The 72,089-nt window shown below is 37.7% G+C and overlaps 2 protein-coding genes across 2 annotated transcripts; both read left to right on the forward strand.

Annotated features, from left to right (window-relative positions):
* The first annotated feature begins 26,294 nt into the window (after positions 1 to 26,294).
* Positions 26,295 to 26,750, forward strand: LOC123675362 (cell division control protein 2 homolog). The gene has a single exon (XM_045610715.1). It carries the CDS (start codon positions 26,295 to 26,297, stop codon positions 26,748 to 26,750), a length of 456 nt encoding a protein of 151 aa, XP_045466671.1.
* An 8,357-nt stretch (positions 26,751 to 35,107) lies between these two features.
* LOC123675363 (cell division control protein 2 homolog) lies at positions 35,108 to 35,563 on the forward strand. Its single transcript, XM_045610716.1, has one exon. The coding sequence runs from the start codon at positions 35,108 to 35,110 to the stop codon at positions 35,561 to 35,563; it is 456 nt and encodes a 151-aa protein (XP_045466672.1).
* The last annotated feature ends 36,526 nt before the right edge of the window (positions 35,564 to 72,089 follow it).

The following is a 72,089-nucleotide window of genomic DNA, read 5'->3' on the forward strand; positions in this document are numbered from 1 at the left end:
TTCAAATTTCGCCTAAACTATGGGGACTACGGAAAATAGGTAAGCACGAATGACAATATTTGAGTCGAAGAATTTTCTCGAATTTTCCTTACCCCGGACCTTAAAAAATTGTAAAAAATTAAAACTTCCTTCTTGGTAATAATATACCTCTTTTTCTATTGATCTGGTCACGTAGATCACGAAAGTTTTTATTTGAGGAGTCTGCGACGAATTGTTTAGGAGATATAACGATTTTTATAGAGAGATTGAATTTTCTCGAATTTTCCTTACCCCGGACCTTAAAAAATTGTAAAAAATTAAAAGTTCCTTCTTGGTGATAATATACCTCTTTTTCTATTGATCTGTTTTGAAAGTTTTTATATGAGGGGTCTGCGACGAATAGTTTAGGAGATATAACGATTTTTATAGAGAGATTGAATCGAAGAATTTTCTCGAATTTTCCTTACCCCGGACCTCAAAAAATTGTAAAAAATTAAAAGTTCCTTCTTGGTAATAATATACCTCTTTTTCTTTTGATCTGGTCACGTAGATTACGAAAGTTTTTTTTTGAGGGGTTTGCGACGAATAGTTTAGGAGATATAACGATTTTTGTAGAGAGATTGAATTTTTACGGTTTTTTCCAAAAATTTCGAATTCAAATTTCTCCTAAACTATGGGGACTACGGAAAATCGGTAAGCAGAGTTGGTATTGGCAGTTCATGGTTATTCGAATCCCACTCTCGCCTGACAATATTTGAGTCGAAAAATTTTCTCGAATTTTCTCGAATTTTCCTTACCCCGGACCTTAAAAAATTGTAAAAAATTAAAATTTCCTTCTTGGTAATAATATACCTCTTTTTCTATTGATCTGGTCATGTAGTTCACGAAAGTTTTTATTTGAGGAGTCTGCGACGAATAGTTTAGGAGATATAACGATTTTTATAGAGAGATTGAATTTTCTCGAATTTTCCTTACCCCGGACCTTGAAAAATTGTAAAAAATTAAAAGATTTTTCTTGGTAATAAAATACCTCTTTTTCTATTGATCTGTTCACGAAGATCACGAAAGTTTTATTTGAGGGGTCTGCGACGAATAGTTTAGGAGATATAACGATTTTTGTAGAGAGATTGAATTTTCTCGAATTTTCCTTACCCCGGACCTTAAAAAATTGTAAAAAATTAAAAGTTCCTTCTTGGTGATAATATACCTCTTTTTCTATTGATCTGTTCACGTAGATCACGAAAGTTTTTATATTAGGGGTCGGCGACGAATAGTTTAGTAGATATAACGATTTTTATAGAGAGATTGAATTTTTACGGTTTTTTCCAAAAATTTCGACTTCAAATTTCTCCTAACCTATGGGGACTACGGAAAATCGGTGAGCAGAGTTGGTATTGGCAGTTCATGATTATTCGAATTCCACTCACGAATGACAATATTTGAGCCGAAGAATTTTCTCGAATTTTCTCGAATTTTCCTTACTCCGGACCTTAAAAAATTGTAAAAAATTAAAAGTTCCTTCTTGGTAATAATATACCTCTTTTTCTATTGATCTGGTCACGTAGATCACGAAAGTTTTTATTTGAGGGGTTTGCGACGAATAGTTTAGGAGATATAACGATTTTTGTAGAGAGATTGAATTTTAACGGTTTTTTCCAAAAATTTCGAATTCAAATTTCTCCTAAACCATGGGGACTACGGAAAATCGGTAATCAGAGTTGGTATTGGCAGTTCATGGTTATTCGAATCCCACTCTCGCCTGACAATATTTGAGTCGAAAAATTTTCTCGAATTTTCCTTACCCCGGACCTTGAAAAATTGTAAAAAATTAAAAGTTCCTTCTTGGTAATAATATACCTCTTTTTCTATTGATATGGTCATGTAGATCACGAAAGTTTTTATTTGAGGAGTCTGCGACGAATAGTTTAGGAGATATAACGATTTTTATAGAGAGATTGAATTTTCTCGAATTTTCCTTACCCCGGACCTTGAAAAATTGAAAAAAATTAAAAGATCTTTCTTGGTAATAAAATACCTCTTTTTCTATTGATCTGTTCACGAAGATCACGAAAGTTTTTATTTGAGGGGTCTGCGACGAATAGTTTAGGAGATATAACGATTTTTGTAGAGAGATTGAATTTTCTCGAATTTTCCTTACCCCGGACCTTAAAAAATTGTAAAAAATTAAAAGTTCTTTCTTGGTAATAATATACCTCTTTTTCTATTGATCTGGTCACGTAAATCACGAAAGTTTTTATTTGAGGGGTTCGCGACGAATAGTTTAGGAGATATAACGATTTTTGTAGAGAGATTGAATTTTTACGGTTTTTTCCAAAAATTTCGGATTCAAATTTCTCCTAAACTATGGGGACTACGGAAAATCGGTAAGCAGAGTTGGTATTGGCAGTTCATGGTTATTCGAATCCAACTCTCGCCGACAATATTTGAGTCGAAAAATTTTCTCGAATTTTCTCGAATTTTCCTTACCCCGGACCTTAAAAAATTGTAAAAAATTGAAAGTTCCTTCTTGGTAATAATATACCTTCTTTTCTATTGATCTGGTCATGTAGATCACGAAAGTTTTTATTTGAGGAGTCTGCGACGAATAGTTTAGGAGATATAACGATTTTTATAGAGAGATTGAATTTTCTCGAATTTTCCTTACCCCGGACCTTGAAAAATTGTAAAAAATTAAAAGATCTTTCTTGGTAATAAAATACCTCTTTTTCTATTGATCTGTTCACGTAGATCACGAAAGTTTTTATTTGAGGGGTTTGCGACGAATAGTTTAGGAGATATAACGATTTTTGTAGAGAGATTGAATTTTCTCGAATTTTCCTTACCCCGGACCTTAAAAAATTGCCACGTGGGAGATTATAGCTACCTGCGTGACATCCGAGTCCAAGAAAATCAACAATGTGGAATGGCTTACTTGGATAATTGTTTATTAAACAAAAAGAAGGGAATAAGAACAGTCCTTATACCAAAGTTGTTTCTTTAGACACGTGTGTCAAGCTTTCGTCCCTGTGCAATACGATGAGAAGTGTTAGAATGAGAAACATTGAAGAAAATAACAAACGAATGAAATCAACAGTAGAAGTCAGTCGAGCATTTGTGGTTACAGCAGCAATTGACCTTACCACGTGGAAGATTATAGCTACCTGCGTGACATCCGAGTCCATGAAAATCAACAATGTGGAATGGCTTACTTGGATGCCATTTTGTGTTCATCAAAAAGAAAAAAGGGAATGAGAACAAACCCTTGTGGTTTCCTTAGACACGTGTGTCAAGCTTTCGTCCCTGTGCAATACGATGAAAAGTGTTAGAATGAGAAACATTGAAGAAAATAACAAACAAATGAAATTAACAACAGAAGTCAGTCGTGCATTTGTGGTTACAGCAGCAATTGACCTTACCACGTGGGAGATTATAGCTAGCTGCGTGACATCCTAGTCCAAGAAAATCAACAATGTGGAATGGCTTACTTGGATAATTGTTCATCAAAAAGAAAAAAGGGAATAAGAACAGTCCCTCATACCAATGTGGCTTCCTTAGACACGTAAGTCAAGCTTTCGTCCCTGTGTAATACGATGAAAAGAGTTAGAATGAGAAACATTGAAGGAAATAACAAACAAATGAAATCAACAACAGAAGTCAGTCGTGCATTTGTGGTTACAGCAGCAATTGACCTTACCACGTGGGAGATGATAGCTACCTGCGTGACATCCGAGTCCAAGAAAATCAACAATGTGGAATGGCTTACTTGGATAATTGATCATTATACAGAAAGAATGGAATAAGAACAGTCCCTTATACCGATGTGGTTTCCATAGACACGTGTGTCAAGCTTTCGTCCCTGTGCAATACGATGAAAAGTGTTAGATTGAGAAACATTTATTTATTTATTTATTTATTCAGTTTCGGGATACAAACAGGAATACTCCCTGAAAAGTATCCTCTAATACATAATACACAAAAATTATTTTAACAACATCCTATGGTGTACATATGTGGCAACATAACATAAAATAATCACTGAAAGAAAATTTCTCTGATACTCCGCTCAAATGATTTCAAATTTACATTAAATGGGTCTAATTCATTACAATATTGATTAAATAAACTACACATTCTCACGATAGGCGAATTCCTGCCAAGATTCGTATTGAATCTACTGTGAACAAGTAATTTTTTATTCCTAAATGTTCTCGTAGGAACGTGATAAAGTATCATGGAAATCAAGTCGGGTGAATCATAAAAGTTATTCACGGTCTTGAAGAGGAAAATCAGATCCGATTTTATCCTTCGGTGCTCTAATAGTTCAATATGATAATGAGATCTTATTTGGTTTATACCTGTAGTGATGTAAATACCAGTCATTTTGTAATGTAAGAATCTAATAAATCTATTTTGCAATCTCTCTAACCTTTGCTTATGCACAGTATAGTAAGGATTCCATATAATACTGGCAAAATTGATTCTGCTGTGAATAAAAGTAAAATATATTGCTTTCATAGCTGACTCGTTGTTAAAATCCCTACAAATCCTACAAAGGAAACCCAAAGACCTACCGGCAGAAGCAATGAGAGTATCGATGTGAGCACCGAATGACAGTTTTGAGTCGAAAATCACCCCCAAATCTCTAATCTGATCCACCTTCTTCACCTCACAACCAACCAATCGATACTGAAACCCAATATTTGTACGGCTTCTAGAGAATGACATGCATGAACATTTATTTACATTCTGATCTAATTCATTTCGTCTACAATAATCTGAGAACGCATCAAGATCTTTCTGAACCTCTACACAGTCTCTAACCGATCTTATCTCTTTGAACATCTTCAAATCATCTGCGTAAAGGAGGAAGTGTACAAATCTAAAACAGCTTCCTATATCGTTAAGGAATATTAAAAATAGAATGGGTCCCAAATGAGATCCCTGAGGTACCCCAGATGTAACGACAAAAGGGGCCGACCTGAAACCTCTGACACTAACTAGCTGCGTTCGTTTATAAATATAGGAAGAGAACCATCTAAGGAGATCCCCATGCACCCCGACCCCAGCAAGCTTAGACAAAAGTAAATTGTGATCAACTCTATCGAAAGCCTTACTGAAATCGGTGTACAGCGAATCCACCTGAAACTGGTTATCCAAAGCTCGCGAGATAAAGTCAGTGTAAACCATTAAATTAGTTTCAATACCACGACCCGTGAAGAAGCCATGCTGATTCTCCAGCATCGATGATTTAAGAGAGTGAAACATCACATCCAAAACAAGACTCTCAAATAATTTTGCAAAGACCGACAATTTGCTAACCCCACGATAATTCCCAACATCCCCTTTACTACCAGAGTTCTTATAGATAGGAACAAGAAGAGAAGTCTTCCAAGAATCAGGAAATGTACCAGAATGCACCGATTTATTAAAAATGATCGACAATGGATAACACAAACTAGAACCGCAGTTTTTCAAAAAGTATGACGGATATCCATCAAAGCCCGCTCCTTTATTAGCATCCAGAGAATTTATCTTATTCAAAACCATTTGTGGGGTGAATTCTACTGAATTTAATAGATTATTACTACTAATATCATTATGATGGTTACATTTCTGAGAGTATGGTTTATACACACTCCTGAAAAATGAAGCAAATAAATCACAGATATATTCACCACTCTCGGCAGACCTGTCACCATAATGCATTCTGTCTGGTACACCTCCTTCATCTTTACAATTTCTTACATATTTCCAAAAATTTTTTGGATCAACCTTTATATCATTCTGACAATCCTTAATATAGTTCTGGTAGTCTCTAAAAATATAGTTCTTAGTTTTTCTTCTCATTATTCTAAATTTTTCAAAATAGTACATCAATCCATACATCCTCCATTTTTTATGCAAACAATTCTTCATCTTTATTAGTTTTACTGTATCAGTGGAAAAATAGAACGGAAATTTCCTATTCTTTATTCTCACTTTAGGAACATGCAAATTTACTCCTTTTTCTAATATTTCGTAAAATAGAGATACATCTTCATCGATAGATTGATTATTGAAAAAATTCACCCAGTTATGCCCATCATAAAATTTATTAAGATCATCGTAATCACCCTTTTTAAAATTATGAAAACCTCTAATAGATTCTCGAAGGTTTCTACTTATGGAGTTTTTAATGTAAAATTCTACGGGGGGGTGATAATAATCAGGATCCACCAAACAACTATCACTCTCATTCAAGTCTTTCAATTCAATCTTAGAACAGAAAACTAAATCTAATATTCTTCCATCCCCATTTTTAACAAAATTGAATTGACTAAATTCTGCAAAGGAAAGTAAATCAATCAAAGTATTATTATCTTTGTCAACATTTACAGGAACTAAAAAGTTTTCACCCTCACTGATCGACCATTCCAACGAAGGAAAATTGAAATCTCCGAAAATAACAATTGGTTCGACCGAAATTGAATCGATAATTTGATGTAGTTTAGTAGTGAAACTTTCTCTTGCCTTATTATTTCTTGGGGGCAGGTAGACACAACAGATATGAATTTTTGAGCGACCACCATTACCATAAATAGTAACCCACACATCCTCAGCCTCACTCTGAAAATCCTCTCGACTTCGAACACTGAAGACACTCCTAACGCCAACCATCACACCACCACCCGATTTTTTACCCTCCGCACAACCAGCACTCTCTCGGTCTCTACGAAAAACTTTAAATTCAGATAAATCGAATACTTCCGCATCTGCGACACCATTAAAAAGATTCGTTTCGGTAATAAGAAAAATATCAGCGCCAATATTCAGAGTCTTTAACTTGAACTGTTCTGTCTTTGAGCGTAAACCGTTAACGTTCTGTCCATAAATCAACAACTTCTCCATAAAAAAAAAAAAAAACGAAAAAATGGATCATATTTACGGTGATTACATCCCCTCCAGAGATTTGACATCCCTTATGACCTTTATATTTGATGAATCAGATTTCCTGCAAAAAATGGTTCCATTCTTAACCCAAACATATTTATACTGCTTCTCTTTAGCGGCGAGCCGCACTTGTTTGTACAAAATTTTGTTTGATACTGTCAGGTGCTCATTGATGTAAAATTCATCTGAGACTCCACTCAAAGTCATTTTCGGTGAGTAACCACTCGCAATGCGCTTAGTTTTAGCTGCCAGCAAAAAACGGTTTCTATCGCCCCGAGATACGAATCTAACTATTATATTTTTCACTTTGTTAGGAGAATTTTGGTAAGCTTGAACCCTATGTGTGTAATCGATTATTGATGGATTTACCTTAAAATCGATATATTCTCCTATTTTCTCAACAACATGAATTAGATTCTCATCTTTCCTTTCAGGAATGCCCTGAATTTCGATGTTGTTTATACGAGATATCTGTTCTAAATCGTTGAATTTGGCTTGCAGGGTTTCTAAATCAGAACGGAGCCTCTTATTATCGCCATGAACTTGATCGGTCTTTTTGATACAGTCATTCAGCTTCGCAATCTGACTCTCAAAATCAGAAATTTTATCGCTGCAGAAATTGACCGACTGAAGGAGAACTGCTTGTTGTTCCCTTATCTGTCGCAGCTCCGCGCGAATTTCCTGAAGAGTATGTGATGAGTCAGCGGAACAATCATCTCTCACATGCTGCGGCGACGGTATTGCACCGATTGATAATCGGGGACGGGAATTCCTACAGTCGATGCAGGTCCATGACACGCCGTTCTTCCGCATGCTGTCCAGCTCCTTGCCCACAATATCAACACATTTTCCATGATAAAATCGGGTACAAAAACCAGCACACTTCAACCCGGGTTTACTCCGGTTAACTGAAATATTGCAGATTTTACATAATTTCTCCGCCATCTTATCACTTGACAGATAACACGTCGCCTCGAAAATAGACAAAACTAAAGCCTATTTGCTGATATAAATAAAAAAAAATTAACTCAAATAGTCACTTTGAAATTGAAAGAAATACCGGAGCTCTCAAAAATACTTGCACACTACGACACCAGATGAATCTAATTGAAGAAAATAACAAGCGAATGAAATCAAAAACAGAAGTCAGTCGTGCATTTGTGGTTACAGCAGTAATTGACCTTACCACGTGGGAGATTATAGCTACCTGCGTGACATCCGAGTCCAAGAAAATCAACAATGTGGAATGGCTTACTTGGATAATTGTTCATCAAAAAGAAAAAAGGGAATAAGAACAGTCCCTCATACCAATGTGGCTTCCTTAGACACGTAAGTCAAGCTTTCGTCCCTGTGTAATACGATGAAAAGAGTTAGAATGAGAAACATAGAAAGAAAAAACTTACAAATGAAATCAACAACAGAAGTCAGTCGTGCATTTGTGGTTACAGCAGCAATTGACCTTACCACGTGGGAGATTATAGCTACCTGCGTGACATCCGAGTCCAAGAAAATCAACAATGTGGAATGGCTTATTTGGATTATTGTTCATTAAACAAAAAGAAGGGAATAAGAACAGTCCCTTATACCGAAGTGGTTTCCTTAGACACGTGTGTCAAGCTTTCGTCCCTGTGCAATACGATGAAAAGTGTTAGAATGAGAAACATAGAAGGAAATAACAAACAAATGAAATCAACAACAGAAGTCAGTCGTGCATTTGTGGTTACAGCAGCAATTGACCTTACCACGTGGGAGATTATAGCTACCTGCGTGTCATTCGAGTCCAAGAAAATCAACAATGTGGAATGGCTCACTTGGATGATTAATCATTATACAGAAGGAAGGGAATAAGAACAGTCCCTTATACCAATGTGGTTTCCATAGACACGTGTGTCAAGCTTTCGTCCCTGTGCAATACGATGAGAAGTGTTAGAATGAGAAATGAGAAATGAGAATGTGGAATGGCTCACTTGGATAATTGTTAATTAAACAAAAAGAAGGGAATAAGAACAGTCCCTTTTACCAATGTGATTTCCTTAGACATGTGTGTCAAGCTTTCGTCCCTGTGCAATACGATGAGAAGTGTTAGAATGAGAAACATTGAAGGAAATAACAAACAAATGAAATCAACAACAGAAGTCAGTCGTGCATTTGTGGTGAAAATCAACAATGTGGAATGGCTTACTTGGATAATTGTTCATCAAAAAGAAAAAAGGGAATGAGAACAAACCCTTGTGGTTTCCTTAGACACGTGTGTCAAGCTTTCGTTCCTGTGCAATACGATAAAAAGTGTTAGAATGAGAAACATAGAAGGAAATAACAAACAAATGAAATCAACAACAGAAGTCAGTCGTGCATTTGTGGTTACAGCAGCAATTGACCTTACCACGTGGGAGATTATAGCTACCTGCGTGACATCCGAGTCCAAGAAAATCAACAATGTGGAATGGCTTACTTGGATAATTGTTCATTAAACAGAACGTAGGGATTAAGAACAGTCCCTTATACCAAAGTGGTTTCCTTAGACACGCGTGTCAAGCTTTCGTCCCTGTGCAATACGATGAAAAGTGTTAGAATGAGAAACATAGAAGGAAATAACAAACAAATGAAATCAACAACAGAAGTCAGTCGTGCATTTGTGGTTACAGCAGCAATTGACCTTACCACGTGGGAGATTATAGCTACCTGCGTGACATTCGAGTCCAAGAAAATCAACAATGTGGAATGGCTTACTTGGATAATTGTTGATTGAACAAAAAGAAGGGAATAAGAACAGTCCCTTATACCAAAGTGGTTTCCTTAGACACGTGTGTAAAGCTTTCGTCCCTGTGCAATACGATGAGAAGTGTTAGAATGAGAAACATTGAAGGAAATAACAAACAAATGAAATCAACATTAGAAGTCAGTCGTGCATTTGTGGTTACAGCAGCAATTGACCTTACCACGTGGGAGATTATAGCTACCTGCGTGACATCCGAGTCCAAGATAATCAACAATGTGGAATGGCCTACTTGGATAATTGTTGATTAAACAAAAAAAAGAGAATAAGAACAGTCCCTTATACCAAAGTGGTTTCCTTAGACACGTGTGTCAAGCTTTCGTCCCTGTGCAATACGATGAAAAGTGTTAGAATGAGAAACAGAGAAGGAAATAACAAACAAATGAAATCAACAACAGAAGTCAGTCGTGCATTTGTGGTTACAGCAGCAATTGACCTTACCACGTGGGAGATTATAGCTACCTGCGTGACATTCGAGTCTGTGACGGCGACTTTCTTCGGATTGATGATTGTTTACTATTTCTCTCCTATATTACCTCGGGCGCCAATTGCGATAGGTTTTATAAGGTCGCAATTCCTTACGTCGCTCACTATTATCGACCCTGGGTAGCTTTTAAACAGTTGGAGAAGGGTTCGATTCAATCTGAGGTAAGAGCGATTGACCAGTGGTGATTTATTTCGCTAAATGGCAGTAAATGTCTATGAGATAAATAAAAGACACCCTGACGAAACACACTATATTTAACAATATCCGTTCCCTTATGTACAACACCAAATTATATACAATACTATCCTATATATACAATAATGCAAAAGGCTACTAAACACCAAAAGCAAATATTTACAATGCAACACGGTACGGAACGAGAACTAAGCGAGGTGAGCAGGTGGCGTATATCAAGCAGCAGAAATTAGTAAGCAGTGAGCAAGCAAATTGAGCGATGATAAAAACGGTTAAGTGCGGACAAGCGTGGAAAGCATGCAGATTGGCGTGTGAAATGCAGTCTAATAAGTCAGATGTGACTACCTATCCTGTGTTCCGTACGGTCCGGTTCGATACCTCTTTATTAGAAACAGCAAGCCTGAACAATATCTTCGAATCAGGTCTTGTATCGGCGCATCCACCAAAAATTGATATTAAGTCAGACTGGGCAGGGTGACTCACCGAAATGACCACGGTGATCAGTGAATCGGAAATACGCGACCCCTCTCCACAAGATAAGGAATTCCGTCTGGTGGTCCCAAATAAGAGTTACTCGCAATAAGGGACCCGACACACGGATTCCACTTGAGAAAGTTGGGTCTTAGACACAGATTTCAATCAGGGTACTTGTCGGCGCATCCACCAAAATAAATCTCAGGTCGGACTGGGCAGGGTGACTCACCGAAATGACCACGGTGATCCGTGAATCGGAAATAAGCGACCCCGCTCCACAAGATAAGGAATTCTGTCTGGTGGTCCCAAATAAGAGTTGCTCGCAATAAGGGACCCGACACACAGATTCCACCTGAGAAAGTTGGGTCTTAGAAACAGATGTCAATCAGGGTATCTGTCGGCACATCCACCAAAATAAATCTAAGAAATAAACTTCGTTCGGGGTATACTATGGCGCATCCACCAATTCTAGACTCGAGTCAGACCGGACAGGGTAATTCGCCGAAAAGACTGCTGTGATCCGGAGATCGGAATTAAGCGACCCCTCTCCCCAAGATAAGGAGTTATGCCTGGTAGTTCCAAATAAGAGTTGCTCGCAATAAGGAACCGGACAGACAAACTCCACTTGAGAAAGAAAGATCTGAGAAATAAATTTCACTCGGGTATACTTCGGCGCATCCACCAATTCACGACTCGAGTCAGATCGGACAGGGTAATTAGCCCAAAACACCGCGGTGATCCGGAGATCGGAAATGAGCGACCCCTCTCCTCAAGATAAGGAGTTCTGCCTGGTAGTTCCAAATAAGAGTTGCTCGCAATAAGGAACCGGACAGACAAACTCCACTTGAGAAAGAAAGATCAAAGAAATAAATTTCACTTACGGTATACCTCGGCGCATCCACCAATTAACGACTCGAGTCGGACCGGACAGGATAATTAACCTTAAAGGCCGCAGTGATCCGGAGATCGGAAATAAACGACCCCTCTCCCCAAGATAAGGAGTTTTGCCTGGTAGTTCCAAATAAGAGTTGCTCGCAATAAGGAACCGAACAGACAAACTCCACTTGAGAAAGAAAGATCTTAGAAATAAAATAAATTGCAAATAAATCACACTCGGAAAGTATCGATGGAACACAGGCGGTGTGGACTACTGGGCCACGCCCGGAGACATTGCCGGAACAACGTCCGATTATTTTGTTCTCGCTGCGGTCGTTTGGGAGTTATGTCTAGGGATTGTCCATGCCCAAGAGAAAATCGAGCCCGGACGAGGCAACAAGAGGAGCCGTCTAGAGTCGGAATGGATCAGGGCGTGAGGTCAGGTCAACCCAATCTCCGGTCCATTGGAATCCAGTGTGAGCTACTGCGACCCTCAACGAACCTCCAACTATGGCCGATGGAGATTCACCCAGGGATGATATTGGCCGTCTGCCAATAGATAGTTGAACAGCGGGGTAGCAGGTGGTGACAAAAAAAACTTTCGTTTTTTTTTGGGGAAGTAAGGGGGGTGTGTAACGAAGTAAAATTCGTTACTAGAATCACCCGGTATAATTTAGCCCCGGTCAAGAATTCAATAATTATTTTACTAGAATCACCTAGTATAATTTACCCAGGTTTAGAATTCAATGATTATTTTATTAGAATCACCCAGTATAATTTGCCCCAGGTTTAGAATTCCATCATTATTCTACCAGTCATCTGAGTAGGTGAAAATCAAATATTAATTGAGAGCAGTGAAGGTATTTTTCGTCCAATTCAAAAATTTTCATTTGGAATAATTTCTGATTTATTTATTTCATGAAAATATAACGATGCAATTTAAAATATCAGCCCATGTATAAAAACTTTCGAGCGACAACGCGATAGACGTTATCTCTTCAATATGTTCTTTTTTACATGTTGTCGTTCGTTTTTCATAGGTATACCGCCGATTTCGAGACTCGAAATTTTCCCCTTCCAACCGAGATTACAAGTGAAGTATTTCGGAAAAGGAGGATTATTCTTGCCGGTGTCTTCGAAGTATTAAGATATTTTCCGATTTACTCCTGTCGGCGTCTTCGAGCTATATATTTTCATAGTTATTGAGCGGATTTTCTTGAGTAACAATTTAGAGTTTAATTTTTAGTTTGCAATTTTTCTTTTGAACGTTGGACGTTTTAGTGCCGTATTTTATATTCGTGAATTTGACACTTAGCCCGTACACGAAAAGAATTTGAGTTCGTGTAGTGAAGTGGGAAATTCTTAGGATTGGTAAGAACCGTTTTATTCCTGTCTGTATTATCGGTGACTTTCCTGTGTTCCATCGATACTTTCCGAGTGTGATTTATTTGCAATTTATTTTATTTCTAAGATCTTTCTTTCTCAAGTGGAGTTTGTCTGTTCGGTTCTTTATTGCGAGCAACTCTTATTTGGAACTACCAGGCAAAACTCCTTATCTTGGGGAGAGGGGTCGTTTATTTCCGATCTCCGGATCACTGCGGCCTTTAAGGTTAATTATCCTGTCCGGTCCGACTCGAGTCGTTAATTGGTGGATGCGCCGAGGTATACCGTAAGTGAAATTTATTTTTTTGATCTTTCTTTCTCAAGTGGAGTTTGTCTGTCCGGTTCCTTATTGCGAGCAACTCTTATTTGGAACTACCAGGCAGAACTCCTTATCTTGAGGAGAGGGGTCGCTCATTTCCGATCTCCGGATCACCGCGGTGTTTTGGGCTAATTACCCTGTCCGATCTGACTCGAGTCTAGAATTGGTGGATGCGCCATAGTATACCCCGAACGAAGTTTATTTCTTAGATTTATTTTGGTGGATGTGCCGACAGATACCCTGATTGACATCTGTTTCTAAGACCCAACTTTCTCAGGTGGAATCTGTGTGTCGGGTCCCTTATTGCGAGCAACTCTTATTTGGGACCACCAGACAGAATTCCTTATCTTGTGGAGCGGGGTCGCTTATTTCCGATTCACGGATCACCGTGGTCATTTCGGTGAGTCACCCTGCCCAGTCCGACCTGAGATTTATTTTGGTGGATGCGCCGACAAGTACCCTGATTGAAATCTGTGTCTAAGACCCAACTTTCTCAAGTGGAATCCGTGTGTCGGGTCCCTTATTGCGAGTAACTCTTATTTGGGACCACCAGACAGAATTCCTTATCTTGTGGAGCGGGGTCGCTTATTTCCGATTCACGGATCACCGTGGTCATTTCGGTGAGTCACCCTGCCCAGTCCGACCTGAGATTTATTTTGGTGGATGCGCCGACAAGTACCCTGATTGAAATCTGTGTCTAAGACCCAACTTTCTCAAGTGGAATCCGTGTGTCGGGTCCCTTATTGCGAGTAACTCTTATTTGGGACCACCAGACGGAATTCCTTATCTTGTGGAGAGGGGTCGCGTATTTCCGATTCACTGATCACCGTGGTCATTTCGGTGAGTCACCCTGCCCAGTCTGACTAAATATCAATTTTTGGTGGATGCGCCGATACAAGACCTGATTCGAAGATATTGTTCAGGCTTGCTGTTTCTAATAAAGAGGTATCGAACCGGACCGTACGGAACACAGGATAGGTAGTCACATCTGACTTATTAGACTGCATTTCACACGCCAATCTGCATGCTTTCCACGCTTGTCCGCACTTAACCGTTTTTATCATCGCTCAATTTGCTTGCTCACTGCTTACTAATTTCTGCTGCTTGATATACGCCACCTGCTCACCTCGCTTAGTTCTCGTTCCGTACCGTGTTGCATTGTAAATATTTGCTTTTGGTGTTTAGTAGCTTTTTGCATTATTGTATATATAGGATAGTATTGTATATAATTTGGTGTTGTACATAAGGGAACGGATATTGTTAAATATAGTGTGTTTCGTCAGGGTGTCTTTTATTTATCTCATAGACATTTACTGCCATTTAGCGAAATAAATCACCACTGGTCAATCGCTCTTACCTCAGATTGAATCGAACCCTTCTCCAACTGTTTAAAAGCTACCCAGGGTCGATAATAGTGAGCGACGTAAGGAATTGCGACCTTATAAAACCTATCGCAATTGGCGCCCAAGGTAATATAGGAGAGAAATAGTAAACAATCATCAATCCGAAGAAAGTCGCCGTCACAGACTCGAATGTCACGCAGGTAGCTATAATCTCCCACGTGGTAAGGTCAATTGCTGCTGTAACCACAAATGCACGACTGACTTCTGTTGTTGATTTCATTTGTTTGTTATTTCCTTCTCTGTTTCTCATTCTAACACTTTTCATCGTATTGCACAGGGACGAAAGCTTGACACACGTGTCTAAGGAAACCACTTTGGTATAAGGGACTGTTCTTATTCTCTTTTTTTTGTTTAATCAACAATTATCCAAGAAGGCCATTCCACATTGTTGATTATCTTGGACTCGGATGTCACGCAGGTAGCTATAATCTCCCACGTGGTAAGGTCAATTGCAGCTGTAACCACAAATGCACGACTGACTTCTAATGTTGATTTCATTTGTTTGTTATTTCCTTCAATGTTTCTCATTCTAACACTTCTCATCGTATTGCACAGGGACGAAAGCTTTACACACGTGTCTAAGGAAACCACTTTGGTATAAGGGACTGTTCTTATTACCTTCTTTTTGTTCAATCAACAATTATCCAAGTAAGCCATTCCACATTGTTGATTTTCTTGGACTCGAATGTCACGCAGGTAGCTATAATCTCCCACGTGGTAAGGTCAATTGCTGCTGTAACCACAAATGCACGACTGACTTCTGTTGTTGATTTCATTTGTTTGTTATTTCCTTCTATGTTTCTCATTCTAACACTTTTCATCGTATTGCACAGGGACGAAAGCTTGACACGCGTGTCTAAGGAAACCACAAGGGTTTGTTCTCATTCCCTTTTTTCTTTTTGATGAACAATTATCCAAGTAAGCCATTCCACATTGTTGATTTTCATGGACTCGGATGTCACGCAGGTAGCTATAATCTTCCACGTGGTGAGGTCAATTGCTGCTGTAACCACAAATGCTCGACTGACTTCTACTGTTGATTTCATTCGTTTGTTATTTTCTTCAATGTTTCTCATTCTAACACTTTTCATCGTATTGCACAGGAACGAATGCTTGACACACGTGACTAAGGAAACAACTTTGGTATAAGGACTGTTCTTATTCCCTTCTTTTTGTTTAATGAACAATTATCCAAGTAAGCCATTCCACATTGTTGATTTTCTTGGACTAGGATGTCACGCAGGTAGCTATAATCTCCCACGTGGTAAGGTCAATTGCTGCTGTAACCACAAATGCACGACTGACTTCTGTTGTTGATTTCATTTGTTTGTTATTTCCTTCTATGTTTCTCATTCTAACACTTTTTATCGTATTGCACAGGAACGAAAGCTTGACACACGTGTCTAAGGAAACCACAAGGGTTTGTTCTCATTCCCTTTTTTCTTTTTGATGAACAATTATCCAAGTAAGCCATTCCACATTGTTGATTTTCATGGACTCGGATGTCACGCAGGTAGCTATAATCTTCCACGTGGTAAGGTCAATTGCTGCTGTAACCACAAATGCTCGACTGACTTCTACTGTTGATTTCATTCGTTTGTTATTTTCTTCAATGTTTCTCATTCTAACACTTTTCATCGTATTGCACAGGAACGAATGCTTGACACACGTGTCTAAGGAAACAACTTTGGTATAAGGACTGTTCTTATTCCCTTCTTTTTGTTTAATGAACAATTATCCAAGTAAGCCATTCCACATTGTTGATTTTCTTGGACTAGGATGTCACGGAGCTAGCTATAATCTCCCACGTGGTAAGGTCAATTGCTGCTGTAACCACAAATGCACGACTGACTTCTGTTGTTAATTTCATTCGTTTGTTATTTTCTTCAATGTTTCTCATTCTAACACTTTTCATCGTATTGCACAGGGACGAAAGCTTGACACACGTGTATAAGGAAACCACAAGGGTTTGTTCTCATTCCCTTTTTTCTTTTTGATGAACAATTATCTAAGTGAGCCATTCCACATTGTTGATTTTTTTGGACTCGGATGTCACGCAAGTAGCTATAATCTCCCACGTGGTAAGGTCCATTGCTGCTGTAACCACGAATGCACGATTGACTTCTGTTGTTGATTTCATTTGTTTGTTATTTTCTTCAATGTTTCTCATTCTAACACTTCTCATCGTATTGCACAGGGACGAAAGCTTGACACACGTGTCTAAGGAAACAACTTTGGTATAAGGACTGTTCTTATTCCCTTCTTTTTGTTTAATGAACAATTATCCAAGTAAGCCATTCCACATTGTTGATTTTCTTGGAATCGGATGTCACGCAGGTAGCTATAATCTCCCACGTGGTAAGGTCAATTGCTGCTGTATCCACAAATGCACGACTGACTTCTGTTGTTGATTTCATTTGTTTGTTTTTTCCTTCTATGTTTCTCATTCTAACACTTTTTATCGTATTGCACAGGGACGAAAGCTTGACTTACGTGTCTAAGGAAGCCACATTGGTATGAGGGACTGTTCTTATTCCGATTCCACATTGTTAATTTTTTATGGACTAGGATGTCACGCAGCTAGCTATAATCTCCCACGTGGTAAGGTCAATTGCTGCTGTAACCACAAATGCATGACTGACTTCTGTTGTTGATTTCATTTGTTTGTTTTTTCCTTCTATGTTTCTCATTCTAACACTTTTCATCGTATAGCACAGGGACGAAAGCTTGACACACGTGTCTAAGGAAACCACAAGGGTTTGTTCTCAATCCTTTTTTTCTTTTTGATGAACAATAATCCAAGTAAGCCATTCCACATTGTTGATTTTTTTGGACTCGGATGTCACGCAGGTAGCTATAATCTCCCACGTGGTAAGGTCCATTGCTGCTGTAACCACGAATGCACGATTGACTTCTGTTGTTGATTTCATTTGTTTGTTATTTCCTTCTATGTTTCTCATTCTAACAATTTTCATCGTATTGCACAGGGACGAAAGCTTGACATACGTGTCTAAGGAAACCACTCTGGTATGAGGGACTGTTCTTATTCCCTTCTTTTTGTTTAATGAACAATTATCCAAGTAAGCCATTCCACATTGTTAATTTTCTTGGACTCGGATGTCACGCAGGGAGCTATAATCTCCCACGTGGTAAGGTCAATTGCTGCTGTTACCACAAATGCACGATTGACTTATGTTGTTGATTTCATTCGTTTTTTATTTTCTTGAATGTTTCACATTCTAACACTTTTTATCGTATTGCACAGGGACGAGAGCTTGACACACGTGTCTAAGGAAACCACTTTGGTATAAGGGACTGTTCTTATTCCCTTCTTTTTGTTTAATGAACAATTATCCAAGTAAGCCATTCCACATTGTTGATTTTCTTGGACTCGGATGTCACGCAGGTAGCTATAATCTCCCACGTGGTAAGGTCCATTGCTGCTGTAACCACGAATGCACGATTGACTTCTGTTGTTGATTTCATTTGTTTGTTATTTCCTTCTATGTTTCTCATTCTAACAATTTTCATCGTATTGCACAGGGACGAAAGCTTGACACACGTGTCTAAGGCAACCACTTTGGTATGAGGGACTGTTCTTATTCCCTTCTTTTTGTTTAATGAACAATTATCCAAGTAAGCCATTCCACATTTTTTATTTTCTTGGACTCGGATGTCACGCAGGTAGCTATAATCTCCCACGTGGTAAGGTCCATTGCTGCTGTAACCACGAATGCACGATTGACTTCTGTTGTTGATTTCATTTGTTTGTTATTTCCTTCTATGTTTCTCATTCTAACAATTTTCATCGTATTGCACAGGGACGAAAGCTTGACACACGTGTCTAAGGCAACCACTTTGGTATGAGGGACTGTTCTTATTCCCTTCTTTTTGTTTAATGAACAATTATCCAAGTAAGCCATTCCACATTTTTTATTTTCTTGGACTCGGATGTAACGCAGGTAGCTATAATCTCCCACGTGGTAAGGTCAATTGCTGCTGTAACCACGAATGCACGACTGACTTCTGTTGTTGATTTCATTCGTTTGTTATTTTCTTCAATGTTTCTCATTCTAACACTTTTCATCGTATTGCACAGGGACGAAAGCTTGACACACGTGTCTAAGGAAACCACTTTGGTATAAAGGACTGTTCTTATTCCCTTCTTTCTGTTTAATGAACAATTATACAAGTGAGCCATTCCACATTGTTGATTTTCTTGGACTCGGATGTCACGCAGGTAGCTATAATCTCCCGCGTGGTAAGGTCAATTGCTGCTGTAACCACAAATGCACGACTGACTTCTGTTGTTGATTTCATTTGTTTGTTATTCCCTTCAATGTTTCTCATTCTAACTCTTTTCATCGTATAACACAGGGACGAAAGCTTGACTTCCGTGTCTAAGGAAGCCACATTGGTATGAGGACTGTTCTTATTCCCTTCTTTTTGTTTAATGAACAATTATCCAAGTAAGCCATTCCACATTGTTGATTTTCTTGGAATCGGATGTCACGCAGGTAGCTATAATCTCCCACGTGGTAAGGTCAATTGCTGCTGTATCCACAAATGCACGACTGACTTCTGTTGTTGATTTCATTTGTTTGTTTTTTCCTTCTATGTTTCTCATTCTAACACTTTTTATCGTATTGCACAGGGACGAAAGCTTGACTTACGTGTCTAAGGAAGCCACATTGGTATGAGGGACTGTTCTTATTCCGATTCCACATTGTTAATTTTTTATGGACTAGGATGTCACGCAGCTAGCTATAATCTCCCACGTGGTAAGGTCAATTGCTGCTGTAACCACAAATGCATGACTGACTTCTGTTGTTGATTTCATTTGTTTGTTTTTTCCTTCTATGTTTCTCATTCTAACACTTTTCATCGTATAGCACAGGGACGAAAGCTTGACACACGTGTCTAAGGAAACCACAAGGGTTTGTTCTCAATCCTTTTTTTCTTTTTGATGAACAATAATCCAAGTAAGCCATTCCACATTGTTGATTTTTTTGGACTCGGATGTCACGCAGCTAGCTATAATCTCCCACGTGGTAAGGTCCATTGCTGCTGTAACCACGAATGCACGATTGACTTCTGTTGTTGATTTCATTTGTTTGTTATTTCCTTCTATGTTTCTCATTCTAACACTTTTCATCGTATTGCACAGGGACGAAAGCTTGACATACGTGTCTAAGGAAACCACTCTGGTATGAGGGACTGTTCTTATTCCCTTCTTTTTGTTTAATGAACAATTATCCAAGTAAGCCATTCCACATTGTTAATTTTCTTGGACTCGGATGTCACGCAGGGAGCTATAATCTCCCACGTGGTAAGGTCAATTGCTGCTGTTACCACAAATGCACGATTGACTTATGTTGTTGATTTCATTCGTTTTTTATTTTCTTGAATGTTTCACATTCTAACACTTTTTATCGTATTGCACAGGGACGAGAGCTTGACACACGTGTCTAAGGAAACCACTTTGGTATAAGGGACTGTTCTTATTCCCTTCTTTTTGTTTAATGAACAATTATCCAAGTAAGCCATTCCACATTGTTGATTTTCTTGGACTCGGATGTCACGCAGGTAGCTATAATCTCCCACGTGGTAAGGTCCATTGCTGCTGTAACCACGAATGCACGATTGACTTCTGTTGTTGATTTCATTTGTTTGTTATTTCCTTCTATGTTTCTCATTCTAACAATTTTCATCGTATTGCACAGGGACGAAAGCTTGACACACGTGTCTAAGGCAACCACTTTGGTATGAGGGACTGTTCTTATTCCCTTCTTTTTGTTTAATGAACAATTATCCAAGTAAGCCATTCCACATTTTTTATTTTCTTGGACTCGGATGTAACGCAGGTAGCTATAATCTCCCACGTGGTAAGGTCAATTGCTGCTGTAACCACAAATGCACGACTGACTTCTGTTGTTGATTTCATTTGTTTGTTTTTTCCTTCTATGTTTCTCATTCTAACACTTTTTATCGTATTGCACAGGGACGAAAGCTTGACACGTGTCTAAGGAAACCACATTGGTATAAGGGACTGTTCTTATTCCCTTTTTTCTTTTTGAGGAACAATAATCCAAATAAGCCATTCCACATTGTTGATTTTCTTGGACTCGGATGTCACGCAGGTAGCTATAATCTCCCACGTGGTAAGGTCAATTGCTGCTGTAACCACGAATGCACGACTGACTTCTGTTGTTGATTTCATTCGTTTGTTATTTTCTTCAATGTTTCTCATTCTAACACTTTTCATCGTATTGCACAGGGACGAAAGCTTGACACACGTGTCTAAGGAAACCACTTTGGTATAAAGGACTGTTCTTATTCCCTTCTTTCTGTTTAATGAACAATTATACAAGTGAGCCATTCCACATTGTTGATTTTCTTGGACTCGGATGTCACGCAGGTAGCTATAATCTCCCGCGTGGTAAGGTCAATTGCTGCTGTAACCACAAATGCACGACTGACTTCTGTTGTTGATTTCATTTGTTTGTTATTCCCTTCAATGTTTCTCATTCTAACTCTTTTCATCGTATAACACAGGGACGAAAGCTTGACTTCCGTGTCTAAGGAAGCCACATTGGTATGAGGGACTGTTCTTATTCCCTTTTTTCTTTTTGATGAACAATTATCCAAGTAAGCCATTCCACATTGTTGATTTTCTTGGAATCGGATGTCACGCAGGTAGCTATAATCTCCCACGTGGTAAGGTCAATTGCTGCTGTATCCACAAATGCACGACTGACTTCTGTTGTTGATTTCATTTGTTTGTTTTTTCCTTCTATGTTTCTCATTCTAACACTTTTTATCGTATTGCACAGGGACGAAAGCTTGACTTACGTGTCTAAGGAAGCCACATTGGTATGAGGGACTGTTCTTATTCCGATTCCACATTGTTAATTTTTTATGGACTAGGATGTCACGCAGCTAGCTATAATCTCCCACGTGGTAAGGTCAATTGCTGCTGTAACCACAAATGCATGACTGACTTCTGTTGTTGATTTCATTTGTTTGTTTTTTCCTTCTATGTTTCTCATTCTAACACTTTTCATCGTATTGCACAGGGACGAAAGCTTGACACACGTGTCTAAGGAAACCACAAGGGTTTGTTCTCAATCCTTTTTTTCTTTTTGATGAACAATAATCCAAGTAAGCCATTCCACATTGTTGATTTTTTTGGACTCGGATGTCACGCAGGTAGCTATAATCTCCCACGTGGTAAGGTCCATTGCTGCTGTAACCACGAATGCACGATTGACTTCTGTTGTTGATTTCATTTGTTTGTTATTTCCTTCTATGTTTCTCATTCTAACAATTTTCATCGTATTGCACAGGGACGAAAGCTTGACATACGTGTCTAAGGAAACCACTCTGGTATGAGGGACTGTTCTTATTCCCTTCTTTTTGTTTAATGAACAATTATCCAAGTAAGCCATTCCACATTGTTAATTGTTAATTGTTAATTGTTAATTTTCTTCTTCTCCCACGTGGTAAGGTCAATTGCTGCTGTAACCACAAATGCACGACTGACTTCTGTTGTTGATTTCATTTGTTTGTTTTTTCCTTCTATGTTTCTCATTCTTACATTTTTCATCGTATTGCACAGGGACGAAAGCTTGACACACGTGTCTATGGAAACCACATTGGTATAAGGGACTGTCCTTACTTCATTCTTTCTGTATAATGATCAATTATCCAAGTAAGTCATTCCACATTGTTGATTTTCTTGGACTCGGATGTCACGCAGGTACCTTTAATCTCCCACGTGGTAAGGTCAATTGCTGCTGAAACCACAAATGCACGACTGACTTCTGTTGTTGATTTCATTTGTTTGTTATTTCCTCCAATGTTTCTCATTCTAACACTTTTCATCGTATTGCACAGGGACGAAAGCTTGACACACGTGTCTAAGGAAACCACTTTGGTATAAGGGACTGTTCTTATTCCCTTCTTTTTGTTTAATGAAAAATTATCCAAGTAAGCCATTCCAAATTGTTGATTTTCCTGGACTCGGATGTCACGCAGGTAGCTATAATCTCCCACGTGGTAAGGTCAATTGCTGCTGTAACCACAAATGCACGACTGACTTCTGTTGTTGATTTCATTTGTTTGTTATTTCCTTCAATGTTTCTCATTCTAACACTTTTCATGGTATTGCACAGGGAGGAAAGCTTGACACGCGTGTCTAAGGAAACCACTTTGGTATAAGGGACTGTTCTTATTCCCTTCTTTTTGTTTAATGAACAATTATCCAAGTAAGCCATTCCAAGTTGTTGATTTTCCTGGACTCGGATGTCACGCAGGTAGCTATAATCTCCAACGTGGTAAGGTCAATTGCTGCTGTAACCACAAATGCACTACTGACTTCTGTTGTTGATTTGATTTGTTTGTTATTTCCTTCAATGTTTCTCATTCTAACACTTCTCATCGTATTGCACAGGGACGAAAGCTTGACACACGTGTCTATGGAAACCACATTGGTATAAGGGACTGTTCTTATTCCCTTCTTTCTGTACAATGATCAATTATCCAAGTAAGCCATTCCACATTGTTGATTTTCTTGGACTCGGATGACACGCAGGTAGCTATAATCTTTTACGTGGTAAGGTCAATTGCTGCTGTAACCACAAATGCACGACTGACTTCTGTTGTTGATTTCATTTGTTTGTTTTTTCCTTCTATGTTTCTCATTCTTACATTTTTCATCGTATTGCACAGGGACGAAAGCTTGACACACGTGTCTATGGAAACCACATTGGTATAAGGGACTGTCCTTACTTCATTCTTTCTGTATAATGATCAATTATCCAAGTAAGTCATTCCACATTGTTGATTTTCTTGGACTCGGATGTCACGCAGGTACCTTTAATCTCCCACGTGGTAAGGTCAATTGCTGCTGAAACCACAAATGCACGACTGACTTCTGTTGTTGATTTCATTTGTTTGTTATTTCCTCCAATGTTTCTCATTCTAACACTTTTCATCGTATTGCACAGGGACGAAAGCTTGACACACGTGTCTAAGGAAACCACTTTGGTATAAGGGACTGTTCTTATTCCCTTCTTTTTGTTTAATGAAAAATTATCCAAGTAAGCCATTCCAAATTGTTGATTTTCCTGGACTCGGATGTCACGCAGGTAGCTATAATCTCCCACGTGGTAAGGTCAATTGCTGCTGTAACCACAAATGCACGACTGACTTCTGTTGTTGATTTCATTTGTTTGTTATTTCCTTCAATGTTTCTCATTCTAACACTTTTCATGGTATTGCACAGGGACGAAAGCTTGACACGCGTGTCTAAGGAAACCACTTTGGTATAAGGGACTGTTCTTATTCCCTTCTTTTTGTTTAATGAACAATTATCCAAGTAAGCCATTCCAAGTTGTTGATTTTCCTGGACTCGGATGTCACGCAGGTAGCTATAATCTCCAACGTGGTAAGGTCAATTGCTGCTGTAACCACAAATGCACTACTGACTTCTGTTGTTGATTTGATTTGTTTGTTATTTCCTTCAATGTTTCTCATTCTAACACTTCTCATCGTATTGCACAGGGACGAAAGCTTGACACACGTGTCTATGGAAACCACATTGGTATAAGGGACTGTTCTTATTCCCTTCTTTCTGTACAATGATCAATTATCCAAGTAAGCCATTCCACATTGTTGATTTTCTTGGACTCGGATGACACGCAGGTAGCTATAATCTTTTACGTGGTAAGGTCAATTGCTGCTGTAACCACAAATGCACGACTGACTTCTGTTGTTGATTTCATTTGTTTGTTATTTCCTTTAATGTTTCTCATTCTAACATTTTTCATCGTATTGCACAGGGACGAAAGCTTGACACACGTGTCTAAGGAAACCACTTTGGTATGAGGGACTGTTCTTATTCCCTTCTTTTTGTTTAATGAACAATTATCCAAGTAAGCCATTCCACATTGTTGATTTTCTTGGACTCGGATGACACGCGGGTAGCTATAATCTCCCACGTGGTAAGGTCAATTGCTGCTGTAACCACAATTGGACGGCTGACTTCTGTTGTTGATTTCATTTGTTTGTTATTTCCTTCAATGTTTCTCATTCTAACACTTCTCATCGTATTGCACAGGGACGAAAGCTTGACACACGTGTCTATGGAAACCACATTGGTATAAGGGACTGTTCTTATTCCCTTCTTTCTGTATGATGATCAATTATCCAAGTAAGCCATTCCACATTGTTGATTTTCTTGGACTCGGATGACAAGCAGGTAGCTATAATCTTTAACGTGGTAAGGTCAATTGCTGCTGTAACCACAAATGCACGACCGACTTCTGTTGTTGATTTCATTTCTTTGTTATTTACTTCTATGTTTCTCATTCTAACACTTTTCATCGTATTGCAGAGGGACGAAAGCTTGACACACGTGTCTAAGGAAACCACTTTTTTTTGTTTAATCAACAATTATCCAAGTAGGCCATTCCACATTGTTGATTTTCTTGGACTCGGATGTCACGCAGGTAGCTATAATCTCCCACGTGGTAAGGTCAATTGCTGCTGTAACCACAAATGCACGACTGACTTCTAATGTTGATTTCATTCGTTTGTTATTTTCTTCAATGTTTCTCATTCTAACACTTTTCATCGTATTGCACAGGGACGAAAGCTTGACACGCGTGTCTAAGGAAACCACTTTGGTATAAGGGACTGTTCTTATTCCCTTCTTTTTGTTTAATGAACAATTATACAAGTAAGCCATTCCACATTGTTGATTTTCTTGGACTCGGATGTCACGCAGGTAGCTAGAATCTCCCACGTGGTAAGTTCAATTGCTGCTGTAACCACAAATGCACGACTGACTTCTGTTGTTGATTTCATTTGTTTGTTTTTTCCTTCTATGTTTCTCATTCTTACACTTTTCATCGTGTTGCACAGGGACGAAAGCTTGACACACGTGTCTATGGAAACCACATTGGTATAAGGGACTGTCCTTACTTCATTCTTTCGGTATAATGATCAATTATCTAAGTAAGTCATTCCACATTGTTGATTTTCTTGGACTCGGATGTCACGCAGGTAGCTTTAATCTCCCACGTGGTAAGGTCAATTGCTGCTGAAACCACAAATGCACGACTGACTTCTGTTGTTGATTTCATTTGTTTGTTATTTCCTCCAAAGTTTCTCAATCTAACACTTTTCATCGTATTGCACAGGGACGAAAGCTTGACACACGTGTCTAAGGAAACCACTTTGGTATGAGGGACTGTTCTTATTCCCTTCTTTTTGTTCAATCAACAATTATCCAAGTAAGCCATTCCACATTGTTGATTTTCTTGGACTCGGATGTCACGCAGGTAGCTATAATCTCCCACGTGGTAAGGTCAATTGCTGCTGTAACCGCAAATGCACGACGGATTTCTGTTGTTGATTTCATTTGTTTGTTATTTCCTTCAATGTTTCTCATTCTAACACTTTCAGGATATGTTGCGATCAGTGGCGGTCGTACCCTCCAACCCCTCTGATGAAGAGCCCACTCCGGAGAGAATAACCAGAATCTCCGGACCCTTCCGGAAAATCCGTACCCTCGGCGAGGGAGGTTTTGGAAAAGTGTTCGAGGTCGAACACGGAGATATAAGATTTGCTCTGAAGGTGGCCCCGAAAGACGAGGTGTCCATGACGGAGCTGAGGATGCTGAAAGCCATGAGACACCCAAACGTGGTCCGCCTATTGGTGGATTACGTAACCGACGAACGGCTCTATCTTGGGGTCGAGCTGATGGAGGGAGACCTGTTGGAACTGGTCCAACGACGGGGGCCTCTGCCGGAGGGGGAGTGTTGTGATATGTTGGGGCAGGCTTTCGCTGGGCTGGCGGCCTGCCATGCTCAGCGTATCCTGCACCGGGATATAAAACCGGGGTCGGCGGGTCTGCATCGCTGATTTCGGGCTCGCCTGCCGACTTAATCAGAGGTTCCCGACCACGTCGCGGCGAGCTGGTACTCCCCCATTTTGGGCACCGGAGGTCCTGAAAAGGTTGCCATTCGGACTCCCCTCGGATGTGTGGGCCATGGGAGTGACGGCTTTATACATGGCAACCGGGAAGCTACCCTTCATGACGCCGAATGGGGAAAAGAAGGTCATGAACTTGATAGGACACTACCGCGGGGAGGAGATGTTCGAGGTGCCAGAGAGATTACGCAGCAGCCTGGTGGAACTTCTGAGGGTTGATCCAGCGCATCGCCCTTCCGCTGCATGGGGCGAGATGACCTTCAGGCAGCTGGCCGTATAAGCCAAAGAGGGGTCCAAAGAGATGGCCTCATCTGAAAGACCGTCAAAATTTGAGGCCATAAAGGTGGGAGAGAGCTTTGTAGAAGCCTTTGAGAGGCAACCAAAGGGTGGCTGGACTCCCCGATTCAGGCAGAGGCTGCTGCGGTTTCGCCCTCCAGGAGTGCGGGGTAGACTCCACCCTAAGTTCGTGTTTCCGAATGGGAGGACGAAGCGAATTTGGGTTCCCCAGGAGTAAGGGCGCCTCTCTGTCCCGCGGACGTCCGTCTGTCCGTCAATAAGTGAAGTAGGTCGTCATTGGTGTTGGTAAGTTTTATACAATGGGTCGCTAATCTTGTTGTGTTTTAGAACAAAGATGTCTAGAGGAGAGTGGGACCTCATCGACGCCGGAATAGTGGAATCCATGCCGGCCAGTTTCGACGAGTTAGTGGAGGAAGAAATCGAATTCTGGCAACCGCAACGGAAGGAGACGGCGGCTAGGGGACCACCTACATCTCTATGTCATCACACAACACCTCCGGCGAGACGACGCCCCTATGACTTACCTCGTGGCCATGCCGGTGGACGACACAAGCCAAAGGCTAGAAAACCCCGCAGGCCTTCCAGAACCCACGTACCAGCCCCAGACCCACACTACCCAAGAGCGCAGAGGGAAGTTCCACGCTTCATCAAACTCATGGAGGGTGCATGTTTGCGGTGTGGACTACTGGGCCACGCCCGGAGACATTGCCGGAACAACGTCCGATTATTTTGTTCTCGCTGCGGTCGTTTGGGAGTTATGTCTAGGGATTGTCCATGCCCAAGAGAAAATCGAGCCCGGACGAGGCAACAAGAGGAGCCGTCTAGAGTCGGAATGGATCAGGGCGTGAGGTCAGGTCAACCCAATCTCCGGTCCATTGGAATCCAGTGTGAGCTACTGCGACCCTCAACGAACCTCCAACTATGGCCGATGGAGATTCACCCAGGGATGATATTGGCCGTCTGCCAATAGATAGTTGAACAGCGGGGTAGCAGGTGGTGACAAAAAAAACTTTCGTTTTTTTTTGGGGAAGTAAGGGGGGTGTGTAACGAAGTGAAATTCGTTACTAGAATCACCCGGTATAATTTAGCCCAGGTCAAGAATTCAATAATTATTTTACTAGAATCACCTAGTATAATTTACCCAGGTTTAGAATTCAATGATTATTTTATTAGAATCACCCAGTATAATTTGCCCCAGGTTTAGAATTCCATCATTATTCTACCAGTCATCTGAGTAGGTGAAAATAAAATATTAATTGAGAGCAGTGAAGGTATTTTTCGGGCAATTCAAAAATTTTCATTTGGAATAATTTCTGATTTATTTATTTCATGAAAATATAACGATGCAATTTAAAATATCAGCCTATGTATAAAAACTTTCGAGCGACAACGCGATGGACGTTATCTCTTCAATATGTTCTTTTTTACATGTTGTCGTTCGTTTTTCATAGGTATACCGCCGATTTCGAGACTCGAAATTTTCCCCTTCCAACCGAGATTACAAGTGAAGTATTTCGGAAAAGGAGGATTATTCTTGCCGGTGTCTTCGAAGTATTAAGTTATTTTCCGATTTACTCCTGTCGGCGTCTTCGAGCTATATATTTTCATAGTTATTGAGCGGATTTTCTTGAGTAACAATTAAGAGTTTAATTTTTAGTTTGCAATTTTTCTTTTGAACGTTGGACGTTTTAGTGCCGTATTTTATATTCGTGAATTTGACACTTAGCCCGTACACGAAAAGAATTTGAGTTCGTGTAGTGAAGTGGGAAATTCTTAGGATTGGTAAGAACCGTTTTATTCCTGTCTGTATTATCGGTGACTTTCCTGTGTTCCATCGATACTTTCCGAGTGTGATTTATTTGCAATTTATTTTATTTCTAAGATCTTTCTTTCTCAAGTGGAGTTTGTCTGTTCGGTTCCTTATTGCGAGCAACTCTTATTTGAAACTACCAGGCAAAACTCCTTATCTTGGGGAGAGGGGTCGTTTATTTCCGATCTCCGGATCACTGCGGCCTTTAAGGTTAATTATCCTGTCCGGTCCGACTCGAGTCGTTAATTGGTGGATGCGCCGAGGTATACCGTAAGTGAAATTTATTTCTTTGATCTTTCTTTCTCAAGTGGAGTTTGTCTGTCCGGTTCCTTATTGCGAGCAACTCTTATTTGGAACTACCAGGCAGAACTCCTTATCTTGAGGAGAGGGGTCGCTCATTTCCGATCTCCGGATCACCGCGGTGTTTTGGGCTAATTACCCTGTCCGATCTGACTCGAGTCGTGAATTGGTGGATGCGCCGAAGTATACTCGAGTGAAATTTATTTCTCAGATCTTTCTTTCTCAAGTGGAGTTTGTCTGTCCGGTTCCTTATTGCGAGCAACTCTTATTTGGAACTACCAGGCATAACTCCTTATCTTGGGGAGAGGGGTCGCTTAATTCCGATCTCCGGATCACAGCAGTCTTTTCGGCGAATTACCCTGTCCGTTCTGACTCGAGTCTAGAATTGGTGGATGCGCCATAGTATACCCCGAACGAAGTTTATTTCTTAGATTTATTTTGGTGGATGTGCCGACAGATACCCTGATTGACATCTGTTTCTAAGACCCAACTTTCTCAGGTGGAATCTGTGTGTCGGGTACCTTATTGCGAGCAACTCTTATTTGGGACCACCAGACAGAATTCCTTATCTTGTGGAGCGGGGTCGCTTATTTCCGATTCACGGATCACCGTGGTCATTTCGGTGAGTCACCCTGCCCAGTCCGACCTGAGATTTTTTTTGGTGGATGCGCCGACAAGTACCCTGATTGAAATCTGTGTCTAAGACCCAACTTTCTCAAGTGGAATCCGTGTGTCGGGTCCCTTATTGCGAGTAACTCTTATTTGGGACCACCAGACGGAATTCCTTATCTTGTGGAGAGGGATCGCGTATTTCCGATTCACTGATCACCGTGGTCATTTCGGTGAGTCACCCTGCCCAGTCTGACTTAATATCAATTTTTGGTGGATGCGCCGATACAAGACCTGATTCGAAGATATTGTTCAGGCTTGCTGTTTCTAATAAAGAGGTATCGAACCGGACCGTACGGAACACAGGATAGGTGATCACATCTGACTTATTAGACTGCATTTCACACGCCAATCTGCATGCTTTCCACGCTTGTCCGCACTTAACCGTTTTTATCATCGCTCAATTTGCTTGCTCACTGCTTACTAATTTCTGCTGCTTGATATACGCCACCTGCTCACCTCGCTTAGTTCTCGTTCCGTACCGTGTTGCATTGTAAATATTTGCTTTTGGTGTTTAGTAGCCTTTTGCATTATTGTATATATAGGATAGTATTGTATATAATTTGGTGTTGTACATAAGGGAACGGATATTGTTAAATATAGTGTGTTTCGTCAGGGTGTCTTTTATTTATCTCATAGACATTTACTGCCATTTAGCGAAATAAATCACCACTGGTCAATCGCTCTTACCTCAGATTGAATCGAACCCTTCTCCAACTGTTTAAAAGCTACCCAGGGTCGATAATAGTGAGCGACGTAAGGAATTGCGACCTTATAAAACCTATCGCAATTGGCGCCCGAGGTAATATAGGAGAGAAATAGTAAACAATCATCAATCCGAAGAAAGTCCCCGTCACAGACTCGAATGTCACGCAGGTAGCTATAATCTCCCACGTGGTAAGGTCAATTGCTGCTGTAACCACAAATGCACGACTGACTTCTGTTGTTGATTTCATTTGTTTGTTATTTCCTTCTCTGTTTCTCATTCTAACACTTTTCATCGTATTGCACAGGGACGAAAGCTTGACACACGTGTCTAAGGAAACCACTTTGGTATAAGGGACTGTTCTTATTCTCTTTTTTTTGTTTAATCAACAATTATCCAAGTAGGCCATTCCACATTGTTGATTATCTTGGACTCGGATGTCACGCAGGTAGCTATAATCTCCCACGTGGTAAGGTCAATTGCTGCTGTAACCACAAATGCACGACTGACTTCTAATGTTGATTTCATTTGTTTGTTATTTCCCTCAATGTTTCTCATTCTAACACTTCTCATCGTATTGCACAGGGACGAAAGCTTTACACACGTGTCTAAGGAAACCACTTTGGTATAAGGGACTGTTCTTATTCCCTTCTTTTTGTTCAATCAACAATTATCCAAGTAAGCCATTCCACATTGTTGATTTTCTTGGACTCGAATGTCACGCAGGTAGCTATAATCTCCCACGTGGTAAGGTCAATTGCTGCTGTAACCACAAATGCACGACTGACTTCTGTTGTTGATTTCATTTGTTTGTTATTTCCTTTTATGTTTCTCATTCTAACACTTTTCATCGTATTGCACAGGGACGAAAGCTTGACACGCGTGTCTAAGGAAACCACTTTGGTATAAGGGACTGTTCTTAATCCCTTCGTTTTGTTTAATGAACAATTATCCAAGTAAGCCATTCCACATTGTTGATTTTCTTGGACTCGGATGTCACGCAGGTAGCTATAATCTCCCACGTGGTAAGGTCAATTGCTGCTGTAACCATAAATGCACGACTGACTTCTGTTGTTGATTTCATTTGTTTGTTATTTCCTTCTATGTTTCTCATTCTAACACTTTTTTTCGTATTGCACAGGAACGAAAGCTTGACACACGTGTCTAAGGAAACCACAAGGGTTTGTTCTCATTCCCTTTTTTCTTTTTGATGAACAATTATCCAAGTAAGCCATTCCACATTGTTGATTTTCATGGACTCGGATGTCACGCAGGTAGCTATAATCTTCCACGTGGTAAGGTCAATTGCTGCTGTAACCACAAATGCTCGACTGACTTCTACTGTTGATTTCATTCGTTTGTTATTTTCTTCAATGTTTCTCATTCTAACTCTTTTCATCGTATTGCACAGGAACGAATGCTTGACACACGTGTCTAAGGAAACAACTTTGGTATAAGGACTGTTCTTATTCCCTTCTTTTTGTTTAATGAACAATTATCCAAGTAAGCCATTCCACATTGTTGATTTTCTTGGAATCGGATGTCACGCAGGTAGCTATAATCTCCCACGTGGTAAGGTCAATTGCTGCTGTATCCACAAATGCACGACTGACTTCTGTTGTTGATTTCATTTGTTTGTTTTTTCCTTCTATGTTTCTCATTCTAACACTTTTTATCGTATTGCACAGGGACGAAAGCTTGACTTACGTGTCTAAGGAAGCCACATTGGTATGAGGGACTGTTCTTATTCCGATTCCACATTGTTGATTTTCTTGGACTAGGATGTCACGCAGCTAGCTATAATCTCCCACGTGGTAAGGTCAATTGCTGCTGTAACCACAAATGCATGACTGACTTCTGTTGTTGATTTCATTTGTTTGTTTTTTCCTTCTATGTTTCTCATTCTAACACTTTTCATCGTATTGCACAGGGACGAAAGCTTGACACACGTGTCTAAGGAAACCACAAGGGTTTGTTCTCATTCCTTTTTTTCTTTTTGATGAACAATAATCCAAGTAAGCCATTCCACATTGTTGATTTTTTTGGACTCGGATGTCACGCAGGTAGCTATAATCTCCCACGTGGTAAGGTCCATTGCTGCTGTAACCACGAATGCACGATTGACTTCTGTTGTTGATTTCATTTGTTTGTTATTTCCTTCTATGTTTCTCATTCTAACAATTTTCATCGTATTGCACAGGGACGAAAGCTTGACACACGTGTCTAAGGAAACCACTTTGGTATGGGGACTGTTCTTATTCCCTTCTTTTTGTTTGATGAACAATTATCCAAGTAAGCCATTCCACATTGTTAATTTTCTTGGACTCGGATGTCACGCAGGGAGCTATAATCTCCCACGTGGTAAGGTCAATTGCTGCTGTTACCACAAATGCACGATTGACTTATGTTGTTGATTTCATTCGTTTTTTATTTTCTTGAATGTTTCACATTCTAACACTTTTTATCGTATTGCACAGGGACGAAAGCTTGACACACGTGTCTAAGGAAACCACTTTGGTATAAGGGACTGTTCTTATTCCCTTCTTTTTGTTTAATGAACAATTATCCAAGTAAGCCATTCCACATTGTTGATTTTCTTGGACTCGGATGTCACGCAGGTAGCTATAATCTCCCACGTGGTAAGGTCCATTGCTGCTGTAACCACGAATGCACGATTGACTTCTGTTGTTGATTTCATTTGTTTGTTATTTCCTTCTATGTTTCTCATTCTAACAATTTTCATCGTATTGCACAGGGACGAAAGCTTGACACACGTGTCTAAGGCAACCACTTTGGTATGAGGGACTGTTCTTATTCCCTTCTTTTTGTTTAATGAACAATTATCCAAGTAAGCCATTCCACATTTTTGATTTTATTGGACTCGGATGTAACGCAGGTAGCTATAATCTGCGACGAATAGTTTAGGAGATATAACGATTTTTGTAGAGAGAATGAATTTTCTCGAATTTTCCTTACCCCGGACCTTAAAAAATTGTAAAAAATTAAAAGTTCCTTCTTGGTAATAATATACCTCTTTTTCTATTGATCTGGTCACGTAGATCACGAAAGTTTTTATTTGAGGGGTTTGCAACGAATAGTTTAGGAGATATAACGATTTCTGTAGAGAGATTGAATTTTTACGGTTTTTTCCAAAAATTTCGAATTCAAATTCCTCCTGAACTATGGGGACTACGGAAAATCGGTGAGCAGAGTTGGTATTGGCAGTTCATGGTTATTCGAATCCCACTCTCGCCTGACAATATTTGAGTCGAAAAATTTTCTCGAATTTTTCTTACCCCGGACCTTAAAAAATTGTAAAAAATTGAAAGTTCCTTCTTGGTAATAATATACCTCTTTTTCTATTGATCTGGTCATGTAGATCACGAAAGTTTTTATTTGAGCAGTCCGCGACGAATAGTTTAGGAGATATAACGATTTTTATAGAGAGATTGAATTTTCTCGAATTTTCCTTACCCCGGACCTTGAAAAATTGTAAAAAATCAAAAGATCTTTCTTGGTAATAAAATACCTCTTTTTCTATTGATCTGTTCACGTAGATCACGAAAGTTTTTATTTGAGTGGTCTGCGACGAAAAGTTTAGGAGATATAACGATTTTTGTAGAGAGATTGAATTTTCTCGAATTTTCCTTACCCCGGACCTTAAAAAATTGTAAAAATTAAAAGTTCCTTCTTGGTGATAATATACCTCTTTTTCTATTGATGTGTTCACGTAGATCACGAAAGTTTTTATATGAGGGGTCTGCGACGAATAGTTTAGGAGATGTAACGATTTTTATAGAGAGATTGAATTTTTACGGTTTTTTCCAAAAATTTCGACTTCAAATTTCTCCTAAACTATGGGGACTACGGAAAATCGGTGAGCAGAGTTGGTATTGGCAGTTCATGGTTATTCGAATCCCACTCTCGCCTGACAATATATGAGTCCACCGGATTCACACCGGCGTTCCTGAATTTCGGTCGGGAGGTTCACTCCCCAGAAACGAACCGTCGGACATCAGGAGCCAAAGGTGACGCAGAAAAATCAATGGAAGAACCACAGGTCCAAGGGGTAGGCCAATACGCAAATCGCATCAAGCGACTCCAAGAGACCCGGGAGTTTGTTAGACTCCAGCTGGCTCGTGCATTCAACCAACAGAGTCGGTATTATAATCTCCGAAGGAGAGCGTGGTCGTGCCGGGTAGGTGACAAAGTTTTGCGTCGAGAACATCCGTTGTCGTCGGCGGCAGAAGGCTTTGCATCTAAGTTAGCGCCCAAATATTCTGGTCCGTATACCGTTACTAAGGTCATATCTCCAGTGGTGTACGACTTGAAAAGCGCGTCGGGTAAATATCTTCGTCACATCCACGTTAAAGATTTGAAACCATTCTACGAAGGTGAGCAGGGCGTTGAGCACTCGGAAATTTCGGGAAACCCGCGGATACATAGTGGAGAGCATGCATAAGACCGAGGGGTGGAGCCGTGTCAGTCATCCGTCTGTTTCAGGATATGTTGCGATCAGTGGCGGTCGTACCCTCCAACCCCTCTGATGAAGAGCCCACTCCGGAGAGAATAACCAGAATCTCCGGACCCTTCCGGAAAATCCGTACCCTCGGCGAGGGAGGTTTTGGAAAAGTGTTCGAGGTCGAACACGGAGATATAAGATTTGCCCTGAAGGTGGCCCCGAAAGACGAGGTGTCCATGACGGAGCTGAGGATGCTGAAAGCCATGAGACACCCAAACGTGGTCCGCCTATTGGTGGATTACGTAACCGACGAACGGCTCTATCTTGGGGTCGAGCTGATGGAGGGAGACCTGTTGGAACTGGTCCAACGACGGGGGCCTCTGCCGGAGGGGGAGTGTTGTGATATGTTGGGGCAGGCTTTCTCTGGGCTGGCGGCCTGCCATGCTCAGCGTATCCTGTACCGGGATATAAAACCGGGGTCGGCGGGTCTGCATCGCTGATTTCGGGCTCGCCTGCCGACTTAATCAGAGGTTCCCGACCACGTCGCGGCGAGCTGGTACTCCCCCATTTTGGGCACCGGAGGTCCTGAAAAGGTTGCCATTCGGACTCCCCTCGGATGTGTGGGCCATGGGAGTGACGGCTTTATACATGGCAACCGGGAAGCTACCCTTCATGACGCCGAATGGGGAAAAGAAGGTCATGAACTTGATAGGACACTACCGCGGGGAGGAGATGCTCGAGGTGCCAGAGAGATTACGCAGCAGCCTGGTGGAACTTCTGAGGGTTGATCCAGCGCATCGCCCTTCCGCTGCATGGGGCGAGATGACCTTCAGGCAGCTGGCCGTATAAGCCAAAGAGGGGTCCAAAGAGATGGCCTCATCTGAAAGACCGTCAAAATTTGAGGCCATAAAGGTGGGAGAGAGCTTTGTAGAAGCCTTTGAGAGGCAACCAAAGGGTGGCTGGACTCCCCGATTCAGGCAGAGGCTGCTGCGGTTTCGCCCTCCAGGAGTGCGGGGTAGACTCCACCCTAAGTTCGTGTTTCCGAATGGGAGGACGAAGCGAATTTGGGTTCCCCAGGAGTAAGGGCGCCTCTCTGTCCCGCGGACGTCCGTCTGTCCGTCAATAAGTGAAGTAGGTCGTCATTGGTGTTGGTAAGTTTTATACAATGGGTCGCTAATCTTGTTGTGTTTTAGAACAAAGATGTCTAGAGGAGAGTGGGACCTCATCGACGCCGGAATAGTGGAATCCATGCCGGCCAGTTTCGACGAGTTAGTGGAGGAAGAAATCGAATTCTGGCAACCGCAACGGAAGGAGACGGCGGCTAGGGGACCACCTACATCTCTATGTCATCACACAACACCTCCGGCGAGACGACGCCCCTATGACTTACCTCGTGGCCATGCCGGTGGACGACACAAGCCAAAGGCTAGAAAACCCCGCAGGCCTTCCAGAACCCACGTACCAGCCCCAGACCCACACTACCCAAGAGCGCAGAGGGAAGTTCCACGCTTCATCAAACTCATGGAGGGTGCATGTTTGCGGTGTGGACTACTGGGCCACGCCCGGAGACATTGCCGGAACAACGTCCGATTATTTTGTTCTCGCTGCGGTCGTTTGGGAGTTATGTCTAGGGATTGTCCATGCCCAAGAGAAAATCGAGCCCGGACGAGGCAACAAGAGGAGCCGTCTAGAGTCGGAATGGATCAGGGCGTGAGGTCAGGTCAACCCAATCTCCGGTCCATTGGAATCCAGTGTGAGCTACTGCGACCCTCAACGAACCTCCAACTATGGCCGATGGAGATTCACCCAGGGATGATATTGGCCGTCTGCCAATAGATAGTTGAACAGCGGGGTAGCAGGTGGTGACAAAAAAAACTTTCGTTTTTTTTTGGGGAAGTAAGGGGGGTGTGTAACGAAGTGAAATTCGTTACTAGAATCACCCGGTATAATTTAGCCCAGGTCAAGAATTCAATAATTATTTTATTAGAATCACCCAGTATAATTTGCCCAGGTTTAGAATTCAATGATTATTTTATTAGAATCACCCAGTATAATTTGCCCCAGGTTTAGAATTCCATCATTATTCTACCAGTCATCTGAGTAGGTGAAAATAAAATATTAATTGAGAGCAGTGAAGGTATTTTTCGTCCAATTCAAAAATTTTCATTTGGAATAATTTCTGATTTATTTATTTCATGAAAATATAACGATGCAATTTAAAATATCAGCCTATGTATAAAAACTTTCGAGCGACAACGCGATAGACGTTATCTCTTCAATATGTTCTTTTTTACATGTTGTCGTTCGTTTTTCATAGGTATACCGCCGATTTCGAGACTCGAAATTTTCCCCTTCCAACCGAGATTACAAGTGAAGTATTTCGGAAAAGGAGGATTATTCTTGCCGGTGTCTTCGAAGTATTAAGTTATTTTCCGATTTACTCCTGTCGGCGTCTTCGAGCTATATATTTTCATAGTTATTGAGCGGATTTTCTTGAGTAACAATTAAGAGTTTAATTTTTAGTTTGCAATTTTTCTTTTGAACGTTGGACGTTTTAGTGCCGTATTTTATATTCGTGAATTTGACACTTAGCCCGTACACGAAAAGAATTTGAGTTCGTGTAGTGAAGTGGGAAATTCTTAGGATTGGTAAGAACCGTTTTATTCCTGTCTGTATTATCGGTGACTTTCCTGTGTTCCATCGATACTTTCCGAGTGTGATTTATTTGCAATTTATTTTATTTCTAAGATCTTTCTTTCTCAAGTGGAGTTTGTCTGTTCGGTTCCTTATTGCGAGCAACTCTTATTTGAAACTACCAGGCAAAACTCCTTATCTTGGGGAGAGGGGTCGTTTATTTCCGATCTCCGGATCACTGCGGCCTTTAAGGTTAATTATCCTGTCCGGTCCGACTCGAGTCGTTAATTGGTGGATGCGCCGAGGTATACCGTAAGTGAAATTTATTTCTTTGATCTTTCTTTCTCAAGTGGAGTTTGTCTGTCCGGTTCCTTATTGCGAGCAACTCTTATTTGGAACTACCAGGCAGAACTCCTTATCTTGAGGAGAGGGGTCGCTCATTTCCGATCTCCGGATCACCGCGGTGTTTTGGGCTAATTACCCTGTCCGATCTGACTCGAGTCGTGAATTGGTGGATGCGCCGAAGTATACCCGAGTGAAATTTATTTCTCAGATCTTTCTTTCTCAAGTGGAGTTTGTCTGTCCGGTTCCTTATTGCGAGCAACTCTTATTTGGAACTACCAGGCATAACTCCTTATCTTGGGGAGAGGGGTCGCTTAATTCCGATCTCCGGATCACAGCAGTCTTTTCGGCGAATTACCCTGTCCGGTCTGACTCGAGTCTAGAATTGGTGGATGCGCCATAGTATACCCCGAACGAAGTTTATTTCTTAGATTTATTTTGGTGGATGTGCCGACAGATACCCTGATTGACATCTGTTTCTAAGACCCAACTTTCTCAGGTGGAATCTGTGTGTCGGGTACCTTATTGCGAGCAACTCTTATTTGGGACCACCAGACAGAATTCCTTATCTTGTGGAGCGGGGTCGCGTATTTCCGATTCACTGATCACCGTGGTCATTTCGGTGAGTCACCCTGCCCAGTCTGACTTAATATCAATTTTTGGTGGATGCGCCGATACAAGACCTGATTCGAAGATATTGTTCAGGCTTGCTGTTTCTAATAAAGAGGTATCGAACCGGACCGTACGGAACACAGGATAGGTAGTCACATCTGACTTATTAGACTGCATTTCACACGCCAATCTGCATGCTTTCCACGCTTGTCCGCACTTAACCGTTTTTATCATCGCTCAATTTGCTTGCTCACTGCTTACTAATTTCTGCTGCTTGATATACGCCACCTGCTCACCTCGCTTAGTTCTCGTTCCGTACCGTGTTGCATTGTAAATATTTGCTTTTGGTGTTTAGTAGCCTTTTGCATTATTGTATATATAGGATAGTATTGTATATAATTTGGTGTTGTACATAAGGGAACGGATATTGTTAAATATAGTGTGTTTCGTCAGGGTGTCTTTTATTTATCTCATAGACATTTACTGCCATTTAGCGAAATAAATCACCACTGGTCAATCGCTCTTACCTCAGATTGAATCGAACCCTTCTCCAACTGTTTAAAAGCTACCCAGGGTCGATAATAGTGAGCGACGTAAGGAATTGCGACCTTATAAAACCTATCGCAATTGGCGCCCGAGGTAATATAGGAGAGAAATAGTAAACAATCATCAATCCGAAGAAAGTCGCCGTCACAGACTCGAATGTCACGCAGGTAGCTATAATCTCCCACGTGGTAAGGTCAATTGCTGCTGTAACCACAAATGCACGACTGACTTCTGTTGTTGATTTCATTTGTTTGTTATTTCCTTTTCTGTTTCTCATTCTAACACTTTTCATCGTATTGCACAGGGACGAAAGCTTGACACACGTGTCTAAGGAAACCACTTTGGTATAAGGGACTGTTCTTATTCTCTTTTTTTTGTTTAATCAACAATTATCCAAGTAGGCCATTCCACATTGTTGATTATCTTGGACTCGGATGTCACGCAGGTAGCTATAATCTCCCACGTGGTAAGGTCAATTGCTGCTGTAACCACAAAGGCACGACTGACTTCTAATGTTGATTTCATTTGTTTGTTATTTCCCTCAATGTTTCTCATTCTAACACTTCTCATCGTATTGCACAGGGACGAAAGCTTTACACACGTGTCTAAGGAAACCACTTTGGTATAAGGGACTGTTCTTATTCCCTTCTTTTTGTTCAATCAACAATTATCCAAGTAAGCCATTCCACATTGTTGATTTTCTTGGACTCGAATGTCACGCAGGTAGCTATAATCTCCCACGTGGTAAGGTCAATTGCTGCTGTAACCACAAATGCACGACTGACTTCTGTTGTTGATTTCATTTGTTTGTTATTTCCTTCTATGTTTCTCATTCTAACACTTTTCATCGTATTGCACAGGGACGAAAGCTTGACACGCGTGTCTAAGGAAACCACTTTGGTATAAGGGACTGTTCTTAATCCCTTCGTTTTGTTTAATGAACAATTATCCAAGTAAGCCATTCCACATTGTTGATTTTCTTGGACTCGGATGTCACGCAGGTAGCTATAATCTCCCACGTGGTAAGGTCAATTGCTGCTGTAACCACAAATGCACGACTGACTTCTGTTGTTGATTTCATTTGTTTGTTATTTCCTTCTATGTTTCTCATTCTAACACTTTTTTTCGTATTGCACAGGAACGAAAGCTTGACACACGTGTCTAAGGAAACCACAAGGGTTTGTTCTCATTCCCTTTTTTCTTTTTGATGAACAATTATCCAAGTAAGCCATTCCACATTGTTGATTTTCATGGACTCGGATGTCACGCAGGTAGCTATAATCTTCCACGTGGTAAGGTCAATTGCTGCTGTAACCACAAATGCTCGACTGACTTCTACTGTTGATTTCATTCGTTTGTTATTTTCTTCAATGTTTCTCATTCTAACACTTTTCATCGTATTGCACAGGAACGAATGCTTGACACACGTGTCTAAGGAAACAACTTTGGTATAAGGACTGTTCTTATTCCCTTCTTTTTGTTTAATGAACAATTATCCAAGTAAGCCATTCCACATTGTTGATTTTCTTGGACTAGGATGTCACGCAGCTAGCTATAATCTCCCACGTGGTAAGGTCAATTGCTGCTGTAACCACAAATGCACGACTGACTTCTGTTGTTAATTTCATTCGTTTGTTATTTTCTTTAATGTTTCTCATTCTAACACTTTTCATCGTATTGCACAGGGACGAAAGCTTGACACACGTGTCTAAAGAAACCACAAGGGTTTGTTCTCATTCCTTTTTTCTTTTTGATGAACAATTATCTAAGTGAGCCATTCCACATTGTTGATTTTTTTGGACTCGGATATCACGCAAGTAGCTATAATCTCCCACGTGGTAAGGTCCATTGCTGCTGTAACCACGAATGCACGATTGACTTCTGTTGTTGATTTCATTTGTTTGTTATTTTCTTCAATGTTTCTCATTCTAACACTTCTCATCGTATTGCACAGGGACGAAAGCTTGACACAAGTGTCTAAGGAAACAACTTTGGTATAAGGACTGTTCTTATTCCCTTCTTTTTGTTTAATGAACAATTATCCAAGTAAGCCATTCCACATTGTTGATTTTCTTGGAATCGGATGTCACGCAGGTAGCTATAATCTCCCACGTGGTAAGGTCAATTGCTGCTGTATCCACAAATGCACGACTGACTTCTGTTGTTGATTTCATTTGTTTGTTTTTTCCTTCTATGTTTCTCATTCTAACACTTTTTATCGTATTGCACAGGGACGAAAGCTTGACTTACGTGTCTAAGGAAGCCACATTGGTATGAGGGACTGTTCTTATTCCGATTCCACATTGTTGATTTTCTTGGACTAGGATGTCACGCAGCTAGCTATAATCTCCCACGTGGTGAGGTCAATTGCTGCTGTAACCACAAATGCATGACTGACTTCTGTTGTTGATTTCATTTGTTTGTTTTTTCCTTCTATGTTTCTCATTCTAACACTTTTCATCGTATTGCACAGGGACGAAAGCTTGACACACGTGTCTAAGGAAACCACAAGGGTTTGTTCTCATTCCTTTTTTTCTTTTTGATGAACAATAATCCAAGTAAGCCATTCCACATTGTTGATTTTTTTGGACTCGGATGTCACGCAGGTAGCTATAATCTCCCACGTGGTAAGGTCCATTGCTGCTGTAACCACGAATGCACGATTGACTTCTGTTGTTGATTTCATTTGTTTGTTATTTCCTTCTATGTTTCTCATTCTAACAATTTTCATCGTATTGCACAGGGACGAAAGCTTGACACACGTGTCTAAGGAAACCACTTTGGTATGGGGACTGTTCTTATTCCCTTCTTTTTGTTTGATGAACAATTATCCAAGTAAGCCATTCCACATTGTTAATTTTCTTGGACTCGGATGTCACGCAGGGAGCTATAATCTCCCACGTGGTAAGGTCAATTGCTGCTGTTACCACAAATGCACGATTGACTTATGTTGTTGATTTCATTCGTTTTTTATTTTCTTGAATGTTTCACATTCTAACACTTTTTATCGTATTGCACAGGGACGAAAGCTTGACACACGTGTCTAAGGAAACCACTTTGGTATAAGGGACTGTTCTTATTCCCTTCTTTTTGTTTAATGAACAATTATCCAAGTAAGCCATTCCACATTGTTGATTTTCTTGGACTCGGATGTCACGCAGGTAGCTATAATTTCCCACGTGGTAAGGTCCATTGCTGCTGTAACCACGAATGCACGATTGACTTCTGTTGTTGATTTCATTTGTTTGTTATTTCCTTCTATGTTTCTCATTCTAACAATTTTCATCGTATTGCACAGGGACGAAAGCTTGACACACGTGTCTAAGGCAACCACTTTGGTATGAGGGACTGTTCTTATTCCCTTCTTCTTGTTTAATGAACAATTATCCAAGTAAGCCATTCCACATTTTTGATTTTATTGGACTCGGATGTAACGCAGGTAGCTATAATCTCCCACGTGGTAAGGTCAATTGCTGCTGTAACCACAAATGCACGACTGACTTCTGTTGTTGATTTCATTCGTTTGTTATTTTCTTCAATGTTTCTCATTCTAACACTTTTCATCGTATTGCACAGGGACGAAAGCTTGACACACGTGTCTAAGGAAACAACTTTGGTATAAGGACTGTTCTCATTCCCTTCTTTTTGTTCAGTGAACAATTATCCAAGTAAGCCATTCCACATTGTTGATTTTCTTGGACTCGGATGTAACGCAGGTAGCTATAATCTCCCACGTGGTAAGGTCAATTGCTGCTGTAACCACAAATGCACGACTGACTTCTGTTGTTGATTTCATTTGTTTGTTTTTTCCTTCTATGTTTCTCATTCTAACACTTTTTATCGTATTGCACAGGGACGAAAGCTTGACACGTGTCTAAGGATACCACATTGGTATAAGGGACTGTTCTTATTCCCTTTTTTCTTTTTGATGAACAATAATCCAAATAAGCCATTTCACATTGTTGATTTTCTTGGACTCGGATGTCACGCAGGTAGCTATAATCTCCCACGTGGTAAGGTCAATTGCTGCTGTAACCACGAATGCACGACTGACTTCTGTTGTTGATTTCATTCGTTTGTTATTTCCTTCAATGTTTCTCATTCTAACACTTTTCATCGTATTGCACAGGGACGAAAGCTTGACACACGTGTCTAAGGAAACCACTTTGGTATAAGGGACTGTTCTTATTCCCTTCTTTCTGTTTAATGAACAATTATACAAGTGAGCCATTCCACATTGTTGATTTTCTTGGACTCGGATGTCACGCAGGTAGCTATAATCTCCCGCGTGGTAAGGTCAATTGCTGCTGTAACCACAAATGCACGACTGACTTCTGTTGTTGATTTCATTTGTTAGTTTTTTCTTTCTATGTTTCTCATTCTAACTCTTTTCATCGTATTACACAGGGACGAAAGCTTGACTTACGTGTCTAAGGAAGCCACATTGGTATGAGGGACTGTTCTTATTCCCTTTTTCCTTTTTGATGAACAATTATCCAAGTAAGCCATTCCACATTGTTGATTTTCTTGGACTCGGATGTCACGCAGGTAGCTATAATCTCCCACGTGGTGAGGTCAATTGCTGCTGTAACCACAAATGCACGACTGATTTCTGTTGTTGATTTCATTCGTTTGTTATTTTCTTCAATGTTTCTCATTCTAATACTTTTCATCGTATTGCACAGGGACGAAAGCTTGACACACGTGTCTATGGAAACCACATCGGTATAAGGGACTGTTCTTATTCCGTTCTTTCTGTATAATGATCAATTATCCAAGTAAGCCATTCCACATTGTTGATTTTCTTGGACTCGGATGTCACGCAGGTAGCTATAATCTCCCACGTGGTGAGGTCAATTGCTGCTGTAACCACAAATGCACGACTGATTTCTGTTGTTGATTTCATTTGTTTGTTATTCCCTTCAATGTTTCTCATTCTAACTCTTTTCATCGTATAACACAGGGACGAAAGCTTGACTTCCGTGTCTAAGGAAGCCACATTGGTATGAGGGACTGTTCTTATTCCCTTTTTTCTTTTTGATGAACAATTATCCAAGTAAGCCATTCCACATTGTTGATTTTTTTGGACTAGGATGTCACGCAGCTAGCTATAATCTCCCACGTGGAAGAGTTACTTTATAAACAGTTGTTGAAGTGGTATTTCTAGTGGAAAGTTTCATGTTTAGATAGTTAATTGTTTGAATATGGAGGTAATTTTTTTAATACTAGCTTAGGGTTATTTTCATTTATTCGAATATTTTCAAATATCAGTTATATTTTATGTAGTTAGGTTTTTTTTATTGGTTTATGAATTTTCAACTTTCTTAACGAAAAATTTATTACAATTCAAGAAATTTCGACTTTTTAGTTTCTTTTCATGTTTTCTGGAAGTCATTGACTACTCCATTCAATGAGAAGTTGCAGTTTTCCTTAGTTGAAGTTTTTCCTCGAAAACTCTTCAAGTATAGAGTTTGCTTGAGACCCCTCTCTTTTTATATCTACGTAAAATTGACTGAATGAATAAAAAAATATAGATTTTTCTAAAAAACTTTACATTAGATATCTATAGGAATCTCTTCAACTTATGAACCGTTCAGCTTATACTCAAGTATTGCCATATTGCTGAAATTATCATCAACCAAGCTATCTGATAATGCAATAATATACTGGGTGTGCCGTTTGAAATAAGTAGGTAGTAATCTGAAATTGTTCAAATTTTCAGCACAAAATTATTATTAGTTTTCCATAAACAATAGCCATCGCGGTGAATCACCCTGTACATCATTATCATTCAGCCTTCTGCTTCCACTGAGGGATATAAATTTCGCCTTACTGGTTTATGACTGTTTTGCAATTATCTCTGGCCAAGCGTTTTTATAGACTATTTCAAGGGACTTTGGATATACTATATACAGAAATATTATAATTTCCAAAATGATTTCCACTATTATATTGTAATTTTTTTTTTTTCAGAATCTACATTTCTTGGAGTTAACTCAGTTAGAAGAAGAAGAGGTATCATTAATAATATATTATTTACCAATTCTAGTGAATACAAATTACCCTGTAGTGTTAAACAAAAATTTTCTGCAAGTAAGTATAGAGATCTTAAAAGAATTATTCATGGTCAATATGAATATGTAATATAATAATGAATCAACTAATATCAACTTTTTCAGAAAATGAGTGTAAAAAATCTGTAATCAACTACAATGGATTATCAATTACAAAACCTTTTATCCAGAATGAGATGACAGGAAAACATTCGAAACCTTCAACTCCCCCTAGTTCAGCTGTAAAAACAGTTGGAATTAATGCAAGAGATAATACAGAGATAATCAAAAATGATACAATTTCCAATAGGACAATTGAAAAAATTGAAAGTAGCATCTCGAATAAAAATGAATCTAAAATTGAGGAGCCCACAGTAAATGTATGGAAAAAATCATGGGCTAGTCTATTTGATGAAGATGTTAAAACAATATCGAATGAGAAAATAGACAATAAAATTAATGATTCACATGTAACATCTTTAAAACATACAAAAGTAGTCAAAAAAATAGATTCAGCCACTCATATGTTAGGAGGTGAGTTCAAAACCATATCTTTTTTTATATATTTATCTTACTTTCAACTAACAATTTGCTTACATCTACTGTAGATAATTATTTTACTTAGTTGAACCCATTTTACTCGATGAAAAGTGGAATGCTTTGGTTTTCACCTACAGATATCAGTGAAAATTCAAGTTTCTATCATGGTTAGTAACATTTTTAAATTTTCAGAATTTCTCAAGAACTATTAAATTGCTGGGACGCAAACCAGTTTTAAACCCAGGTGTTTACGAAACAAAAGTAATTTTTGTTATATAAACTCAATATTACAAGCCTTACTTGCTTGCCCACCACTTTGTAATCTCCTCAAACGGCTATCAGAGAACCTCACTCACAATAATGCACTGAAATCAATAACAATGAGTGAAAATATGTAAGGATAAATTAATATAATTTGCAACTTTGATTGAATAACAATTTTACCATTATTACCAAGAAGGAACTTTTAATTTTTTACAATTTTTCAAGGTCCGGGGTAAGAAGAATTCGAGAAAATTCTTCGACTCAAATATTGTCATTCGTGAGTGGAATTCGAATAATCATGAACTGCCAATACCAACTCTGCTCACCGATTTTCCGTAGTCCCCATAGTTTAGGAGAAATTTGAAGTCGAATTTTTTTGAAAAAACCGTAAAAATTCAATCTCTCTATAAAAATCGTTATATCTCCTAAACTATTCGTCGCAGACCCCTCATATAAAAACTTTCGTGATCTACGTGAACAGATCAATAGAAAAAGAGGTATATTATCACCAAGAAGGAACTTTTAATTTTTTACAATTTTTTAAGATCCGGGGTAAGGAAAATTCGAGAAAATTCAATCTCTCTACAAAAATCGTTATATCTCCTAAACTATTCGTCGCAGACCCCTCAAATAAAAACTTTCGTGATCTACGTGAACAGATCAATAGAAAAAGAGGTATTTTATTACCAAGAAAGATCTTTTGATTTTTTACAATTTTCCAAGGTCCGGGGTAAGGAAAATTCGAGAAAATTCAATCTCTCTATAAAAATCGTTATATCTCCTAAACTATTCGTCGCAGACTGCTCAAATAAAAACTTTCGTGATCTACATGACCAGATCAATAGAAAAAGAGGTATATTATTACCAAGAAGGAACTTTCAATTTTTTACAATTTTTTAAGGTCCGGGGTAGGGAAAATTCGAGAAAATTCGAGAAAATTTCTCGACTCAAATATTGTCAGGCGAGAGTGGGATTCGAATAACCATGAACTGCCAATACCAACTCTGCTTACCGATTTTCCGTGATCCCCATAGTTAAGGAGAAATTTGAATTCGAAATTTTTGGAAAACACCGTAAAAATTCAATCTCTCTACAAAAATCGTTATATCTCCTAAACTATTCGTCGCAAACCCCTCAAATAAAAACTTTCGTGATCTACGTGACCAGATCAATAGAAAAAGAGGTATATTATTACCAAGAAGGAACTTTCAATTTTTTACAATTTTTTAAGGTCCGAAAATTCGAGAAAATTCTTCGACTCAAATATTGTCATTCGTGAGTGGAATTCGAATAATCATGAACTGCCAATACCAACTCTGCTCACCGATTTTCCGTAGTCCCCATAGTTTAGGAGAAATTTGAAGTCGAAATTTTTGGAAAAAACCGTAAAAATTCAATCTCTATAAAAATCGTTATATCTCCTAAACTATTCGTCGCAGACCCCTCATATAAAAACTTTCGTGGTCTACGTGAACAGATCAATAGAAAAAGAGGTATATTATCACCAAGAAGGAACTTTTAATTTTTTACAATTTTTTAAGGTCCGGGGTAAGGAAAATTCGAGAAAATTCGAGAAAATTTTTCGACTCAAATATTGTCAGGCGAGAGTGGGATTCGAATAACCATGAACTGCCAATACTAACTCTGCTTACCGATTTTCCGTAGTTCCCATAGTTTAGGAGGAATTTGAATTCGAAATTTTTGGAAAAAACCGTAAAAATTCAATATCTCTACAAAAATCGTTATATCTCCTAAACTATTCGTCGCAAACCCTTCAAATATAAACTTTCGTGATCTACGTGACCAGATCAATAGAAAAAGAGGTATATTATTACAAAGAAGGAACTTTTAATTTTTTACAATTTTTTAAGGTCCGGGGTGAGGAAAATTCGAGAAAATTCTTCGACTCAAATATTGTCATTCGTGAGTGGAATTCGAATAATCATGAACTGCCAATACCAACTCTGCTTACCTATTTTCCCTAGTCCCCATAGTTTAGGAGAAATTTGAAGTCGAAATTTTTGGAAAAAACCGTAAAAATTCAATCTCTCTATAAAAATCGTTATATCTCCTAAACTATTCGTCGCAGACCCCTCATATAAAAACTTTCGTGATCTACGTGAACAGATCAATAGAAAAAGAGGTATATTATCACCAAGAAGGAACTTTTAATTTTTTACAATTTTTCAAGGTCCGGGGTAAGGAAAATTCGAGAAAATTCGAGAAAATTTTTCGACTCAAATATTGTCAGGCGAGAGTGGGATTCGAATAACCATGAACTGCCAATACCAACTCTGCTTACCAATTTTCCGTAGTCCCCATAGTTTAGGAGAAATTTGAATTCGAAATTTTTGGAAAAAACCGTAAAACTTCAATCTCTCTACAAAAATCGTTATATCTCCTAAACTATTCGTCGCAAACCCCTCAAATATAAACTTTCGTGATCTACGTGACCAGATCAATAGAAAAAGAGGTATATTATTACAAAGAAGGAACTTTTAATTTTTTACAATTTTTTAAGGTCCGGGGTAAGGAAAATTCGAGAAAATTCTTCGACTCAAATATTGTCATTCGTGAGTGGAATTCGAATAATCATGAACTGCCAATACCAACTCTGCTTACCTATTTTCCCTAGTCCCCATAGTTTAGGAGAAATTTGAAGTCGAAATTTTTGGAAAAAACCGTAAAAATTCAATCTCTCTATAAAAATCGTTATATCTCCTAAACTATTCGTCGCAGACCCCTCATATAAAAACTTTCGTGATCTACGTGAACAGATCAATAGAAAAAGAGGTATATTATCACCAAGAAGGAACTTTTAATTTTTTACAATTTTTCAAGGTCCGGGGTAAGGAAAATTCGAGAAAATTCGAGAAAATTTTTCGACTCAAATATTGTCAGGCGAGAGTGGGATTCGAATAACCATGAACTGCCAATACCAACTCTGCTTACCAATTTTCCGTAGTCCCCATAGTTTAGGAGAAATTTGAATTCGAAATTTTTGGAAAAAACCGTAAAAATTCAATCTCTCTACAAAAATCGTTATATCTCCTAAACTATTCGTCGCAAACCCCTCAAATATAAACTTTCGTGATCTACGTGACCAGATCAATAGAAAAAGAGGTATATTATTACAAAGAAGGAACTTTTAATTTTTTACAATTTTTTAAGGTCCGGGGTAAGGAAAATTCGAGAAAATTCTTCGACTCAAATATTGTCATTCGTGAGTGGAATTCGAATAATCATGAACTGCCAATACCAACTCTGCTTACCTATTTTCCCTAGTCCCCATAGTTTAGGAGAAATTTGAAGTCGAAATTTTTGGAAAAAACCGTAAAAATTCAATCTCTCTATAAAAATCGTTATATCTCCTAAACTATTCGTCGCAGACCCCTCATATAAAAACTTTCGTGATCTACGTGAACAGATCAATAGAAAAAGAGGTATATTATCACCAAGAAGGAACTTTTAATTTTTTACAATTTTTTAAGGTCCGGGGTAAGGAAAATTCGAGAAAATTCAATCTCTCTACAAAAATCGTTATATCTCCTAAACTATTCGTCGCAGACCCTCAAATAAAAACTTTCGTGATCTACGTGAACAGATCAATAGAAAAAGAGGTATTTTATTATCAAAAAAGATCTTTTAATTTTTTACAATTTTTCAAGGTCCGGGGTAAGGAAAATTCGAGAAAATTCAATCTCTCTATAAAAATCGTTATATTTACTTTGGTATATTATCACCAAGAAGGAACTTTTAATTTTTTACAATTTTTTAAGGTCCGGGGTAAGGAAAATTCGAGAAAATTCAATCTCTCTACAAAAATCGTTATATCTCCTAAACTATTCGTCGCAGACCCTCAAATAAAAACTTTCGTGATCTACGTGAACAGATCAATAGAAAAAGAGGTATTTTATTATCAAAAAAGATCTTTTAATTTTTTACAATTTTTCAAGGTCCGGGGTAAGAAAAATTCGAGAAAATTCTTCGACTCAAATATTGTCATTCGTGAGTGGAATTCGAATAATCATGAACTGCCAATACCAACTCTGCTCACCGATTTTCCGTAGTCCCCATAGTTTAGGAGAAATTTGAAGTCGAAATTTTTGGAAAAAACCGTAAAAATTCAATCTCTCTACTAAAATCGTTATATCTCCTAAACTATTCGTCGCAGATCCCTCAAATAAAAACTTTCGTGATCTACGTGAACAGATCAATAGAAAAAGAGGTATTTTATTACCAAGAAAGATCTTTTAATTTTTTACAATTTTTCAAGGTCCGGGGTAAGGAAAATTCGAGAAAATTCAATCTCTCTATAAAAATCGTTATATCTCCTAAACTATTCGTCGCAGACTCCTCAAATAAAAACTTTCGTGATCTACATGACCAGATCAATAGAAAAAGAGGTATTTTATTACCAAGAAAGATCTTTTAATTTTTTACAATTTTTCAAGGTCCGGGGTAAGGAAAATTCGAGAAAATTCAATCTCTCTATAAAAATCGTTATATCTCCTAAACTATTCGTCGCAGACTCCTCAAATAAAAACTTTCGTGATCTGCATGACCAGATCAATAGAAAAAGAGGTATATTATTACCAAGAAGGAACTTTTGATTTTTTACAATTTTTTAAGGTCCGGGGTAAGGAAAATTCGAGAAAATTCGAGAAAATTTTTCGACTCAAATATTGTCAGGCGAGAGTGGGATTCGAATAACCATGAACTGCCAATACCAACTCTGCTTACCGATTTTCCGTAGTCCCCATAGTTTAGGAGAAATTTGAATTCGAAATTTTTGGAAAAAACCGTAAAAATTCAATCTCTCTACAAAAATCGTTATATCTCCTAAACTATTCGTCGCGAACCCCTCAAATAAAATTTTTCGTGATCTACGTGACCAGATCAATAGAAAAAGAGGTATATTATTACCAAGAAGGAACTTTTAATTTTTTACAATTTTTTAAGGTCCGGGGTAAGGAAAATTCGAGAAAATTCTTCGACTCAAATATTGTCATTCGTGAGTGGAATTCGAATAATCATGAACTGCCAATACCAACTCTGCTTACCTATTTTCCGTAGTCCCCATAGTTTAGGAGAAATTTGAAGTCGAAATTTTTGGAAAAAACCGTAAAAATTCAATCTCTCTACTAAAATCGTTATATCTCCTAAACTATTCGTCGCAGACCCCTCAAATAAAAACTTTCGTGATCTACGTGAACAGATCAATAGAAAAAGAGGTATTTTATTACCAAAAAAGATCTTTTAATTTTTTACAATTTTTCAAAGTCCGGGGTAAGGAAAATTCGAGAAAATTCAATCTCTCTATAAAAATCGTTATATCTCCTAAACTATTCGTCGCAGACTCCTCAAATAAAAACTTTCGTGATCTACATGACCAGATCAAAAGAAAAAGAGGTATATTATTACCAAGAAGGAACTTTTAATTTTTTACAATTTTCTAAGGTCCGGGGTAAGGAAAATTCGAGGAAATTCGAGAAAATTTTTCGACTCAAATATTGTCAGGCGAGAGTGGGATTCGAATAACCATGAACTGCCAATACCAACTCTGCTTACCGATTTTCCGTAGTCCCCATAGTTTAAGAGAAATTTGAATTCGAAATTTTTGGAAAAAACCGTAAAAATTCAATCTCTCTACTAAAATCGTTATATCTCCTAAACTATTCGTCGCAAACCCCTCAAATAAAAACTTTCGTGATCTACGTGACCAGATCAATAGAAAAAGAGGTATATTATTACCAAGAAGGAACTTTTAATTTTTTACAATTTTTCAAGGTCCGGGGTAAGAAAAATTCGAGAAAATTCTTCGACTCAAATATTGTCATTCGTGAGTGGAATTCGAATAATCATGAACTGCCAATACCAACTCTGCTCACCGATTTTCCGTAGTCCCCATAGTTTAGGAGAAATTTGAAGTCGAAATTTTTGGAAAAAACCGTAAAAATTCAATCTCTCTATAAAAATCGTTATATCTCCTAAACTATTCGTCGCAGACCCCTCATATAAAAACTTTCGTGATCTACGTGAACAGATCAATAGAAAAAGAGGTATATTATCACCAAGAAGGAACTTTAAATTTTTACAATTTTTTAAGGTCCGGGGTAAGGAAAATTCGAGAAAATCTCTCTACAAAAATCGTTATATCTCCTAAACTATTCGTCGCAGACCCCTCAAATAAAAACTTTCGTGATCTTCGTGAACTACGTGAACAGATCAATAGAAAAAGAGGTATATTATCACCAAGAAGGAACTTTTAATTTTTTACAATTTTTCAAGGTCCGGGGTAAGGAAAATTCGAGAAAATTCAATCTCTCTATAAAAATCGTTATATCTCCTAAACTATTCGTCGCAGACTGCTCAAATAAAAACTTTCGTGATCTACATGACCAGATCAATAGAAAAAGAGGTATATTATTACCAAGAAGGAACTTTCAATTTTTTACAATTTTTTAAGGTCCGGGGTAAGAAAAATTCGAGAAAATTTTTCGACTCAAATATTGTCAGGCGAGAGTGGGATTCGAATAACCATGAACTGCCAATACCAACTCTGCTCACCGATTTTCCGTAGTCCCCATAGTTTAGGAGAAATTTGAAGTCGAAATTTTTGGAAAAAACCGTAAAAATTCAATCTCTCTATAAAAATCGTTATATCTCCTAAACTATTCGTCGCAGACCCCTCATATAAAAACTTTCGTGATCTACGTGAACACATCAATAGAAAAAGGGGTATATTATCACCAAGAAGGAACTTTTAATTCTTTACAATTTTTTAAGGTCCGGGGTAAGGAAAATTCGAGAAAATTCAATCTCTCTACAAAAATCGTTATATCTCCTAAACTTTTCGTTGCAGACCCCTCAAATAAAAACTTTCGTGATCTACGTGAACAGATCAATAGAAAAAGAGGTATTTTATTACCAAGAAAGATCTTTTAATTTTTTACAATTTTTCAAGGTCCGGGGTAAGGAAAATTCGAGAAAATTTTTCGACTCAAATATTGTCAGGCGAGAGTGGGATTCGAATAACCATGAACTGCCAATACCAACTCTGCTTACCGATTTTCCGTAGTCCCCATAGTTTAGGAGAAATTTGAATTCGAAATTTTTGGAAAAAACCGTAAAAATTCAATCTCTCTACAAAAATCGTTATATCTCCTAAACTATTCGTCGCAAACCCCTCAAATAAAAACTTTCGTGATCTACGTGACCAGATCAGTAGAAAAAGAGGTATGTTATTACCAAGAAGGAACTTTCAATTTTTTACAATTTTTCAAGGTCCGGGGTAAGGAAAATTCGAAAAAATTCAATCTCTCTACAAAAATCGTTATATCTCCTAAACTATTCGTCGCAGACCCCTCAAATAAAAACTTTCGTGATCTACGTGAACAGATCAATAGAAAAAGAGGTATTTTATTACCAAGAAAGATCTTTTAATTTTTTACAATTTTTCAAGGTCCGGGGTAAGGAAAATTCGAGAAAATTCAATCTCTCTATAAAAATCGTTATATCTCCTAAACTATTCGTCGCAGCTCCTCAAATAAAAACTTTCGTGATCTACGTGACCAGATCAATAGAAAAAAAGGTATATTATTACCAAGAAGGAACTTTTAATTTTTTACAATTTTTTAAGGTCCGGAGTAAGGAAAATTCGAGAAAATTCAATCTCTCTACAAAAATCGTTATATCTCCTAAACTATTCGTCGCAGACCCCTCAAATAAAAACTTTCGTGATCTACGTGAACAGATCAATAGAAAAAGAGGTATTTTATTACCAAAAAAGATCTTTTAATTTTTTACAATTTTTCAAAGTCCGGGGTAAGGAAAATTCGAGAAAATTCAATCTCTCTATAAAAATCGTTATATCTCCTAAACTATTCGTCGCAGACTCCTCAAATAAAAACTTTCGTGATCTACATGACCAGATCAAAAGAAAAAGAGGTATATTATTACCAAGAAGGAACTTTTAATTTTTTACAATTTTTTAAGGTCCGGGGTGAGGAAAATTCGAGGAAATTCGAGAAAATTTTTCGACTCAAATATTGTCAGGCGAGAGTGGGATTCGAATAACCATGAACTGCCAATACCAACTCTGCTTACCGATTTTCCGTAGTCCCCATAGTTTAAGAGAAATTTGAATTCGAAATTTTTGGAAAAAACCGTAAAAATTCAATCTCTCTACTAAAATCGTTATATCTCCTAAACTATTCGTCGCAAACCCCTCAAATAAAAACTTTCGTGATCTACGTGACCAGATCAATAGAAAAAGAGGTATATTATTACCAAGAAGGAACTTTTAATTTTTTACAATTTTTCAAGGTCCGGGGTAAGAAAAATTCGAGAAAATTCTTCGACTCAAATATTGTCATTCGTGAGTGGAATTCGAATAATCATGAACTGCCAATACCAACTCTGCTCACCGATTTTCCGTAGTCCGCATAGTTTAGGAGAAATTTGAAGTCGAAATTTTTGGAAAAAACCGTAAAAATTCAATCTCTCTATCAAAATCGTTATATCTCCTAAACTATTCGTCGCAGACCCCTCATATAAAAACTTTCGTGATCTACGTGAACAGATCAATAGAAAAAGAGGTATATTATCACCAAGAAGGAAATTTTAATTTTTTACAATTTTTTAAGGTCCGGGGTAAGGAAAATTCGAGAAAATCTCTCTACAAAAATCGTTATATCTCCTAAATTATTCGTCGCAGACCCCTCAAATAAAAACTTTCGTGATCTTCGTGAACTACGTGAACAGATCAATAGAAAAAGAGGTATATTATCACCAAAATCGAACTTTTAATTTTTTACAATTTTTTAAGGTCCGGGGTAAGGAAAATTCGAGAAAATTCAATCTCTCTACAAAAATCGTTATATCTCCTAAACTATTCGTCGCAGACCCCTCAAATAAAAACTTTCGTGATCTTCATGACCAGATCAATAGAAAAAGAGGTATATTATTACCAAGAAGGAACTTTTAATTTTTTACAATTTTTTAAGGTCCGGGGTAAGAAAAATTCGAGAAAATTTTTCGACTCAAATATTGTCAGGCGAGAGTGGGATTCGAATAACCATGAACTGCCAATACCAACTCTGCTCACCGATTTTCCGTAGTCTCCATAGTTTAGGAGAAATTTGAAGTCGAAATTTTTGGAAAAAACCGTAAAAATTCAATCTCTCTATAAAAATCGTTATATCTCCTAAACTATTCGTCGCAGACCCCTCATATAAAAACTTTCGTGATCTACGTGAACACATCAATAGAAAAAGGGGTATATTATCACCAAGAAGGAACTTTTAATTCTTTACAATTTTTTAAGGTCCGGGGTAAGGAAAATTCGAGAAAATTCAATCTCTCTACAAAAATCGTTATATCTCCTAAACTTTTCGTTGCAGACCCCTCAAATAAAAACTTTCGTGATCTACGTGAACAGATCAATAGAAAAAGAGGTATTTTATAACCAAGAAAGATCTTTTAATTTTTTACAATTTTTCAAGGTCCGGGGTAAGGAAAATTCGAGAAAATTCAATCTCTCTATAAAAATCGTTATATCTCCTAAACTATTCGTCGCAGACTCCTCAAATAAAAACTTTCGTGATCTTCATGACCAGATCAATAGAAAAAGAGGTATATTATTACCAAGAAGGAACTTTTAATTTTTTACAATTTTTTAAGGTCCGGGGTAAGGAAAATTCGAGAAAATTCGAGAAAATTTTTCGACTCAAATATTGTCAGGCGAGAGTGGGATTCGAATAACCATGAACTGCCAATACCAACTCTGCTTACCGATTTTCCGTAGTCCCCATAGTTTAGGAGAAATTTGAATTCGAAATTTTTGGAAAAAACCGTAAAAATTCAATCTCTCTACAAAAATCGTTATATCTCCTAAACTTTTCGTCGCAAACCCCTCAAATAAAAGTTTTCGTGATCTACGTGACCAGATCAATAGAAAAAGAGGTATATTATTACCAAGAAGGAACTTTTAATTTTTTACAATTTTTCAAGGTCCGGGGTAAGGAAAATTCGAAAAAATTCAATCTCTCCACAAAAATCGTTATATCTCCTAAACTATTCGTCGCAGATCCTCAAATAAAAACTTTCGTGATCTACGTGACCAGATCAATAGAAAAAGAGGTATATTATTACCAAGAAGGAACTTTTAATTTTTTACAATTTTTTAAGGTCCGGGGTAAGGAAAATTCGAGAAAATTCAATCTCTCTATAAAAATCGTTATATCTCCTAAACTATTCGTCGCAGACACCTCAAATAAAAACTTTCGTGATCTACATGACCAGATCAATAGAAAAAGAGGTATATTATTACCAAGAAGGAACTTTCAATTTTTTACAATTTTTCAAAGTCCGGGGTAAGAAAAATTCGAGAAAATTCGAGAAAATTTTTCGACTTATATATTGTCAGAGGAGAGTGGGATTCGAATAACCATGAACTGCCAATACCAACTCTGCTTACCGATTTTCCGTAGTCCCCATAGTTTAGGAGAAATTTGAATTCGAAATTTTTGGAAAAAACCGTAAAAATTCAATCTCTCTACAAAAATCGTTATATCTCCTAAACTATTCGTCGCAAACCCCTCAAATAAAAACTTTCGTGATCTACGTGACCAGATCAATAGAAAAAAAGGTATATTATTACCAAGAAGGAACTTTTAATTTTTTACAATTTTTTAAGGTCCGGGGTAAGGAAAATTCGAGAAAATTCGAGAAAATTTTTCGACTCAAATATTGTCAGGCGAGAGTGGGATTCGAATAACCATGAACTGCCAATACCAACTCTGCTTACCGATTTTCCGTAGTTCCCATAGTTTAGGAGGAATTTGAATTCGAAATTTTTGGAAAAAACCGTAAAAATTCAATATCTCTACAAAAATCGTTATATCTCCTAAACTATTCGTCGCAAACCCCTCAAATAAAAACTTTCGTGATCTACGTGTCCAGATCAATAGAAAAAGAGGTATATTATCACCAAGAAGGAACTTTTAATTTTTTACAATTTGTCAAGGTCCGGGGTAAGGAAAATTCGAGAAAATTCAATCTCTCTATAAAAATCGTTATACCTCCTAAACTATTCGTCGCACACACCTCAAATAAAAACTTTCGTGATCTACGTGACCAGATCAATAGAAAAAGAGGTATATTATTTCCAAGAAGGAAGTTTTAATTTTTTACAATTTTATAAGGTCCGGGGTAAGGAAAATTAGAGAAAATTCGAGAAAATTCTTCGACTCAAATATTGTCATTCGTGAGTGGAATTCGAAAAATCATGAACTGCCAATACCAACTCTGCTTACCTATTTTCCGTAGTCCCCATAGTTTAGGAGAAATTTGAATTCGAAATTTGAATTCGAAATTTTTGGAAAAAACCGTAAAAATTCAATCTCTCTATAAAAATCGTTATATCTCCTAAACTATTCGTCGCAGATCCTCAAATGAAAACTTTCGTGATCTACGTGACCAGATCAATAGAAAAAGAGGTATATTATTACCAAGAAGGAACTTTTAATTTTTTACAATTTTTTAAGGTCCGGGGTAAGGAAAATTCGAGAAAATTCAATCTCTCTATAAAAATCGTTATATCTCCTAAACTATTCGTCGCAGACACCTCAAATAAAAACTTTCGTGATCTACATGACCAGATCAATAGAAAAAGAGGTATATTATTACCAAGAAGGAACTTTCAATTTTTTACAATTTTTCAAGGTCCGGGGTAAGAAAAATTCGAGAAAATTCGAGAAAATTTTTCGACTCATATATTGTCAGAGGAGAGTGGGATTCGAATAACCATGAACTGCCAATACCAACTCTGCTTACCGATTTTCCGTAGTCCCCATAGTTTAGGAGAAATTTGAATTCGAAATTTTTGGAAAAAACCGTAAAAATTCAATCTCTCTACAAAAATCGTTATATCTCCTAAACTATTCGTCGCAAACCCCTCAAATAAAAACTTTCGTGATCTACGTGACCAGATCAATAGAAAAAAAGGTATATTATTACCAAGAAGGAACTTTTAATTTTTTACAATTTTTTAAGGTCCGGGGTAAGGAAAATTCGAGAAAATTCGAGAAAATTTTTCGACTCAAATATTGTCAGGCGAGAGTGGGATTCGAATAACCATGAACTGCCAATACCAACTCTGCTTACCGATTTTCCGTAGTTCCCATAGTTTAGGAGGAATTTGAATTCGAAATTTTTGGAAAAAACCGTAAAAATTCAATATCTCTACAAAAATCGTTATATCTCCTAAACTATTCGTCGCAAACCCCTCAAATAAAAACTTTCGTGATCTACGTGTCCAGATCAATAGAAAAAGAGGTATATTATCACCAAGAAGGAACTTTTAATTTTTTACAATTTGTCAAGGTCCGGGGTAAGGAAAATTCGAGAAAATTCAATCTCTCTATAAAAATCGTTATACCTCCTTAACTATTCGTCGCACACACCTCAAATAAAAACTTTCGTGATCTACGTGACCAGATCAATAGAAAAAGAGGTATATTATTTCCAAGAAGGAAGTTTTAATTTTTTACAATTTTTTAAGGTCCGGGGTAAGGAAAATTAGAGAAAATTCGAGAAAATTCTTCGACTCAAATATTGTCATTCGTGAGTGGAATTCGAAAAATCATGAACTGCCAATACCAACTCTGCTTACCTATTTTCCGTAGTCCCCATAGTTTAGGAGAAATTTGAATTCGAAATTTTTGGAAAAAACCGTAAAAATTCAATCTCTCTACTAAAATCGTTATATCTCCTAAACTATTCGTCGCAGACCCCTCATATGAAAACTTTCGTGATCTACGTGACCAGATCAATAGAAAAGGAGGTATATTATTACCAAGAAGGAACTTTTAATTTTTTACAATTTTTCAAGGTAAGAAAAATTCGAGAAAATTCTTCGACTCAAATATTGTCATTCGTGAGTGGAATTCGAATAATCATGAACTGCCAATACCAACTCTGCTTACCGATTTTCCGTAGTCCCCATAGTTTAGGAGAAATTTGAAGTCGAAATTTTTGGAAAAAACCGTAAAAATTCAATCTCTCTATAAAAATCGTTATATCTCCTAAACTATTCGTCGCAGACCCCTCATATAAAAACTTTCGTGATCTACGTGAACAGATCAATAGAAAAAGAAGTATATTATCACCAAGAAGGAACTTTTAATTTTTTACAATTTTTCAAGGTCCGGGGTAAGGAAAATTCGAGAAAATTCAATCTCTCTACAAAAATCGTTATATCTCCTAATCTATTCATCGCAGACCCCTCAAATAAAAACTTTCGTGATCTACGTGAACAGATCAATAGAAAAAGAGGTATTTTATTACCAAGAAAGATCTTTTGATTTTTTACAATTTTTCAAGGTCCGGGGTAAGGAAAATTCGAGAAAATTCAATCTCTCTATATTATTCTATTCTCTCTATTCTTTATATGTCACACTCATAAGGATGTCACGCAGCTAGCTATAATCTCCCACGTGGTAAGGTCAATTGCTGCTGTAACCACAAATGCACGACTGACTTCTGTTGTTGATTTCATTTGTTTGTTATTTCCTTCAATGTTTCTCATTCTAACACTTCTCATCGTATTGCACAGGGACGAAAGCTTGACACACATGTCTAAGGAAATCACATTGGTAAAAGGGACTGTTCTTATTCCCTTCTTTTTGTTTAATTAACAATTATCCAAGTGAGCCATTCCACATTCTCATTTCTCATTTCTCATTCTAACACTTTTCATCGTATTGCACAGGAACGAAAGCTTGACACACGTGTCTAAGGAAACCACTTTGGTATAAGGGACTGTTCTTATTCCCTTCTTTTTGTTTAATGAACAATTATCCAAGTAAGCCATTCCACATTGTTGATTTTCTTGGACTCGGATGACACGCAGGTAGCTATAATCTCCCACGTGGTAAGGTCAATTGCTGCTGTAACCACAAATGCACGACTGACTCCTGTTGTTGATTTCATTCGTTTGTTATTTCCTTCAATGTTTCTCATTCTAACACTTTTCATCGTATTGCACAGGGACGAAAGCTTGACACACGTGTCTAAGGAAACCACTTTGGTATAAGGGACTGTTCTTATTCCCTTCTTTTTGTTAAATGAACAATTATCCAAGTAAGCCATTCCACATTGTTGATTTTCTTGGACTCGGATGTCACGCAGGTAGCTATAATCTCCCACGTGGTAAGGTCAATTGCTGCTGTAACCACAAATGCACGATTGATTTCTGTTGTTGATTTCATTTGTTTGTTATTTCCTTCTATGTTTCTCATTCTAACACTTTTCATCGTATTGCACAGGGACGAAAGCTTGACACACGTGTCTAAGGAAACCACTTTGGTATGAGGGACTGTTCTTTTTCCCTTCTTCTTGTTTAATGAACAATTATCCGAGTAAGCCATTCCACATTGTTGATTTTCTTAGACTCGGATGTCACGCAGGTAGCTATAATCTCCCACGTGGTAAGGTCAATTGCTGCTGTAACCACAAATGCACGACTGACTTCTGTTGTTGATTTCATTTGTTTGTTATTTCCTTCAATGTTTCTCATTCTAACACTTCTCATCGTATTGCACAGGGACGAAAGCTTGACACACGTATCTAAGGAAATCACATTGGTAAAAAGGACTGTTCTTATTCCCTTCTTTTTGTTTAATTAACAATTATCCAAGTGAGCCATTCCACATTCTCATTTCTCATTCTAACACTTCTCATCGTATTGCACAGGGACGAAAGCTTGACACACGTATCTATGGAAACCACATTGGTATAAGGGACTGTTCTTATTCCCTTCCTTCTGTATAATGATTAATCATCCAAGTGAGCCATTCCACATTGTTGATTTTCTTGGACTCGGATGACACGCAGGTAGCTATAATCTCCCACGTGGTAAGGTCAATTGCTGCTGTAACCACAAATGCACGACTGACTTCTGTTGTTGATTTCATTTGTTTGTTATTTCCTTCTATGTTTCTCATTCTAACACTTTTCATCGTATTGCACAGGGACGAAAGCTTGACACACGTGTCTAAGGAAACCACTTCGGTATAAGGGACTGTTCTTATTCCCTTCTTTTTGTTTAATGAACAATTATCCAAATAAGCCATTCCACATTGTTGATTTTCTTGGACTCGGATGTCACGCAGGTAGCTATAATCTCCCACGTGGTAAGGTCAATTGCTGCTGTAACCACAAATGCACGACTGACTTCTGTTGTTGATTTCATTCGTTTGTTATTTTCTTCAATGTTTTTCATTCTAACACTTTTCATCGTATTGCACAGGGACGAAAGCTTGACACACGTGTCTAAGGAAACCACATTGGTATAAGGGACTTTTCTTATTCCCTGTTTTCTTTTTGATGAACAATTATCCAAATAAGCCATTCCACATTGTTGATTTTCTTGGACTCGGATGTCACGCAGGTAGCTATAATCTATCACGTGGTAAGGTCAATTGATGCTGTAACCACAAATGCACGACTGACTTCTGTTGTTGATTTCATTTGTTTGTTTTTTCCTTCTATGTTTCTCATTCTAACACTTTTTATCGTATTGCACAGGGACGAAAGCTTGACACACGTGTCTAAGGAAACCACATTGGTATAAGGGACTTTTCTTATTCCCTTTTTTCTTTTTGATGAACAATTATCCAAATAAGCCATTCCACATTGTTGATTTTCTTGGACTCGGATGTCACGCAGGTAGCTATAATCTATCACGTGGTAAGGTCAATTGCTGCTGTAACCACAAATGCACGACTGACTTCTGTTGTTGATTTCATTTGTTTGTTTTTTCCTTCTATGTTTCTCATTCTAACACTTTTCATCGTATTGCACAGGGACGAAAGCTTGACACACGTGTCTTAGGAAACCACATTGGTATAAGGGACTTTTCTTATTCCCTTTTTTCTTTTTGATGAACAATTATCCAAATAAGCCATTCCACATTGTTGAATTTCTTGGACTCGGATGTCACGCAGGTAGCTATAATCTCCCACGTGGTAAGGTCAATTGCTGCTGTAACCACAAATGCACGACTGACTTCTGTTGTTGATTTCATTCGTTTGTTATTTTCTTCAATGTTTCTCATATTTACACTTTTCATCGTATTGCACAGGGACGAAAGCTTGACACACGTGTCTAAGGAAACCACTTCGGTATAAGGACTGTTCTTATTCCCTTCTTTTTGTTTAATGAACAATTATACAAGTAAGCCATTCCACATTGTTGATTTTCTTGGACTCGGATGTCACGCAGGTAGCTATAATCTCCCACGTGGTAAGGTCAATTGCTGCTGTAACCACAAATGCACGACTGACTTCTGTTGTTGATTTCATTTGTAAGTTTTTTCTTTCTATGTTTCTCATTCTAACCCTTTTCATCGTATTACACAGGGACGAAAGCTTGACTTACGTGTCTAAGGAAGCCACATTGGTATGAGGGACTGTTCTTATTCCCTTTTTTCTTTTTGATGAACAATTATCCAAGTAAGCCATTCCACATTGTTGATTTTCTTGGACTCGGATGTCACGCAGGTAGCTATAATCTCCCACGTGGTAAGGTCAATTACTGCTGTAACCACAAATGCACGACTGACTTCTGTTTTTGATTTCATTCGCTTGTTATTTTCTTCAATGTTTCTCAATCTAACACTTTTCATCGTATTGCACAGGGACGAAAGCTTGACACACGTGTCTATGGAAACCACATCGGTATAAGGGACTGTTCTTATTCCATTCTTTCTGTATAATGATCAATTATCCAAGTAAGCCATTCCACATTGTTGATTTTCTTGGACTCGGATGTCACGCAGGTAGCTATCATCTCCCACGTGGTAAGGTCAATTACTGCTGTAACCACAAATGCACGACTGACTTCTGTTGTTGATTTCATTTGTTTGTTATTTCCTTCAATGTTTCTCATTCTAACTCTTTTCATCGTATTACATCGAATTCAAATTTCTCCTAAACTATGGGGACTACGGAAAATAGGTAAGCAGAGTTGGTATTGGCAGTTCATGATTTTTCGAATTCCACTCACGAATGACAATATTTGAGTCGAAGAATTTTCTCGAATTTTCTCTAATTTTCCCTACCCCGGACCTTAAAAAATTGTAAAAAATTAAAACTTCCTTCTTGGAAATAATATACCTCTTTTTCTATTGATCTGGTCACGTAGATCACGAAAGTTTTTATTTGAGGTGTGTGCGACGAATAGTTTAGGAGGTATAACGATTTTTATAGAGAGATTGAATTTTCTCGAATTTTCCTTACCCCGGACCTTGACGAATTGTAAAAAATTAAAAGTTCCTTCTTGGTGATAATATACCTCTTTTTCTATTGATCTGGACACGTAGATCACGAAAGTTTTTATTTGAGGGGTTTGCGACGAATAGTTTAGGAGATATAACGATTTTTGTAGAGAGATTGAATTTTTACGGTTTTTTCCAAAAATTTCGAATTCAAATTTCTCCTAAACTATGGGGACTACGGAAAATCGGTAAGCAGAGTTGGTATTGGTAGTTCATGGTTATTCGAATCCCACTCTCCTCTGACAATATATGAGTCGAAAAATTTTCTCGAATTTTCTCGAATTTTTCTTACCCCGGACCTTGAAAAATTGTAAAAAATTGAAAGTTCCTTCTTGGTAATAATATACCTCTTTTTCTATTGATCTGGTCATGTAGATCACGAAAGTTTTTATTTGAGGTGTCTGCGACGAATAGTTTAGGAGATATAACGATTTTTATAGAGAGATTGAATTTTCTCGAATTTTCCTTACCCCGGACCTTAAAAAATTGTAAAAAATTAAAAGTTCCTTCTTGGTAATAATATACCTCTTTTTCTATTGATCTGGTCACGTAGATCACGAAAGTTTTTATTTGAGGATCTGCGACGAATAGTTTAGGAGATATAACGATTTTTATAGAGAGATTGAATTTTCTCGAATTTTCCTTACCCCGGACCTTGAAAAATTGTACAAAATTAAAAGATCTTTCTTGGTAATAAAATACCTCTTTTTCTATTGATCTGTTCACGTAGATCACGAAAGTTTTTATTTGAGGGGTCTGCGACGAATAGTTTAGGAGATATAACGATTTTTGTAGAGAGATTGAATTTTTTCGAATTTTCCTTACCCCGGACCTTGAAAAATTGTAAAAAATTAAAAGTTCCTTCTTGGTAATAATATACCTCTTTTTCTATTGATCTGGTCACGTAGATCACGAAAGTTTTTATTTGAGGGGTTTGCGACGAAAAGTTTAGGAGATATAACGATTTTTGTAGAGAGATTGAATTTTTACGGTTTTTTCCAAAAATTTCGAATTCAAATTTCTCCTAAACTATGGGGACTACGGAAAATCGGTAAGCAGAGTTGGTATTGGCATGGTTATTCGAATCCCACTCTCGCCTGACAATATTTGAGTCGAAAAATTTTCTCGAATTTTCTCGAATTTTCCTTACCCCGGACCTTAAAAAATTGTAAAAAATTAAAAGTTCCTTCTTGGTAATAATATACCTCTTTTTCTATTGATCTGGTCATGAAGATCACGAAAGTTTTTATTTGAGGAGTCTGCGACGAATAGTTTAGGAGATATAACGATTTTTATAGAGAGATTGAATTTTCTCGAATTTTCCTTACCCCGGACCTTGAAAAATTGTAAAAAATTAAAAGATCTTTCTTGGTTATAAAATACCTCTTTTTCTATTGATCTGTTCACGTAGATCACGAAAGTTTTTATTTGAGGGGTCTGCAACGAAAAGTTTAGGAGATATAACGATTTTTGTAGAGAGATTGAATTTTCTCGAATTTTCCTTACCCCGGACCTTAAAAAATTGTAAAGAATTAAAAGTTCCTTCTTGGTGATAATACACCCCTTTTTCTATTGATGTGTTCACGTAGATCACGAAAGTTTTTATATGAGGGGTCTGCGACGAATAGTTTAGGAGATATAACGATTTTTATAGAGAGATTGAATTTTTACGGTTTTTTCCAAAAATTTCGACTTCAAATTTCTCCTAAACTATGGGGACTACGGAAAATCGGTGAGCAGAGTTGGTATTGGCAGTTCATGGTTATTCGAATCCCACTCTCGCCTGACAATATTTGAGTCGAAAAATTTTCTCGAATTTTTCTTACCCCGGACCTTAAAAAATTGTAAAAAATTGAAAGTTCCTTCTTGGTAATAATATACCTCTTTTTCTATTGATGTGGTCATGTAGATCACGAAAGTTTTTATTTGAGCAGTCTGCGACGAATAGTTTAGGAGATATAACGATTTTTATAGAGAGATTGAATTTTCTCGAATTTTCCTTACCCCGGACCTTGAAAAATTGTAAAAAATTAAAAGTTCCTTCTTGGTGATAAAATACCTCTTTTTCTATTGATCTGTTCACGTAGATCACGAAAGTTTTTATTTGAGGGGTCTGCGACGAATAGTTTAGGAGATATAACGATTTTTGTAGAGAGATTGAATTTTCTCGAATTTTCCTTACCCCGGACCTTAAAAAATTGTAAAAAATTAAAAGTTCGATTTTGGTGATAATATACCTCTTTTTCTATTGATCTGTTCACGTAGTTCACGAAGATCACGAAAGTTTTTATTTGAGGGGTCTGCGACGAATAGTTTAGGAGATATAACGATTTTTGTAGAGAGATTTTCTCGAATTTTCCTTACCCCGGACCTTAAAAAATTGTAAAAAATTAAAAGTTCCTTCTTGGTGATAATATACCTCTTTTTCTATTGATCTGTTCACGTAGATCACGAAAGTTTTTATATGAGGGGTCTGCGACGAATAGTTTAGGAGATATAACGATTTTTATAGAGAGATTGAATTTTTACGGTTTTTTCCAAAAATTTCGACTTCAAATTTCTCCTAAACTATGCGGACTACGGAAAATCGGTGAGCAGAGTTGGTATTGGCAGTTCATGATTATTCGAATTCCACTCACGAATGACAATATTTGAGTCGAAGAATTTTCTCGAATTTTTCTTACCCCGGACCTTGAAAAATTGTAAAAAATTAAAAGTTCCTTCTTGGTAATAATATACTTCTTTTTCTATTGATCTGGTCACGTAGATCACGAAAGTTTTTATTTGAGGGGTTTGCGACGAATAGTTTAGGAGATATAACGATTTTAGTAGAGAGATTGAATTTTTACGGTTTTTTCCAAAAATTTCGGATTCAAATTTCTCTTAAACTATGGGGACTACGGAAAATCGGTAAGCAGAGTTGGTATTGGCAGTTCATGGTTATTCGAATCCCACTCTCGCCTGACAATATTTGAGTCGAAAAATTTTCTCGAATTTCCTCGAATTTTCCTCACCCCGGACCTTAAAAAATTGTAAAAAATTAAAAGTTCCTTCTTGGTAATAATATACCTCTTTTTCTTTTGATCTGGTCATGTAGATCACGAAAGTTTTTATTTGAGGAGTCTGCGACGAATAGTTTAGGAGATATAACGATTTTTATAGAGAGATTGAATTTTCTCGAATTTTCCTTACCCCGGACTTTGAAAAATTGTAAAAAATTAAATGATCTTTTTTGGTAATAAAATACCTCTTTTTCTATTGATCTGTTCACGTAGATCACGAAAGATTTTATTTGAGGGGTCTGCGACGAATAGTTTAGGAGATATAACGATTTTTGTAGAGAGATTGAATTTTCTCGAATTTTCCTTACCCCGGACCTTGAAAAATTGTAAAAAATTAAAAGATCTTTCTTGGTAATAAAATACCTCTTTTTCTATTGATCTGTTCACGTAGATCACGAAAGTTTTTATTTGAGGAGTCTGCGACGAATAGTTTAGGAGATATAACGATTTTTATAGAGAGATTGAATTTTCTCGAATTTTCCTTACCCCGGACCTTAAAAAATTGTAAAAAATTAAAAGTTCCTTCTTGGTAATAATATACCTCTTTTTCTATTGATCTGGTCACGTAGATCACGAAAGTTTTTATTTGAGGATCTGCGACGAATAGTTTAGGAGATATAACGATTTTTATAGAGAGATTGAATTTTCTCGAATTTTCCTTACCCCGGACCTTGAAAAATTGTAAAAAATTAAAAGATCTTTCTTGGTAATAAAATACCTCTTCTTCTATTGATCTGTTCACGTAGATCACGAAAGTTTTTATTTGAGGGGTCTGCGACGAATAGTTTAGGAGATATAACGATTTTTGTAGAGAGATTGAATTTTTTCGAATTTTCCTTACCCCGGACCTTGAAAAATTGTAAAAAATTAAAAGTTCCTTCTTGGTAATAATATACTTCTTTTTCTATTGATCTGGTCACGTAGATCACGAAAGTTTTTATTTGAGGGGTTTGCGACGAATAGTTTAGGAGATATAACGATTTTAGTAGAGAGATTGAATTTTTACGGTTTTTTCCAAAAATTTCGAATTCAAATTTCTCTTAAACTATGGGGACTACGGAAAATCGGTAAGCAGAGTTGGTATTGGCAGTTCATGGTTATTCGAATCCCACTCTCGCCTGACAATATTTGAGTCGAAAAATTTTCTCGAATTTCCTCGAATTTTCCTCACCCCGGACCTTAAAAAATTGTAAAATATTAAAAGTTCCTTCTTGGTAATAATATACCTCTTTTTCTTTTGATCTGGTCATGTAGATCACGAAAGTTTTTATTTGAGGAGTCTGCGACGAATAGTTTAGGAGATATAACGATTTTTATAGAGAGATTGAATTTTCTCGAATTTTCCTTACCCCGGACTTTGAAAAATTGTAAAAAATTAAAAGATCTTTTTTGGTAATAAAATACCTCTTTTTCTATTGATCTGTTCACGTAGATCACGAAAGTTTTTATTTGAGGGGTCTGCGACGAATAGTTTAGGAGATATAACGATTTTTGTAGAGAGATTGAATTTTCTCGAATTTTCCTTACCCCGGACCTTGAAAAATTGTTAAAAATTAAAAGATCTTTCTTGGTAATAAAATACCTCTTTTTCTATTGATCTGTTCACGTAGATCACGAAAGTTTTTATTTGAGGAGTCTGCGACGAATAGTTTAGGAGATATAACGATTTTTATAGAGAGATTGAATTTTCTCGAATTTTCCTTACCCCGGACCTTAAAAAATTGTAAAAAATTAAAAGTTCCTTCTTGGTAATAATATACCTCTTTTTCTATTGATCTGGTCACGTAGATCACGAAAGTTTTTATTTGAGGATCTGCGACGAATAGTTTAGGAGATATAACGATTTTTATAGAGAGATTGAATTTTCTCGAATTTTCCTTACCCCGGACCTTGAAAAATTGTAAAAAATTAAAAGATCTTTCTTGGTAATAAAATACCTCTTTTTCTATTGATCTGTTCACGTAGATCACGAAAGTTTTTATTTGAGGGGTCTGCGACGAATAGTTTAGGAGATATAACGATTTTTGTAGAGAGATTGAATTTTTTCGGATTTTTCTTACCCCGGACCTTGAAAAATTGTAAAAAATTAAAAGTTCCTTCTTGGTAATAATATACCTCTTTTTCTATTGATCTGGTCACGTAGATCACGAAAGTTTTTATTTGAGGGGTTTGCGACGAAAAGTTTAGGAGATATAACGATTTTTGTAGAGAGATTGAATTTTTACGGTTTTTTCCAAAAATTTCGAATTCAAATTTCTCCTAAACTATGGGGACTACGGAAAATCGGTAAGCAGAGTTGGTATTGGCAGTTCATGGTTATTCGAATGCCACTCTCGCCTGACAATATTTGAGTCGAAAAATTTTCTCGAATTTTCTCGAATTTTCCTTACCCCGGACCTTAAAAAATTGTAAAAAATTAAAAGTTCCTTCTTGGTAATAATATACCTCTTTTTCTATTGATCTGGTCATGAAGATCACGAAAGTTTTTATTTGAGGAGTCTGCGACGAATAGTTTAGGAGATATAACGATTTTTATAGAGAGATTGAATTTTCTCGAATTTTCCTTACCCCGGACCTTGAAAAATTGTAAAAAATTAAAAGATCTTTCTTGGTTATAAAATACCTCTTTTTCTATTGATCTGTTCACGTAGATCACGAAAGTTTTTATTTGAGGGGTCTGCAACGAAAAGTTTAGGAGATATAACGATTTTTGTAGAGAGATTGAATTTTCTCGAATTTTCCTTACCCCGGACCTTAAAAAATTGTAAAGAATTAAAAGTTCCTTCTTGGTGATAATATACCCCTTTTTCTATTGATGTGTTCACGTAGATCACGAAAGTTTTTATATGAGGGGTCTGCGACGAATAGTTTAGGAGATATAACGATTTTTATAGAGAGATTGAATTTTTACGGTTTTTTCCAAAAATTTCGACTTCAAATTTCTCCTAAACTATGGGGACTACGGAAAATCGGTGAGCAGAGTTGGTATTGGCAGTTCATGGTTATTCGAATCCCACTCTCGCCTGACAATATTTGAGTCGAAAAATTTTCTCGAATTTTTCTTACCCCGGACCTTAAAAAATTGTAAAAAATTGAAAGTTCCTTCTTGGTAATAATATACCTCTTTTTCTATTGATCTGGTCATGTAGATCACGAAAGTTTTTATATGAGGGGTCTGCGACGAATAGTTTAGGAGATATAACGATTTTTATAGAGAGATTGAATTTTCTCGAATTTTCCTCATCCCGGACCTTGAAAAATTGTAAAAAATTAAAAGTTCCTTCTTGGTGATAAAATACCTCTTTTTCTATTGATCTGTTCACGTAGATCACGAAAGTTTTTATTTGAGGGGTCTGCGACGAATAGTTTAGGAGATATAACGATTTTTGTAGAGAGATTGAATTTTCTCGAATTTTCCTTACCCCGGACCTTAAAAAATTGTAAAAAATTAAAAGTTCGATTTTGGTGATAATATACCTCTTTTTCTATTGATCTGTTCACGTAGTTCACGAAGATCACGAAAGTTTTTATTTGAGGGGTCTGCGACGAATAGTTTAGGAGATATAACGATTTTTGTAGAGAGATTTTCTCGAATTTTCCTTACCCCGGACCTTAAAAAATTGTAAAAAATTAAAAGTTCCTTCTTGGTGATAATATAACTCTTTTTCTATTGATCTGTTCACGTAGATCACGAAAGTTTTTATATGAGGGGTCTGCGACGAATAGTTTAGGAGATATAACGATTTTTATAGAGAGATTGAATTTTTACGGTTTTTTCCAAAAATTTCGACTTCAAATTTCTCCTAAACTATGCGGACTACGGAAAATCGGTGAGCAGAGTTGGTATTGGCAGTTCATGATTATTCGAATTCCACTCACGAATGACAATATTTGAGTCGAAGAATTTTCTCGAATTTTTCTTACCCCGGACCTTGAAAAATTGTAAAAAATTAAAAGTTCCTTCTTGGTAATAATATACCTCTTTTTCTATTGATCTGGTCCCGTAGATCACGAAAGTTTTTATTTGAGGGGTTTGCGACGAATAGTTTAGCAGATATAACGATTTTAGTAGAGAGATTGAATTTTTACGGTTTTTTCCAAAAATTTCGAATTCAAATTTCTCTTAAACTATGGGGACTACGGAAAATCGGTAAGCAGAGTTGGTATTGGCAGTTCATGGTTATTCGAATCCCACTCTCGCCTGACAATATTTGAGTCGAAAAATTTTCTCGAATTTCCTCGAATTTTCCTCACCCCGGACCTTAAAAAATTGTAAAAAATTAAAAGTTCCTTCTTGGTAATAATATACCTCTTTTTCTTTTGATCTGGTCATGTAGATCACGAAAGTTTTTATTTGAGGAGTCTGCGACGAATAGTTTAGGAGATATAACGATTTTTATAGAGAGATTGAATTTTCTCGAATTTTCCTTACCCCGGACTTTGAAAAATTGTAAAAAATTAAGAGATCTTTTTTGGTAATAAAATACCTCTTTTTCTATTGATCTGTTCACGTAGATCACGAAAGTTTTTATTTGAGGGGTCTGCGACGAAAAGTTTAGGAGATATAACGATTTTTGTAGAGAGATTGAATTTTCTCGAATTTTCCTTACCCCGGACCTTAAAAAATTGTAAAAAATTAAAAGTTCCTTCTTGGTAATAATATACCTTTTTTTCTATTGATCTGGTCACGTAGATCACGAAAGTTTTTATTTGAGGAGCTGCGACGAATAGTTTAGGAGATATAACGATTTTTATAGAGAGATTGAATTTTCTCGAATTTTCCTTACCCCGGACCTTGAAAAATTGTAAAAAATTAAAAGATCTTTCTTGGTAATAAAATACCTCTTTTTCTATTGATCTGTTCACGTAGATCACGAAAGTTTTTATTTGAGGGGTCTGCGACGAATAGTTTAGGAGATATAACGATTTTTGTAGAGAGATTGAATTTTTTCGAATTTTCCTTACCCCGGACCTTGAAAAATTGTAAAAAATTAAAAGTTCCTTCTTGGTAATAACATACCTCTTTTTCTATTGATCTGGTCACGTAGATCACGAAAGTTTTTATTTGAGGGGTTTGCGACGAATAGTTTAGGAGATATAACGATTTTTGTAGAGAGATTGAATTTTTACGGTTTTTTCCAAAAATTTCGAATTCAAATTTCTCCTAAACTATGGGGACTACGGAAAATCGGTAAGCAGAGTTGGTATTGGCAGTTCATGGTTATTCGAATCCCACTCTCGCCTGACAATATTTGAGTCGAAAAATTTTCTCGAATTTTCTCGAATTTTCCTTACCCCGGACCTTAAAAAATTGTTAAAAATAAAAGTTCCTTCTTGGTAATAATATACCTCTTTTTCTATTGATCTGGTCATGAAGATCACGAAAGTTTTTATTTGAGGAGTCTGCGACGAATAGTTTAGGAGATATAACGATTTTTATAGAGAGATTGAATTTTCTCGAATTTTCCTTACCCCGGACCTTGAAAAATTGTAAAAAATTAAAAGATCTTTCTTGGTAATAAAATACCTCTTTTTCTATTGATCTGTTCACGTAGATCATGAAAGTTTTTATTTGAGGGGTCTGCGACGAATAGTTTAGGAGATATAACGATTTTTGTAGAGAGATTGAATT

This window comes from Harmonia axyridis, chromosome 3, assembly GCF_914767665.1.
Source record: "Harmonia axyridis chromosome 3, icHarAxyr1.1, whole genome shotgun sequence".
Classification (NCBI taxonomy): domain Eukaryota; kingdom Metazoa; phylum Arthropoda; class Insecta; order Coleoptera; family Coccinellidae; genus Harmonia; species Harmonia axyridis.

What these genes read in the sequence shown, in the direction of transcription:
- LOC123675362 (XM_045610715.1), top strand. Translation starts at nt 26,295, where the DNA reads ATGTTGCGATCAGTGGCGGTCGTACCCTCCAACCCCTCTGATGAAGAG.
- LOC123675363 (XM_045610716.1), top strand. Translation starts at nt 35,108, where the DNA reads ATGTTGCGATCAGTGGCGGTCGTACCCTCCAACCCCTCTGATGAAGAG.